At 37.0% G+C, this 72,089-nt stretch overlaps 3 protein-coding genes, 1 non-coding gene and 1 pseudogene across 4 annotated transcripts; 3 read left to right on the top strand and 2 right to left on the bottom strand.

Annotated features, from left to right (window-relative positions):
- The first annotated feature begins 25,962 nt into the window (after positions 1-25,962).
- Positions 25,963-30,043, top strand: LOC137712617 (uncharacterized). The gene is made up of 8 exons (XM_068451724.1): positions 25,963-26,226; positions 26,514-27,023; positions 27,451-27,616; positions 27,704-27,754; positions 27,856-28,038; positions 28,173-28,266; positions 28,590-29,335; positions 29,438-30,043. Exons 2-8 carry the CDS (start codon positions 26,560-26,562, stop codon positions 29,798-29,800), a joined length of 2,067 nt encoding a protein of 688 aa, XP_068307825.1. The 5' UTR covers positions 25,963-26,226; positions 26,514-26,559; the 3' UTR covers positions 29,801-30,043.
- A 3,283-nt stretch (positions 30,044-33,326) lies between these two features.
- LOC137712181 (uncharacterized) lies at positions 33,327-33,827 on the bottom strand. Its single transcript, XM_068451304.1, has one exon. It carries the CDS (start codon positions 33,825-33,827, stop codon positions 33,327-33,329), a length of 501 nt encoding a protein of 166 aa, XP_068307405.1.
- Positions 33,828-43,663: 9,836 nt separating this feature from the next.
- Positions 43,664-48,616, top strand: LOC137712609 (protein STRICTOSIDINE SYNTHASE-LIKE 10-like). Its single transcript, XM_068451715.1, has 3 exons — positions 43,664-44,005; positions 46,993-47,256; positions 47,898-48,616. The coding sequence occupies exons 1-3, from the start codon at positions 43,710-43,712 to the stop codon at positions 48,463-48,465; spliced, it is 1,128 nt and encodes a 375-aa protein (XP_068307816.1). The 5' UTR covers positions 43,664-43,709; the 3' UTR covers positions 48,466-48,616.
- A 1,462-nt stretch (positions 48,617-50,078) lies between these two features.
- LOC137712180 (protein STRICTOSIDINE SYNTHASE-LIKE 2-like) lies at positions 50,079-58,603 on the top strand (annotated as a pseudogene).
- Positions 58,604-68,168: 9,565 nt separating this feature from the next.
- LOC137714035 (small nucleolar RNA R71) lies at positions 68,169-68,279 on the bottom strand. The gene has a single exon (XR_011065377.1). It is a non-coding gene; the product is annotated as a small nucleolar RNA R71 (small nucleolar RNA).
- Between the last annotated feature and the right edge of the window lie 3,810 nt (positions 68,280-72,089).

Below are 72,089 nucleotides of genomic sequence, written 5' to 3'. Positions count from 1 at the left end.
GAAAAGAAACGAGATCTTCAAGATTAGAGATGGTGAAGGTAACAAGTGGGCTGTTAATGAAGGGATGGAACAAATTTTTGTTCAAGGTTCTAAAAAATGTTTCTGTTGTGATGTGCCCCCCATCCTAAGTGATCTTCAAAACATTGGGGATATCATTGTTTTCTTCATCTTCGGGGGACGATGCTGCCCTGTTGAACCCCATAACTGATGAAGAGATTTGGTTAACTACTAAAAGTATTGGGGCTCTAAAGGCTCCTGGCCCTGATGGTCTAAGTGCTAGATTCTTCCACGACTGTTGGGACATTATTAAGGATTCGGTTATTAGTATGGTTAAGAAAATCTTTATTGATCATGCTTTGCTTAGTCAATTTAATCATACTAATATTGCTTTAATTCCAAAGGTCGAAAACCTTGAGGTTGTGAGAATTTTAGGCCTATAAGTTTGTGTAATGTAATCTATAAGATAATTACTAAGATAATCATGAATAGACTTAAACCTTTCTTGGATAAGTGTATATCCAAGAACCAAGGAGCTTTTGCTCCAAGCCGCTCCATCCAAGATAACATTTTAATTGCTCATGATATGTTTGCAGGGTTTAACAAGGAAAAAGAAGAGTTGGTGTCATGGGAATCAAGCTAGATCTTGATAAGGCCTATGATTTTTTGAATTGGGACTATGTAAGGTATGTTTTGACGAAAATTGGTTTCAATCAATGTTGGATTAATCTTATCATACAATGTATTGCGTCTATGCCCTTCTCTATCATTATCAATGGTGAAGCACACTGTTATTTCTATCCTAAATGTGGTATCCGACAAGGTGATTCACTTTCACCCTATGTTTTCATATTGAGTATGAAATCGTTAATTAGACATCTCAACAAGATGACTGAGAACTCTTGCAAGGGCCATAACTAGGGGAGCTAGAAATATTTGTTTGGTCCTTTGTTTAAGAGAAAGAGAGTCAGAGAGAGAAAGGCATATGTTCAATCAATGTATGCTTATGGTCACTTAAATTTGATTGGTTCTAGGTAGATGTGGAATCGGTCCCGTTACCCTCTCAAATGGCAACTGAAATCGAGTTATATCACTATATCATTTTGGCGGGAGAAAAAGGACAGATGTAGGTAGAGTTAATTAAGGATCATAGGTAATAATGTATCGCAAGAAATAAATGATATAGTTAGACTTTTAGAGCATCTTCAAATGAGACATTAGATATTGACCTTCAAATTTTAATTTGATGATCTATGTGGCAGTTTGACATTATGTTAAATTTCCATCTTCAACCGACGTGTCTAATAAATTATTTTGTATTTTAATTTGCTATTTTTTCCAATTTGCTGGCCCAAAAGTTAAAAAAAAAAAATTGAAATAATTATGTGTCATCAGAATATTAGAGGCATCATTTTGACACCAACCACCAAGGCTTCAATCCACATCAGCTTTTAGCTGATCGGTTGGGATGAAATGAGATGCCATTTTTTTATCATTACACGTCCACCTGGCAATTCAAAGCATCGGTTACAGAAATTATTAGGCTCTTCTTAAAACACAACAAAAACTTTTTTTAAAGAACTGCAATTCTAAACTAGCTCTTAATAAGATATCTGAAGAAGAGAGCAATACCAACAAATGGTTCGCCTGCTTATTATTTGTTTATATTTTCCCTTTTCCATGATTTCTAATTAATTTCGTGTGACGTTTTGTTGTTTCGTATTCTCTTATTCTATTTTATAGGGATAATACTTGGGTATACTAGTCAGTACCCATTTTACTCACCAAGTTATGTTGGCCAATGAGAATATGACATGTGCTCTTCTTAACTATTGCCATATTCATATCCAAACATCCATCTCCAGTGACCTGACCCACCCCTAACCCTTCTTTCTCCGGTGACCCAACACTATCTCTGATACCTCTCTTCTTTGGCAACCCTAACTCCAACCCTGTATTCTCCGGCCATTTCACCATTCCAATTTCCAACGAACCTGTTATTGGTATAATCGGCGAAATTTGTGGTCCAATTGATGTAATGTATATGTGTTATATATATCTTACTTTTTATGCTATAAATCAGTGTATAGAATTTTAAAATTTTGTACGGTCAGGACAAATGCTACTTGGATTCACTTTAGTTAAAAAATTCAAAATCTTTTATCATCAGTTACCTCTGTGTTTGTGGTTGATCGCTTATAATTGAACAAAAAGAAGGGGTCTCACACACCCCTTCTTAATTTATGTCCGTTGATCTTCTTCAATTCATCCGATCTGACGGCTGAAAACTAAAAAGATGTGGGAGAAGTAAAAAAAGTTGTGTGGATATCACACCCCCAAAAAGAATTATGAAATATCAAAACATGTGAAACAATTCACATGTATAATTGCATTAAAAATTTGTAAACCGCATGTAGTGCAAGTAAGCCAAAGAAACCCAGGAAGCATTACTTTGCAACCTTAGTATTTTCCATAACCTCACTCTAAGTATTCCAGCCATCATAAGCCTTGTTGCCACCTTAGGAAGCCCAGGTTATTCAATAGAGAACACCATACAACCACCTAATCTCTTTCTTTTTTCATGCAAAACTAATGAACTTCTAGCTTCCACACAACACTTCTCTTGATCAAGCCATTGTTTGTTTAATCATGCTAGTCTTCGAATTATTGATCTAATTGGGATAATTCTTAAGACACACTAACTTTTTCGAGGTATTTCGAGATTTGGTGTTTGGGTTAATATTTGAACATTGGACCTAGATGAAGGAAAGTCCAAGGATGCCAACTAAAAGGGGACTTGTCTGAAGCCCAGTACCAAGCCCAAGGGCAAAGTGAAGCCTTCTTAGCCAAGATACAAGCCACGTTCTTACCATTGAAGAGACAAGTGATGAAGACTAATCTACTACCAGCCAAAGAATACTTTCTAGTGGCATTACAAGTAAAAGGCTGATGACTCACTACCCTTCAGATGCTTTCGGGTAAGAGCAAAGTCACAGCAGTCAGGCTAATTGGCCTATAAAAGAAGGAAGAGGCCCTAAAGATAAAGACACTTAACTAATCAAACAAACAAACATACAAACTCTGCTCTCAAGCCAGATTCAGTTATTTTAACGACAAGTTATCTCTTGCCCAGTTTAAAGCTCTGCTATTTCCCTTAGTGGCATAATTTCGATTCCCTTGTGTAAACTTGTTTACCATCCATCCTTTTTTAGCATATAAACTCCTGTTAATTCAAAGAGAAGTGATTGCAAAAGGGTCAACCTTGATAGACAAGGTGAAATCTTGCCCAACGTTTTTTGTTTGTTTTTCTAAATTTGTAGATCTATTACTTAATTCATTCTCCAGTATGTATTCAAGTTATTTCCATCAGTTTTCCTATTTTAAGAGTTCCATTTGCATCTGGATCTAGTTATTTTAATGGATATGTTATCATTAAAATCAATTAAGATCCAAGCAAGCGGCTTAAAGGGGCATGGACTCCCTTCATTTGAACATCCAAGACTATGAACTAAAAGTCCTTGTTTACAAGGCAAGAAAAAGAACTTAATGTGGACTTAACCCATCCACGATAATCCTTTGATAACAAGAAGTTTGAGTAACTTAGGGCGCAAGTAATCGACTAAAAACACTCTTGTTCCACATCTGTTATACTAAATAGCAGTGGCACGCCTAACACTTAGTTAGTTTTGATTGTGAGTCTCAAGGCCTACACCTAAGGCCCATAAAGGCACATTTCATAACTAACTTTCTCCTCTTCTTGTAGCACATCAACAAGCAAGAGCTCGACTACACATCCAAAGTGCCAATCCCTTGGGGTGTTGTGCTGAGGTCCGAGGATCCTTCTCCAAGGAAATTTTTGCCCGAACATAGTTTTGGCATGCATGGTGGGATATTCATAGTCTTGTACGCCAAGAAAAAGAAAGAAGGAGAAAACCATCGGGTGGAACACAAAATACGGGCCACCTTAGTGTCTACCAAGATCGAGCATGATAAATCATCCAGATGATTTTCCTTCCCTGCAGGGACCATCTATTCTAGAAAGCCCGACTTCATCCGAGAAGTCAGGAGGGAAGGTGACTAATGAAGATTTGCAAGCCACCATGGTACAAGTGCTGAAAAGTATGGAGAAGATTACTCTAGAAACCAGAGGAGAAGTAAGCAGACTCTATTCCTTAACAGGGAGTCAACAAAGAAAATTAGATTTGGAGTACTCTACTCCAAATAATGGTTATGCTAGGGAAATAATGAGGGAATAGAGCCCTGAGAAAGAACCAGTTATCCCCCTATTTCTTGTGCATGAGGAAAAGAGGGATAAAGGAAAAAATAAGAAGGATTTGGAGCTAGTCAGCCAATATTAGAGGAGATCTTGGAAACAAAGTTGTCCGACCCCCTATTATTTTCACTAGGTAGTAGGGGGCAGAGCGGGTAAGAAAGAAAGAAGTATGGCATGCCCCAATTAATCGGAGAATCCAGTGGAAAAAGTGAGCCTACCAAGGCAGACAAACCTTCTCCTTATAGGCCTCCACCATTGGCCAGTAAGGGAGGGGATGCCAAGTGGAGACAGAACGACCCAAAGAAGGAAACCTTCTCAGGCAATGATCGTAACTCGAAATGATGAGCCCCATATACCCCATACAACAATACAGCTAACCAGTAGCTCAGAGATGAGTTAGCTGAGTTAAGAAGGATGGTAGCCCAGAATGCTTAACCTCAGGCTCGCCCACTGTTCAGGATCACTTACTAGAAGCTATACCCAGAGTATATTGATGAGCATAATCCTTTTCCACTTAACTTCAAGATGCTCGCGTTTCCCACTTTTAGTGGGGATGATGGCAGTGTATCCTCTAGAGATCACATCTTCAAGTTCTCCAACCATTGCGTGGCATTCGAAGACAATCCTAATTATAAGTTAAGATTGTTTGGGAACTCATTGGTTGGCCTAGCATCTCAATGGTATTCTCTGTTATTCCCCTAATTCTATTGCTAACTGGGGCCAAATGAAGATGGCTTTCCATGAACAATTCTATAGGATGAAGCTGGAGATGTCTATCAATGATTTAGTGGAGGGGAAACAATATAAACATGAGTCTACAAAAGACTTCATGATGAGGTTTAGAAGGACAAGAATGAGGTGCCAATTCCCTATCAATCGTGCCCAACTCATATCCATTGCTCAGAAGGCATTGAGGCTACTTTTGAGGAAAAAAGTTTTATGATGTACAGTTCAATGAGTTACAAGAATTGGTAATTGTTACCACAAAGTGTGAAAGGTTGTTGCTTGAGGAACAGCAAGTGAAGCATTCATCGGCTTCTTATTTTTACAAAAATAAAGCTGTAATTCACCAAGTGGAGTTTGAAGGAGCTGAGCCTGAACAAAATGATGTCTATGAAAGAGAAGGTATGGACATGTGTACGGCAGAGATGACTACCCCCTTCAAACTTTTAATAGTGAAACGGTTAGTCCAACTAGTCAAGGATCAGAAAATGGTGATGAATGATGGTGGATTTGTCCTTATGAAACCCCCTAAATACCAAAGTTATTCTTTTGATTTAACCAAGGCCTTGGAGATCTATGAAGAGTTGGTGCGGCAAGAGTGATCATGCCTGACAACACCAAAAAGATGCCTAAGCTAAAAGAGCTAAAGGGAAAGAAGTATTACCAACTGTGTCCAGTTCAAGGATTGGATATAAGACCTCATAGTGAAAGGAAAGTTGCTGTTGGAAAAAGAAGTATTGCAATATGATGATTGACATAGATCTCTTCCCAAAATCCTCAATAAACATGATCAACTTGACTTGGACGGAAAAAGAGAAAGGGAAAGCCACTTGGGAAGTGAAAGCAGAAAGGAGGCAAGTTGACAAACCAACACAAGGAACTATCAAGCTGCCCGAGAAACCCAAAGCAGCCATAGTTAAAGGACTGGTGTTGTGTAGTAAGTGCTAGGGCGAATGTGAGTTAGGAGTACCAGCATCAAGAGCTATTATAGATGAAGAATTGATTAGAAGAAAAGGGAAAGAGGAACAAGAAGTCTGCAGAAGTATCATGCGGGCAGTTGAGAAATAAACTTCCAGAAATGTTTTCCAAAGGTTGGTGGGAGATTCTCAACCAAAGGGCTTATCAGAGGTATTAAAAAGTTGGGGGAGATTCTCAACCAAAGGGCTTATCAAAGGTATTAAAAAATTATGAAGCCTCCAAAAAGGTGGAGGATAGAGAAGCCAAAATGCCAAAATGGGTAGATGTAAGGCCTCCCCAACCAAGTTACAATGATGTTAGAATGAAGGAAAGAACAAAGAACATTATATCCCTATTCACCAAGAAAGATTATGCCTGACTTGGGCGGAAATGGTATGTAGTAGGAAAAGATGGGACACCTATCAAAGAAATGGGAGCCTCTATGATCAGGAGAGTTTAGAGGTAGCACAAAGCCCACATGAACTCATTAAAAGTCCCCACTGCCTCGGAAACCTCTGAAAATGTGAAGTTTGAGAAAATACCTCATGGGGGAAGAAATCAACTTCATTGGAGAAGCAAAAATGAGGTAGAAAAAGGCAAATAGCAAGACTGAGGGGGAAGGAGATCATGTGCCACAGAGTACTCATCCTGGGAAGTACATAATCCTAAGGAGAGCTCAAGAGGACATGGTAATGATACCAACACTAAGATGGAGCCCGGAGCCAATATGTTTTGGAATTATCTCGCATGAGAGAGGAATGCGTCCACTATTGCTGGTTGATACTCTCTGCGAAAACGTAGTGCAGACACATAACTTTGGCATAACTTGGGAAGAAAGGTTGTGTAATATCCCTTGTTTAACTAAGAGTGAAGTGTGATTATAATTGTTTTTATACAAAATTTTAGTCTGCTTAATTTTTATTAATTTGTTTAGTACCTTTTAATACTATACTTTTTATTTCTTATTTTTGTTATTATTATTGTTTTAGGGTACAAATGAGGATTATTATTATGTTTTTGGTATAACAATGAAGTAGTATTTAATACACACACACACACACACACACAAAAGAAAGGAAAAGAAAGTTCTTTCACGTTCTTCCTTTCTGTGCGAGGGAGACAAAGAAGCTGGGAGGAGGTGGCTCTTCCACAACTATAGAAAGAAAAAAAAAATCTTCTTTCTTCATACTCAAAATGGATAGAGGTTAGGAAATCTTGTGATAGGTCGACCTTTGATTGATCAAAGGAGTGTGTTATAGAGAGTTGTTCATCTCCTATTTCACCAAGGAGTGTGTTCGGCACAGGATGAACTGAGAAGAGCCACAGAGGTCTATAAGCAGGAGGTGGATGGCTTAGGAAGCTAGGTTTTCATCATGGCTCTGATAAGATTGAGTAGGATTAGAGAAACTATAAAAGGGGATGCATAGAAGTGGGAAAACATTAGAAATAAAAAAGGGGGTAGAGAAATTGAGAGTTAGAGAACGTGATTGTGAAGGAAGGATTTAGAGATTTAAGGGTAAATTTCTTGTTCCTTGATTATTTTGATTTTTTTTCGAATTTAATTTCCTTAAGTTGAATTGAAACTACCATAATATATTTGGAGTTCTTAGTTTTATTTAGGATTCTCTACCGTTCAATGAACCAATCTGAACTTGAATTAGAGTTGGGTAATTCTGATTAGGTGTGTAGATCAAATTTCTTGATCAAGGGTTTGGTTCAAAAGGTCAATTTCTTATTAATATTGAGTCATGTCATATTTGGGTGTTGTACCCATGACTTCTGGACTACTTGGAAGTATTTTGGGTTTTGTATATGAATTGGAAGTGTGCTATTATGTAAGTTGCAGAGAATTAATTTCTTCGCAAAGAAAACTCAAGTTTCGAGTGGACTTATTTTGCTCTTAATTTATAGGTCTTTATGTGCTCATTTGGAGAAAATTTTTAGTGTGTTGAAAAGACATATGCCCATGATCGTAACCCAATTGTTTTCACTCAGTTCCATTGAGTTTTGGCTAATCAAAACCTTATTTAAACTTGGGTCGTGAGCTACCAAACAGCAGCAGAAAACTGGGTTTCCAGTTTCAAGACTCCATTTTTCTTTTTGGCATAACTTCCAATTTAGAGCTATGTTTTCCACAAACTTTATATTGTTTTAAAGTATAGAACATAAACTTCAAAACACATGTAACATTATACGATTTGGTTTAGTTTTGAATGTTCGAAAAGGAGCCTAAACTTGGTTCAATAGTGCTATTTTTTCTGCAGATTTTGTGGAGATGCAAACTACTGTTTTTACCACACCTAATTTCTTTTCCAGATTCCTTTCTAGTCTTCTTTGCTTTATTAGAGTGACATTATTTGAGTTATAAGATTCCATAATTTATGTATTTTCTTTAGATAATATTAATTTTGTGATTAAACTCTTAGTTTGGTTACTAATGTGTGTTACTTGTATTTATACTTTTGGTTGTACTTTTGTGTTCCGATTAGGTTCTTCAGAGGAACAAAATTAATCGAATTCAAGGTGGGGGAGGGGGTTATGGGAAACCTTCTATATATATTAATTTTATTATTGCTTACTTAAGTACACATACAAGTTTGATATACCTATTAAATTCTAATTGAATATGAATATTGTTTCTGAAGGTTATTTGAGTATAAATGTTTGAAATGCAATTTAGATTCATGATATGGGAGTAAAGTTGGATTCTCGGAAAGAACTTTGGGAATCTAGGGTAGTGACTATTAGCTTTTGTGTAGTTGAGCCAAACTATTAGTAGGTAACAGGTCTCAAGCGAGCCCACAGTGCACAAATTCTTTAAGGGTAATTCGGGACTGGAGACGAAGAGTTTAGGCAAGATGACTAACAAAAGGAGAGTTCGGGGATGTTTAGGGATAGGGGTTAGTTCATATATTTAAACATTCAGGATCAAATGGTATAAGTACAGAATGGGACGTACAAGGTTTGGGTGTTTAGTTATGTAGATTAACGAGTATAGTTAAGGCATTTGCATTGCATTCTTACGCATCATTCTAAATATGGTTTAAATTCTGCTATGTTAATTATACTATATTATTTTAGTGATGAAGGTATAGGTCCCTACTGAGCTTTTTAAGCTCACCCTAACTAAATTTTGCAGGTACAGAACCAGAAACCTTAATGTTTGCTTGCTGTCTATTGTGTAGTTATGCGTAAAGAAATAAAATGATGAGCTTGTTGGCTTTTGCTCTCTTGTTTGAATAAAGAACTACTTTTGTGTGAACTCTGAGTAGTTCATAAGTTGTAATTTTGGCTGAAACTTTCAATAATGATATGTTGTTCAGTTAATTTTATTCCAAGCGAGTTATACATGCTTTTATTTCATGTCACATTCTTAATTATATTAGTTAAGCTTATAATTAAGGTATGATTCACGTTCCGAACCAAGTTTTATGTTAATCATTCGGTTGGGGCGTGACAATTTGGTATCAGAGCTCTAGGATTTGTTTAACCGTATGTATTTATTTGTTATTTGATTACTAACTTGATATGATGATGTTTAGATGCATCATGCAAATGGAAATGATGCATGGGGCGGATTTAAGCTGGGACCCAATGGTTTAAAGCCTTATAATGAAGACCTGTAGCATACCCGCCTTCGTAATGAAGCCCTTATGGTATTGGTGTATGATACATACAAAAGGAATCATAGAAGAATGTTTTACAAGCCAGAGATGCAATGGGAAGTAGTTAGGCATATAAACAAGTTGCTGAACATCAAGACTCAATACCGTATCCAGATAGAGTCCAGTGAAAATCTTTATGGTTATGTGATGAACCATGTGACAGCTTTAGGTGGAAATATATGGCCTCCGCCAGGTGTTAACTTAGCCTAGGTTCCTATTCAAGTTCCAGCTCAAGGAGTACCAGAAATTCCGGAAGACCTATCTGATAGTGTAGTTTCTATTCCTGCACCATCAGTTACTCATCCACCTGTTATCTACATCCATTCTGAGTTTGATGATGAAGAGAACCTTGTTTAACCTTCTGAAAGTGTTGGACTTCCCGAACGCTAGTTCAATTTAAATGAAGACTAAGTTCAGGTTTGGGAAGTGACTAGTGTAAATATTTTGCAGTGAATGGCTGATATGAATGGTTGATTTTTGGTGTAATTAGTGTGCAGTCTTATATATGCTTTTGGGAGAAGTAATAGCCTTCGAAGGATAGGTGTTGATGTGTTTTTGCTACTGTTCGTAACATAAGTTTCAATGTACTTTTGTAGTTTAAGAAACATGTTTATTAAAGCTTTTGGGAAAGTTTTGTAAATTATGTTGTCACTACTTATGTTAGCCTATAACCAATAGGTTAGCAATGTACAATAGGTGTGTTTATTTTAATTTATACATCTAAAGTCTGACTTATACTTTTGAGATTGTATTCTTTTGTTTTGCTTGGTTCTATGTTGTTTGAAACTACAGTTGGAAAGAAAACAAAAGAGGGGTGAATCAGACTTGTTTCACATTTTTTTTACAAGTATCAAAAGAGAAAGTAACTATTGATTGGTTTATTATATAACATAGTATTGGATTTCAACAAAAGTAGCTTTTATTCAACGTATGATACTATCTATTTGAATGATTTTTTTTAGTTGTTTTATTATTATTTCTTAAGGTACTGCTACAAATTATATTTTGTAAACGAATGTGATCAAGTTTCTTTAAGTGGTTTACTCTTATTTGATTGATTTTCTTGCTCATGATTGAACTTACAGACTTCTTGTTTTATTTCTCTTTAAGTTCTTTATTCTCTAAGGTATTTTATTTTAAATATTATTATCTTAGATTTATTTTTCAAATTTAGGTTGTAGAGATGGCGGAAGTAGAAGGATTTGGCAATAATGGTATGAACAATAATAATATGGAAGTATTATTAACTATTCACGATATGGCATCATCGATTCGTGAGCCAAATCAACATAACCATGAACCTCATGAGGAAACAAAAAGTGATCAAATAATGAGAACTCAAGGGGAATTTCACAAGACCAGACCATCAATATTTAAAGGTGACCCAAACCCAATGCAAGCGGAGGAATGGTTACGCCATATCAAGAGAAATTTGAATGATTAGAGGGTTCCAAAAAATCTGAAAGTAACAATTATTTGTACTTACCTAGAAGGACAAGCTTATCACTTGTGGGAATCCATGTTAGTTGATCCTGATCTTCAAATTACAACTTGGACAACATTCGAGGTTATATTTTTGGAGAAGTATTTCCCTGAGACTATGAGAGCTATGAAGACCAGAAAGTTTGCAAATCTTTGCCAGAATGAAATGACTGTCGCATAATATGTGTCAAAGTTTGAAGAATTAATGTGTTTTGCACCTTACATGATTCCAAATGAGACTACTAAAGCAACAAAGTTAGAAGAAGGATTAAGAGCAAAGATCAAAGAAAAAGTGGAACTTTTTAAACTGAAGAGGTATGCTGAGATTGTTGATCGTGCTTTAATGGCAGAACAAAGGATTTTAGGTTCTAAAAGAGCTTTGGAATATAAGAACCTAAGTGTAGGGCAAAGTAGTAAACGCCCAAGGTTTGTTCCACCTCGCTTTCAACAAAATCAAACACTCTTTGGTCAAACTCGAGGATGATCTTACTTTCATTGTGGCCAATTAAGACACTATGAAAAGGAATGTCCAAGGTTGCAAATGAACCAAGCACCTAGAATTCCACAACCATAATTCCATGCACCACCACCACCACCATATCGTGCTCCGTACCAACCTCCACTTAATCAATTTAGAGGACCTGTTAATTAACAGGGACAATGTCCAAGCGGACAACCTGCACCAGGGAGACCTACGGTACCGCTGGGTGCTAGGAGACCCAGACAACTTGCTTAAAGTCGAGTTTATGCTATTGGTCAAGTAGCTGAACAACGAGATCCAAGATTAGTGGAAGGTACATTTCTAATCTTTAACTCTTTAGCTAGGATATTGTTAGACCATGGTACTACGAATTCATTTATATCTACATCATTTGCATCCATTCTCGAGTTAAAATGTGAATCTGTAAAACGTCCATTTTTGATCGGATATCCTTGGGGAAATTGGGTGGAAGTAAATCAAGTATGTAGATCATTCACAATAGATATATTACATCATAAATTGGATTGCAATTTGTTGTTGTTGGACTTGTTGGATTATGATGTAATATTTAGAATGGATTTGCTTAGGCGATTTGAAGCTATTATTGATTGTGGAAAGAAATTGATAACCATGACAACCTCAAATGGAGAAAAGTTTAGTTTCTATGGTGATACAGATGTCTCAAAACCTGATTTGATTTTGGATAAAAGAAAAGTGAATTATTTGAGACAAATTGCTCATATGATTGCAGAAGGTATAAGTGAATCAAAAATTGAATCTATTCCTATGGTGAGGGATTTCATTGATGTATTTCTAGAAGACTTACCAAGATTACCACCTATTAGAGAAATAGAATTTTCCATTGAGACGTATCCAGGAACATTACCTATTTCTATACCTCCATATTGTATGGCACCAGCAAAATTGACAGAACTCAAATAACAACTTCAAGAGCTTCAAGAGAAAGGTTTTATTCGGCCTAGTACATCACCTTGGGGTGCTCCAGCCTTATTTGTAAAGAAAAGTGATCTAACCCTTATGTTGTGTATCGATTATTGTTTACTAAATAGAAACATGATAAAGAATAAGTATCATTTACCTAGGATTGATGATTTATTTGATCAATTGAGAGATGCTAGATATTTTTCAAAGATTGATCTTTATTCGGGTTATCGCCAACTTAGAGTAAAGGCGAAAGATATACCAAAGACTGCTTTCAAAACTCGATATGGACATTATGAATTTTTGGTCATGCCATTTGGATTAACAAATGCTCAAGCAACATTCATGGACTTAATGAATCGAGTTTTCCAGCCATATTTGGACCAATTCATTTTTGTCTTCATTGATGACATTCTTATCTATTCCAAGTCTAAGGAAGAGCATGAAAAACACATGTCAATCGTTTTACAGACATTAAGAGAACATAAATTGTTTGCCAAGTTAAGTAAGTGTGAGTTCAGGCTGACTGAAGTAAAATTTTTAGGACATGTTATTTCAAATAAAGGCATCGTAGTAGACAACTCAAAGGTGGAAGCAATGTTGAATTGGAATCAACCAAAAAATGTTCATAAGATACGAGTTTTCTAGGTTTGGCTGGTTATTATAGAAGATTTATTAAAGATTTTTCTCGATTAGCTGCTCCAATGACCAAGTTGACACAAAAAGGAGTTAAATTTGTTTGGACTGATGAGTGTGAAGAATTGTTTCGAGAGTTAAAAGTTCGATTAACAACTGCTCATGTGTTAATCATTCCTAAAATAGGAGTTGGCTACATAGTTTACACGAATGTATCATTACGTGGACTAGGATGTGTTTTGCTGCAATCAAACAGAGTTGTTGCTTATGCTTCTCGTCAACTAAAACCACATGAAAAAAATTATCCGACACATGACCTGGAATTAGCAGTCATTGTTCATGCATTGAAGACGTGGAGACATTACTTGTACGGGGAACAATTTGAACTATATTCTGATCATAAAAGTTTGAAATACTTATTCACACAGAAATAGTTAAATCTAAGGCAACGACGGTGGATGGAATATTTAGAAGATTATGACTTTGGTTTACATTACCATCCAGGAAAGGTTAATGTTGTAGTAGACGCCTTAAGTAGAAAACCCCAAGGATTTATGGCTAATTTGTATTATCAAAAAGGCAAAGATGATAGAATGCCTTTATCATTTTGAGTTGCATGTGGGAATACAAGAAGGTTGTGCATATTTATGTAATTTAGTTACTCACCCATCTTTAGTTAGAAGGATTATTGCTGCACAACAAACTGATTCTTTATCTCAATCCATTTGAACAAAAATTTCAACTAGAGAGACAATTGAAGGATGGAAATTGCATCCAGATGGTGGATTGAAGTATTTGAATAGATTGTACGTACCAAAATTTTTTAATCTTAGAAATGATGTTCTCCGGGAAGGTCACTATTCATCCTGGAGAAACCAAGATGTATCAAGATCTTCGATGTCAGTTTTGGTGGAATGGTATGAAAATTGATGTAGTGGGTTTTGTTGCAAAGTGTCTCACTCGTCAGCAAGTAAAAGTTGAACACTAGAAACCATCAAGCCCACTACAATCGTTACCCATAGCAGAGTGGAAATAGGATCATGTAACTATGGATTTCATTACAGGTTTACCAAAATCTCCAAAACAACTAGACGCGATATGGGTTATTGTGGATCGTCTGACCAAGTCAGCACATTTCTTACCAGTTAAAACCACATATTCTACAGAAGTTCTTGAGAAACTTTATGTTCAAGAGATAGTAAAATTACTTGGAATTCCTATTTCGATTGTGTCAGATAGAGATTCTAAATTTACTTCTCAATTGTGGGGAAGTTTACAAAAAGCTTTCAGAACAAAACTCAATTTCAGTAGCACTTTCCATCCCCAAACAGATGGGCATTCAGAAAGAACTATTCAAATTTTGGAGGATAGGTTAAGAGCTTGCATTTTAGACTTTGGCAGAAGTTGGGAAGATCATTTATCATTAGCAGAGTTCGCTTACAACAATAGTTATCAATCAACCATTTAGATGGCACCGTATGAAGCATTATATGGAAGACCTTGCCGATCACCTTTATGTTGGACAAATATAGAGGAAACTGTGTTGATAGGACCCAATTATGTACAAGAGACTACTAAAAAGATCAAAGTCATTAGACAACGTCTCTTAACGGCTCAAAGTCGACAAAAAAGTTATGCAGATAAAAAGACAAAGCCTTTAAAGTTTGATGTTGGTGATAATGTATTTCTTAAGGTATCACCAAGAAAAGGGATCAAAAGGTTTGGAAAGTCTGGAAAATTATCACCACGGTTTATTGGACCATTTGAAATATTGGAAAGAATAGGCGAAGTCGCTTACAAGTTGGCACTAACTCCTTAACTTTCAGGCATACATAATGTGTTCCATGTCTCTATGCTCAGAAAGTATGAACCAGATCCGTCTTATGTAATCGACTGGGGAGAACTCACAATGGATGAACAACTATCATTTGAGGATAGGCCAATTCAAATACAAGATCACAAAACGCAAGTGCTACGCACAAAACCTATTCCATTAGTTAAAGTTTTATGGCAACAAGGCAATGTAGAGGAAGCTACATGGGAGTTAGAGAAGGAAATGCGTACGAAATATCCAGTACTTTTCTTTGTTTTGGGTAAGTTTAAATTTCAAGGACGAAATTTCTTTTAAGGAGGGTAGATTGTAATATCTCTCGTTTAATTAAGAGTGAAGTGTGATTATAATTGTTTTTATACAAAAAAATTTAGTCTGCTTCGTTTTTATTAATTTGTTTAGTACCTTTTAATACTATACTTTTTATTTCTTATTTTTGTTATTATTATTGTTTTAGGGTACAAATAAGGTTTTTTTTTTTTTTTTTTTTTTTTGGGTATAGCAATGAAGGAGTATTTAAATATATATATATATATATATATATATATATATATATATATATTTACAAAAGAAAGGAAAAGAACGTTTTTTTACGTTCTTCCTTTCTGTGCGAGGGAAATAAAGAAGATGGGAGGAGGTGCTCTTCCACAACTTTAGAAAGAAAAAAATCTTCTTTCTTTAGACTCAAAATGGATAGAGGTTAGGAAATTTTGTGATAGGTCGACCTTTGATTGATCAAAGGAGTGTGTTATAGAGAGTTGTTCATCTCCTATTTCACCAAGGAGTGTGTTCGACAAAGGATGAACTGAGAAGAGCAACAGAGGTCTATAAGCAGGAGGTGGGTGGCTTAGGAAGCTAGGTTTTCATCATGGCTCTGATAGGATTGAGTAGGATTAGAGAAACTATAAAAGGGGTTGCAGAAAAGTCGGAAAACATCAGAAATAAAAAAAGGGGTAGAGAAATTGAGAGTTAGAGATCGTGATTGTGAAGGAAGGATTCAGAGATTTGAAGGGTAAATTTCTTGTTCCTTGATCATTTTGATTTTTTTTCGAATTTTATTTCCTTAAGTTGAATTGAAACTGCCATGATATATTTGGAGTACTTAGCTTTATTTAGGGTTCTCTACCGTTCAATGAACCAATCTGAACTTGAATTAAAGTTGGGTAATTCGGATTGGGTGTGTAGATCAAATTTCTTGATCGAGGATTTGGTTCAAAAGGTCAATTTCTTGTTAATTTTGAGTCATGTTATATTTGGGTGTTGTACCCATGACTTCTAGACTAATTGGAAGTATTTTGGGTTTTGTTATATGAATTGGAAGTGTACTGTTATGTAAGTTGCAGAAAATTAATTTCTTTGCAGAGAAAACTCAAGTTTCGAGTGGACTTATTTTGCTCTTAATTTATAGGTCTTTATGTGCTCATTTGGAGAAATTTTTTAGTGTGTTGAAAATACATATGCCCATGATCGTAACCCAATTGTTTTCACTCAGTTCCATTGAGTTTTGGCTGATCAAAACCTTATTTAAACTTGGGTCGCGAGCTACCAAACAGCAGCAGAAAACTGGATTTCTAGTTTCAAGTCTCCATTTTTCTTTTTGGCATAACTTCCAATTTAGAGCTTTGTTTTCTAATAAATTTATAGGCTTTTAAATTACAAAACAGAAACTTCAAAACCCATGTAACATTATACGATTTGGTTTAGTTTTGAATGTTAAAAAAGGAACCTAAACTTGGTTCAATAGTGCTATTTTTTCTGCAGATTTTGTGGAGATACAAAGTACTGTTTTTACCATACCTAATTTCTTTTCCAGATTCCTTTCTAGTCTTCTTTGCTTTATTTGAGTGACATTATTTGAGTTATAAGATTCCATAAGTTATGTATTTTCATTAGATAATATTAATTTTGTAATTAAACTCTTAGTTTGGTTACTAATGTGTGTTACTTGTATTTATACTTTTGGTTGTACTTTTGTGTTCCGATTAGGTTCTTCAGAGGAACAAAATTAATCGAATTCAAGGTAGGAGGTTCTGGGAAACCTTCTATATATATTAATTTAATTATTGCTTGCTTAAGTACACATACAATTTTGATATACCTATTAAATTCATGAATATTGTTTCTGAAGGTTATTTGAGTATAAATGTTTGAAATGCAATTTAGATTCATGATATAGGAGTAAAGTTGGATTATCGGAAAGAACTTTGGGAATCTAAGGTAGTGACTATTAGCTTTTGCGTAGTTGAGCCAAACTCTTAGTAGGTACCAGGTCTTAGGCGATTCCACAGTGCACAGATTCTTTAAGGGTAATTCGGGACTGGAGACGAAGAGTTTAGGCAAGATGACTAACAAAAGGAGAGTTCGGGGATGTTTAGGGATAAGGGTTAGTTCATATATTTAAACACTCGGGATCAAATGGTATAAGTACGGAATGGGACGTACAAGGTCTGGGTGTTTAGTTATGTGGATTAACGAGTATAGTTAAGACATTTGCATTGCATTCTTACGCATCATTCTGATTATGGTTTAAATTCTGCTATGTTAATTATACTCTATTATTTTAGTAATGAAGGTATAGGTCCATATTGAGCTTTTTAAGATCACCCTAACTAAATTTTGCAGGTACAGTACCAGAAACCTAAAAGTTTGCTTGTTGTCTGTTGTGTAACTATGTATAAAGAAATAAAAAGATGAGCTTGTTGGCTTTTGCTCTCTCATTTGAATAAAGAACTACTTTTGTGTGAACTCTGAGTTGTTCATAAGTTGTAATTTTGGCTGAAACTTTCAATAATGATATGTTGTTCAGTTAATTTTATTCCAAGCGAGTTATACATGCTTTGATTTCATGTCACATTCTTAATTATATTAGTTAAGCTTATAATTAAGGTATGATTCACGTTCTGAACCAAGTTTTACGTTAATCCTCGGGTTGGGGCATGATAGGTTGCCCGAGCTGATGTTGCCAAAAGAAGCACAGGCCTGGTTGGTTGAATTCATCGACCATATTGGGGGCAAGAAGAATGACTTACCTGAACCTAACAACTTCCATGTAAACATGACATTTGTTCTATCTGCCATTTTTTGTCCCCAAGCATGATCAACCTACCACAATGATGGGTGATTACTTAGTAACAGAACCTATGATGGCATATGTTAGTGTTGAAAAAGCGGGAAAATAAGAGTTGGGCAGAGTAGGTTTGCTTGAGCTCACAAAAAAAGAACCCGAGAGAGTGTACTCAGACATAATGGTCTTCAGTCACCCGAGTTTGACCTTAGCCAACCATCTCAAGCCTATTTATGTAACTGCTCATCTAGGGAGAGTGCCTTTCAAGAAGGTTTTGATTGATGGAGGAGCTGCGGTCAATGTGTTACCATATAAGCAGGTGAAAAGGGTATGTAGAAGTGAGAAGGATCTTATCCCCACGGATCTAACAGTTTCTAGTTTCTCTAGAGCCATCACTAGAACTCATGGGATATTGCCTTTGGAGGTTGATTTGGGATTCAAGCAAATGATGCTAACCTTCTTCATTGTGGATAGTACTTCCACCTATGGAGCTTTACTAGGTCGAGATAGGATTCATCAATCTCTATATGCCTTTCACCCTACACCAACAGGGAGCAGTTTACCACGAGGAATGAGCTATAGGATTAGGATTAGGATTTTGGGAGATGGTGGAGGCCGAGTCACTATCATTCCTTCTCACTGCCAATGTGGCAGAAGCCAGCTTTTATAGTCCTAGTATTGGGATTCTCTAGTGCTCAGGTGCTGATGAGAACGGTCACCCAACTAAGGTGACGGCCCAAAAACTTTTGGAGCAAGGATTGTTCCTCACCAGGGAAGAATGGGATAAACCCTATATTGTACCAACTTCCTAACACCAGTAATGTCAGAACAAAGAAGAAAAGACTAAGTAGTTGCAGTCAGGTCCTTAATCAAAATACTGTTGGTGTATGAAAGAGAAAAGAAACAGGAAAAGAAGAGTTTGGCTGAGGAACAAGAGGAAGAAGTATCAAGCAAACTATAACAAAAGTGAAAAAGAGTTTTTTGGAAAGGTGTTGGAAGCAGTTATCCAAATGGCTGAATGTATATATGGCCTGGATGGGCCAGAAGACTTGCTCGAAAGTCTAAAGTTAGTCAAATTTTTGTGTACAGAGCCTAACAAGCCACCACTAGAGGTACAAAACTCCTTAGAAACCATTGATTTGGGGACTAAGAAATATCCAAGGCCTACAGATCAGTAGCCTGTTAGAAGTTGAAATTCGGGCAAAGATAGTTAATCTTTTGCATGAGTTTAAAGATTGTTTTGCTTGGCATTACACTGAGATGCTAGGTTTAAATTCAACCTTAATAGAACACAAAATGCCTATTAATGAGGGATATAAACCTGTGAAGTAAGCAACAAGGAGGATGTCAAAAGGGATTGAAGAAAAAGTCAAGGAAGAGATTGAGATGCTGGTAAAGGTTGGATTCATTAGGCCTATCAAATATGTCGAGTGGTTGGCCAACATTTTACTTGTATTAAAGGCTATAACTAATGCAGTTCGATGTTGTGTTGACTATAGAAACATTAATGGAGCTACGCCTAAAGATGAATATCTCATGCCCATGGCCAACTTACGCATAGATGCATACTAAACACAAAGTCTTATCCTTCATGGATGGGAATGCTGGTTATAATAAGATAAAAATGGCTAAAGAAAATATATATAAAATAGCTTTTAGGTGCCCATGTCATGTTGGAGCATATGAATACTGGTAATGTTATTCGGCCTAAAAAAATGTTGGGGCAACCTATCAAAGAGCGATGAATGCCATTTTTCATGACTTGATTGGCCATAGCATGGATGTATACATTGATGACATCATGGTGAAGTCTAAAACTGAAAAACAGCACTTGGTAGACCTCAGACAAGCCTTAACAAGAATGAGGATCCATAAGCTGAAAATGAATCCAAAGAAATGTGCTTTTGGGGTAAGGTTAGGCAACTTTTTGGGATTCCTTGTTCATCAAAGAGGTGTAGAGGTTAACAAGAACAAAGCTCGAGCGATAATGGAATCACCTCCTCCTACCAATAAAGTACAACTGCAAAAGCTGCTGGGAAAAATCGACCTCTTAAGAAGATTCATTGCTAACTTGGCGGACAAGATTCAACTGTGAACTCCTTTGGTAAGATTGAAAGACAAAGAACAGTTTAAGTGGGGCCCACCACATAAAGAGGCTTTCGACAACATAAAGGCTTACTTGACGTCTCTACCAGTGCTTATGCCACCTAAAAGGGTGAAGCCTTTAAAACTTTATATTTATGCCTCTGAAAAGTCAATGGGAAGCTTGTTGGCCCAAAACAATGAAAGAGGGAAGGAACAAGCAATATACTACCTCAGTAGAATCCTTACTGAGGTAAAGACAAGATACACACCAATAGAGAGCTTGTGTTTAGCTATATACTTCACTGCCTGCAAGCTAAGGCATTACATATTGCCTTGCCACATCCACATCATCGCCAAGACAGATATGATCAAGCACATGCTGTCAAAACCAACGCTAACTAGGAGAACTAGAAAGTGGATTGTAGCACTATTAGAGTTCAGCTTTTAATATGTGCCTCAAAGAACTATCAAGGGACAAGCAATTGCAGACTTCTTGGCTAAGCACCAAGAGCCTCAAGAGGGGATTATCAACATCCCAAGAACTCTGGAAGTGGCCATTGTGTGGATCTTTCCAAGTAAAGCCTTCTCGGGCAAAGAAAAATGGATCCAACAAGAGATAAAAAGAATAACTAGCCTCTGGATCACTCTTTGGAGATTGTATTTTGATGGTTCTTGCACTCAAAATGCTACTGGAGTTGGGATTGTCATCATTGATCCCAGAGGTACTCATCATTGTTATTCATTCCTCTTGGATTATCAAGATACTACCAACAATTGGGCAGAGTATGAGGCATTGATAATTGGCCTGGAAATCTTAACAGAGTTGGAGGCAACTGAAGTTGAGGTGTTTGGTGATTCAGAATTGGTGATCAATCAGTTAAATGGAAAATACAAGTGCAGACACATCACCATGCAGGTTACTATTTGGCATCTACACAACTATTGAGCTATTTGGGCACTGAAATATCAGTTAGCTATATCTCCAGAGAGTCAAACGCAATTGCTAATGAGATGACACAATTGGCTTCTGGAGCACAGATCCAAGAAAGGAAGTTTGAAGAGGATATAAAAGTTCAGAAAAGAAATCTCCCTTCTATCTTTGAAAGAGGATTCAGCCTAGATATGATGACTGAAGAAATGGAGATAGAGGATTGGATAACGTCTATTGTTCAGTATTTGAAAGATCCATCCTTCCCCACAAGTAAGAAAAATAGAGGACAAGCAACTAAGTATGTTTTGTGGAATAAAGCTATGTTAAGAAAGACTCTAGATGGACTTCTGCTGAAGTGCTTAGGCCTGGAAGAATCAATGAGGGTAATGGCCGAAGTACATGAAGGAATCTGTGGGGCATATCAAGCTGGTACTAAGATGAGATGGTTTCTTAGAAGATATGGCTATTTTTGGCCCGAGATGGAGAAAGATTGCAAAGCTTATGCCTGAGGGTGTGAAAAATGCCAAAGACATGGACCTCTCCAACATATGCCCTCAGTATCCTTGAACCTCAAGCCTTGGCCTTTTAGAAGGTAGGCAATGGACTTCATCAGGCAAATTTATCTAGCTTCTAGCAAGGGACATACATTCATAATTGTGGCAACATATTACTTCACTAAGTGGGTAGAAGCTTTAGCAGTCAAAACTATCACCTCAACTGTAGTCAAGAACATTGAAACTAAGATCCTACACAGATTTGGGGTACCCGAGACAATTGTCACAGACCGTAGGTCATCTTTTATTTCAAGGGAAGTAAAGGAGTTTACAGGTAAGTTCAAGATAAAAATGATTCAGTCTAGTCCTTACTACCCCCAGTCAAATGGTCAAGCAGAAGCCAACAATAAGATCTTGGTGAACATTATTAAGAAAATAATGATAAATAATCCAGAAAAGTGGCATGAGAAATTAAGAGAGACATTGTGGGCTTACAGAACCTCCAAGAAAGCAGGAACTGGAACTACTCTTTACGCCCCTAACCTTCGGGCAAGACGTTGTGCTCCCCATGGAGATAAATGTGAGTTCTGTTAGGATTCAAAACCAATTTAGGTTGCACAGTGAAGAATATATTCAAGCTATGTGTCAAGAAGTTGAAGATCTAGATGTAACCCGAATTGAAGCTCTAGATAAAATTCAAGAGGGGAAGAGAGCTATTGCCCGAGCATACAACAAAAAAGTAAAGTTAAAAACTTTCAAGGAGGGGGAATTAGTATGGAAAATAGTACTACCTTAGGAGCTCAAATCAGAGGCTTTGGGAAGTGGAGTCCAACTTGGGAGGGTCCTTTCATTATTAACCAAGTACTAGACAAAGGAAGATATTACTTGGCAGATATGGAAGGAAGCTTACTAAAGCATCTAATTAATGCTAAGTTTTTGAAGAAATATCACCCAACCTTATGGGATTTTAGGGATTGTTACATTGAAGAAGTCTAGACATTGTACGAGATCCAAAAGTCAACTTATATGCTCATCATAGTTGAGTTTCAAGGAGGACATGCAAGCTAAAGTGGATTAAAGAAGTCATTTTCATTTCATTGAATGTTGAAGTTACATAAGAATCAACTCAATAGTTTTACATCATTGGCTAGGGCAGCTATCCTAGAATGGTATGTTTGTATAATAGTGAAGATTCTACCTAGCTCATCCAAAGCAATGTTACTATTAACTAACTATGCTTCAACATCTTCAACTTCAACATTTACTTTCTTGACCTTTTCAATCTTCTGGTGAAGTTGGTTGGTTAAGGTCGTTTGTTCAGCCTTAAGTATAAACAGTTGCTCTTCCAACCTCTCAATTTCAGAAGACACCTCTGTAATCCTTGCCTCTATAGCAAAGCCTTCTTCCACAAGTCCTACCAAAGTTTTTGACATTGATCCTAAAACTAACAAGGTCATGGTAGTTGATCCCGAAGCATACACCTATGATGATGAAGTGATCAAGAAAGCAGAAGCTATGGGGAAGTTTGGGCTTGTGGATATCAGTGCAAGGAAAGATAGCTTTATATTCACAAGTGGAATCTACCGGTGCGATTAAAGTTGCTCGGCTACTCCTCAATGCCATAGAAGTCCTGAAACAAAAGCTGGACATAGTGTGCCTTTCTGAGGATACTGTAGAAGCCAATGACTAATCATGGGTAACATCTACGACCCTGCCCAAAGGCCTTAGCCCGAAGACCTGTGCCGTGTCAAGGATGGTAGGAGACATAAGGCCCATCTTGAAGTCAAAAGTGTTGGTGCCCGAGTTCTAAAAGAGGAGTGCAGTTGTCAGTAGCTTGGACTTGGCAATGACCGTGGTCTTGGAGAGCATTATCAACTCATAAATTACGTTGTTTATCCATTTCCTTTTAAAGATGAGCTCGAGCTTATTTATCCATTATGACCATGCCTTATCCTTCATAAGTGGGAAGTTGCGATGGTGGTTTGACCATTTAGAAGACGAAATACCCGACTTAGCCTGAAATGGTTTAAAAATATACTCCTCCCTTCTTGAAGAAAAGTTCAATATATAGGCCTGCCCGAAGGCGATGAAGGCCTTTGAGTAAGTGGCGCATGGTGGAAATCCCTTCACCAATCTCACAATGAGATTGAGTTCGAGCAACTTTGGGTGCCATTAGATGATTTTGAGGAGAAAATGAGAAGAAAATCAGAATTAGGGGCAAGATTTGAGGAACGAGAGAAGTTTCTAGAAAGTCTGAAGGCTCTGAGAATTCTGGGAAGTTCTGGGAATTCGAAGGTTTGAAGTTGTTAAGGTATTTAGACAAAGGGTTTAAGTGAGAATTATATAGTAAATGGTTACTTAACGATGGAATTTGTGGGTTAATACAAAGGTTCATCTAGACTTCGAATCGAGATGTGCTGGTCGACACTCGGAAGGTGATGAAGTCATAAAGTATAATGATGTAGAAAATGTGAATAAATTTAAACCTAAAAGTGCCTAAATGTTAGAGTGCGCATGTGAGTGGGATTGATCCCAATTCACACGTGATGTCAGAGCATAAGTAAAGTACAATAAAAGTAAGATACGAATTATACCATCGAAGGTAACCACCTATACCAAGATTTGCCAAAAATCCTCGTTGACATTAAAGCTCTGCTACTAAAACCTGGAGGAGCGAAAAACAAGGGTGAGTGGGCCTAAAATAAAGCTTTGTAAAAACCTTTTTGAAAACATAATAACCCCTCGCCATAAAACAAGTATAGTTTCCACATATAATATACTACGTATGTTTTAAATGGTGCAAGTCTCGAGTGAAGGCGTGTGACGACTATTTAATCATTATTAGCGTCTTAGGTTGCAGACTCAACAATGATTAAAGAGGGCATTATTTGGGTTAATATTTGAACATTGGACCTAGATGAAGGAAAACCCAAGGATGTCAACTAAAAGGGGACTTGCCCGAAGCCCAACACCAAGCCCAAAGGCAAAGTGAAGCCTTCTCAGCCAAGATACAAGCCACGTTCTTACCATTGAAGAGACAAGTGATGAAGACTAACCTACTACCAGCCAAAGAATACTTTCTAGTGGCATTACAAGTAAAAAGGTTGATGACTCACTACCCTTCAGATGTTTTCGGGCAAGAGCAAAGTCATCAGTCGAGATAATTGGCCTAGAAAAGGAGGAAGAGGCCCTGGAGACAAGGACACTCAACCATTCAAACAAACAAACATACAAACTCTACTCTTAAGCCAAATTTGCATTCAAAAGCTGAAATCAACCCAAATTTAGTCATTTTTAGCGACAAGCTATGTCTTGCCCAGTTTAAAGCTCTGTTATCTCCCATAGTGGCGTAGTATCGATTCCCTTGTGTAAACTTGTTTACCATCCGTCCCCTTTTAGCATATAAACCCCTATTAATTCAAAGAGAAGTGATTGCAAGAGGTTCAATCTTGACAGACAAGGTGAAATCTTGCCCGACGCTCTTTGTTTGTTTTCTAAATTTGTAGATCTATTACTTAATGCATTCTCCAGTATGTATTCAAGTTATTTCCATCAGTTTCCCTATCTTAAGAGTTCTATTTGCATCTGGATCTAGTTAGTTTAATGGATATGTTATCATTAAAATCAATCAAGAACCAAACAAATGGCTTAAAAGAGCCTTGACTCCCTTCATTTAAACATACAAGACTATAAACTAAAAGTCCTTGTTTACAAGGCAACAAAAAGAACTTAATGTAGACTTAACCCATCCATGACAATCCTTTGATAACAAGAAGTCCGAGTAACTTAGGGCGCAAGTAATCGACTAAAAACACTCTTGTTCTACATCTACTATACTGAGATAGCATGGCATGCCTAGCACTTACTTAGTTTTGATTGTGAGCCTCAAGGCCTACACCTAAGGCCCCACAAAGGCACCTTTCAAAACTGACTTTGTCCTCTTCTTGTAGCACATCAACAAGCTAGAGGCCGACTACACATCCAAAGTGCCAATCCCTTTGGCAGCTGTGCTGAGGTCCAAGGATCCTTCTCCAGAGAAATCTTTGCCCGAACACTTGGTATGAAATTGAACCAAGGGAGACAAAATGACGTTCTCAAAGTCAAAGTCCACCTTGATCTAAAGATCTCCCAACAAATATATATATATATATATATATATGGTACGTTTAAAAAACGTGTAATTTAACTAATCATTGTGTATGAAAAAGGAGAATTTTTTTATAAATTTATGCGTATGTTTCTAATAAGTATATTATACGCGAATTTACTAACCATGATTATTTTTTTTGTTTTTTGGGTCAAATTATGTGTTTTGTTAAGTCTTAATTCACAAGTATTGGTGATAGTTTCCAAAAAAAAAAAAAAAAAAAAAAAAAAAAAAATTTACAGGTATTGGTGATTGTTCAAAAGGACGCGGTGTGGTTCGGTGAGGACAAAAGATGGGAAAAAGATAGGTTAGGTTGATTCATCTTCTTCGTGACGAGCTGCCTCTGCGACTGCAACACAACACCTATTCCCAATCTTAAATGTCTGAAACTTTGGGATCAGCACGTCGGCTCTTGATCTTAGATGTCTGAAACTTCAAACGCCAATTCCCGATATCCAATCTCCAATCTCGGATCTCCAATCTCCAGTCTCCAATCTCATACCCAATCCTCCATCCAGGTCCGCCCTCTTCATTTACTGCTGCAGTTTTCAATCTTATTTGCATTCGTTATTGCATTTGCTTCAACTCATTCTTCCGATCTGCTTCTCCGAATTTGAGCATTATTGTATGCTTCTATTTTTCTGGGTTCTGCGATTGCAGATTATCAGGGTTTAATCGCCATTTTGAATCAAATATGAAATTAGTTAATCTTTAATTTCAGATAAGATGCTCTGATAATTAAGTGATTTTCTTTAATGGGGTTTGTTTGATTGATTTGTATGCTTTTGGGTATTCGCTGTTGCAGTGTTTGGTCTTCATTGTGTTTGTATCAATCAATCCATTGATCGATCATGTGGAGGTTTAAGCCTTTTATGCACAAGGAGCCAACCGGGCTCGAAGGTCGATCCATTGACGTTGGAAATGTCAAGATTCATGTCAAGAATGCCATTGCCGAAGGCGGGTTCTCTTGCGTTTACTTAGCCCGGGACGCCGTGCATGTGTCCAAGCAGTATGCTTTGAAGCACATCATTATTAATGATGAGGAGCTGCTGGAGTTGGTGATGAAGGAGATCTCGGTCATGAAGTTGCTCAGAGGACACCCCAATGTGGTCACACTTTGTGCCCACACCATCTTGGATATGGGGCGCACAAAAGAAGCTCTCCTTGTGATGGATTTTTGTGAAAAGAGTCTGGTGAATGTACTCGAGAGCAGAGGAGCCGGGTTCTTTGAGGAGAAACAGGTTCTTGCTATCTTCAGGGATGTGTGCAATGCAGTTTTCGCAATGCACTCACAATCCCCTCCCATTGCTCATAGGTACTTGGCACTTTAACAATGCATATTATGTTTTTATGTTTTTCTTTTGTTTTATATTTTATAGAAATGATGTCCATTTATGAAGTATTCTTTTATCTCAGTGTCAAATGATTGGTCAAATCAGTTTTGTTGGTGTAACCACGACTCTTCTTGTTAAATCAGTAAATAGAAATGATGTCTATTTATGAAGTATGCTTTAATAAAGTATTTGTGATGCCTAATAATCCTTAAATGTGGTTCTTTGTGGAAAGTAATTCCAGGTAAGATAAAAAGAGAAGAGATCGGATGAGTTAAAACCTAAAACGATATACGTTTAACCTGTTTTGTTATTCGCAGAAGATAACTTTCATTCATGTGCTTATTAACTCATTCGTGCAAAAAAAAAGTGTTTCCCAGTAAAATTTTAATTAGTGGTACTTAAAATCAGGGACTTGAAAGCTGAGAATCTTCTTTTGGGGCCTGATGGATCGTGGAAGTTGTGTGATTTTGGAAGCATCTCTACCAATCACAAGCGTTTCGAGAAGCCTGAAGAAATGGGTATTGAAGAAGACAATATTAGAAAGCACACAACACCGGCCTATAGAGCCCCTGAGGTTGAACGAAAAACTTTATTTCTGAACTTGAATGCGTGGTATTTGATGTTTTAAAATATTGATTCATTTCTTCCTTCTTTGATTTAGATGTGGGATCTCTTTCGGAGAGAGCTTATAAACGAGAAAGTAGACATATGGGTAAGTTGATTATGCCCTCAAGATTGCTGGGAAATTCTGAAAGAGTTGAAGTTTATAATTCAAATGCTACTGGGAGCTGAGACTATGAGTTTCATTTACAGGCTCTTGGGTGTCTTCTCTTTCGCATTTGCTACTTCAAAAGTGCATTTGATGGAGAATCAAAGCTGCAGATCTTAAATGGAAACTATCGCATTCCAGAATTACCTAAATACAGCTCATCTATCACAGATCTAATCAGAGACATGCTTCAGTCTTCACCGGATGACAGACCAGACATCACACAGGCAAGCTCTTTGCTTGATTAGCCATTCATTTCCATGAATTTAGGTTAGTTTAAGATCATTTGCGTCCATGCAACAGTAGGTGTGGAGATTCCAACATTTGTTTACTGATGCTTTTTCCCCTTGTGCGGTGGCAGGTGTGGTTTCGTGTTAATGAGCTGTTACCAGTTGGTTTACAAAAGTCTTTACCTGATAGGCAACCTGAAGCGAACTCTGCTGAGAAACCTGAAGGTGAGGCTGAAACATCAGGGCATACTTGTTGATTAAACTTCTTCGTGTGGGATTAATTTGTTATATTGTCCTCAATGATCCTTGTCACATGCTGGTTTTTCTGTTGTCTTTTGCATTTAAACCTTGTTTTTAGGTTTTTCTGCTTATCAGATATTTCAGGTTTGAAAGTGATGTTGCTACTTTATGTAAATTTCTAAGAGTACGAACTTGAAAATATTAATTGAGAAAAAAAAAAATTAAATTCTATTAATTGAAAAAAAATTATATTCTATGTTTGAAGTTTTCAATTTTAATTGAGTGACTGATTTATTTCAAATCTGTAGGTTTGTCAAGGCCCCATAGAAGCCCACCACCACCACCAGCTTCGGTTGGAGAATCAGCCAGAAATTCATCACAATTGTCAAATACATCAAGGGCAGGGGGAGGTGGAGGGCCAATTGGTGCATTCTGGTCCACTCAACATGCAGATAGCTCTCTTGTTGTTGACGAAAAGAGTATACCTAAGTTTGATGATGAGCCCACTGGCCATTTCACAGAAAAACTTGATGGGGTTCGCCTGGAGATTCATCCCAAACCCAAGAACAGTGCCCCTGCAAAAGAGGAAAGGGTGCAAACCCATGCCACACGAAGAAACTTGCATGGGAAATCGCACAAACCTGAGGAGGGACCTTCAAAGGACTTTGAAATAAGTTTCTTACAAAAAGACCATGGCACTGAAAGGGCAAAGACATCCAAATCTGAGAGTTCAATTAGTTTTCAAGACGAGGCATTTAACTCTTTCGTTGCTGACTTTGATTCTAAGAAACTCAGCTCAGAAGCTAGTAATAACAAATCTGGAACAGAAGCTTTAGAGGCTGAAGTAGAGAGATTGAAAGAGCAGCTGAAACAAGTGAACTTGGAAAAGGCTGAAATAACTTCCAAATTTGAAAAGCTATCTGCCATCTGCCGATCTCAAAGGCAGGAGTTACAAGAGCTTAAGCAGACGCTTGCTGCTAGAACACCGTCACCAAATAAAGATGCATCGAGAAATCAGACTTCACCTGGAAAGCAGCCATCACCAAATCTATCGGTATAATTTCAAAAAAAAAAATTGTGCCTCATCTTACAACTGTTTGACTTTAAAATTTGCCCTCTGTTATTTATTTATTTGGAGAATTTATTGCTTTTGCAGCATAGGGAGAAGATCGAAGGAAACATTTGGAAACTCCAGCAAGGAAAATCTACTCCGAGTCCGGATTCAAAGCCGTGGCAGCCATTTGCAGAGGAACCCAAACCGCCGCAGCCTTCATCAACGGCCAATGCCTTCAAATCAGCAAGGACAAGAAATGGTCACCAGAACAAGCAGGGGACTCAAGTAAATGCTGGTTTTGATTCGTGGGGTTTTGGAGCAGATAGTTTTAGTGCTGCATCCACTGAAAGCGCACAGATATCAAGACCTATGAGCGAAGGAAACAATTCTCAGCGCTTAGGGGAGGCAAAGGGTATGGAGAACAGTAAGCCGGCTTCTCAACCTGCTGGATGGGCTGGTTTCTAAATGAATGCCATCTGGGATTGCTGTGAAGGAGGTATTTGATAACAACCCTCTGTCTGACTTTCTGACTTTCTTGTCGTCGATGTTGGTCAAGAAAACGAGGGTGGAAGAGTAAGAGAGATGCATTTGAATTTGATTTGAGATTTTGAGTGCTCGCTCGTGTTTTATACAGAATCTGTTGTGTAACATGTACGCATACATATATGTGAATTGAGTGGCAGTTACTTCAAGTATATACATTTTTTCTGTGTGTGCATGTCTCAATTGTTGGCGAAGAAAATAATCTCTCTATTTTTGTGTATGTTTGATGGAAACATACCTCACTGTTGAAAGAAAATTCAGACTTGAAAAGAGCCTTGGTACTTTTCTTTTGTCAAACACATTGATTTAATATGGTTAATTAATTATTTTAATTGAATTAATATAATTAATTAAATTAAATTATCATATTAAAATAAGATTTTCGAACATATTGGAAGATTATTGAAAGAGGTAGCCATTTTAAAATTATTGAAAAAATTAAGGGAAAGATTATTGTCAAAAGTGCCCACAAGCTCTTTGGTCCAGCCCTCGATTAGAAACGATTTTCGTGTCATTTCAAGATATTTTTAGCCCTATGACCCTTTGGCTGGATCGGTTGAAGATGGCTTAAGCTCTCTTCATATCTCACTGCACAATCATAATACCATATCATCACCATCTAAGCAATTTGTGAAGACGAGTTTAAAAAGGTACCTTGCTATGGATTTCTAGTTCTATCTTTCATTTATTTTTACTTTTATGTGTAACAAAGTACTCTTTTTAAAGGTTTATGATGAAGCAATGGCATGAATCTTTGCAAAATACTTTGTTAATTGTTATTTGATTCTATTTGTGCATATGCTCAAATCTAGCCTTCTCCAACATGTAAAGGGTTTTATTTACTTTTCAAGAATTTTGGAAGTGAAGAATATTGGTGAATTTTATAATGTATTTTAGGTACAAATTATGTCTATCCCGCTGAGATTTTGAAGGAATTCACTCAATAATTCACATGATGGGGTTTAAGTAAATATGAGGGTTGATCCTTGGCTACTCTGTTTTATAATTTTCATCATCACCTACATAGGTTGTGTACAAATTACTGGCATTAAATAAGTATAAATCAATGCAAATCTATGGAAAGAAACAAATAAGGAAGTGTGGAGGTCAAAAGGGAGTAGGATTCTCTTCCTTCCTATTTGAACGGTTACGGTTAAGCCACGTCAACGTCTTGTGTTAATTTTTTAATAGCCAAAAGAAGACAAAAAGCAATATGTGAGAGGAGGGGAGGGAAGGGGATGGGAATAGGAGGAGAGATAATCATACTCTGGTCAAAGGTGCGATGGGGAAGTCATTTTGATGAGATTTTTCAGTGTTTTGGATTGGGGTGAGTTCGAAAAATCAAAAACTGAAAAGAAAAAAAAAAATCAAACAGAGGCCTAAAAAACCAAACTGAATTAAGACAAACCAAACTAAACCAAATCTAATTGTTTCGATTTCAGTTTTAGGGGTATGGAAACCAAACCAAACCCGCATGATTTGGTTTTCGATGATTAAAGAGACTCTCCACTCGGTGATAGCTCCGAAACCTGTTGGTGTCGCTACGCTCTAACCACCTAGCGGATTCTATCCCCCAAGAATAATGTGATCGTATTAAGTTTGCTAGTTGTAGCTATTGACTGATGAATTATGAATGTGATCACCAACAACGTAAAATGTAAGATATGTAATATTTTTTTTTAATCGCATTTGTTGATAAGTTGGTGTCAAAAGTCTGGTGTGGTGTTATTCACATTTTCTTCATGCTGCGATAAGCAAGAGTTATGTCAGTTGACTAAAGCAATGTGTTACTTTTGCACTTGAGTTTGATCTTGTTCCCTATTGATTAGAACAATTTACAATATCATGTTATCAAAAATTTATTTAAGCAAGGGCGTATTTGAAAGTACCTGTATAGAATAGAACTTAAAAAAAGTTCGTGAAAGTCAATTATTTGAGACGAAAGCAGATGACATTTTATCGCAATGGTAAAAAACAATAATGTCTATGCATCATGATGCGGGTTGGATCCCCACGTCTTTTCCCTAACAAGTCACTATTTAATAGGGTAATAACAGGGAGACCAACTTTTTAAACCAAATAACATGGTTATTGATGCTTGGATTATTAGTTGTTGATTAACATGTTTATTTCCTATTTCTAACATATAATTTGAATTACAAATTTTGTCTAAAAAATTTGCCTAGCTTGCATTAAGAAAAATACTTTTATCTACTTGTATTAAGCAATGTATTCGACCAGATTCTGGTAACACGGAAAAAATCTCTTGCTCCATATTTTTTTTTATTCTTTACAAATAAAAAAAAAAAAAATATATATATATATATATATATATAAAGAAAGAGTTTGACCGTGCCCCGGAAGACCCAAAAGCAATTCGATGCTAAAAGCCCGATCAAGTTAGGCCATTTCCAACCAATCCAGTCAGAGGGCTCGTGGGCCCCACCAAGCCACAACTGTAGAATCGGACCAACCAGCTGGCCTAAACCAGCCAACCAGCCAGCCCAGGCCGGTCCAAAAATTTGAAGCCCAACGGCTACTAGCTGACGTCATCCTGATGCCAACTAGCCGTTGGATTTGATTTTTTTTTTTTTTTGTACAAAATTTAAAATTCTAATTTTTTTTTTTCCTATAACTACCTAAGCCATTAAACAACATTAAACAATATTAAACTTAAACAACGTTAAAAAAAAACATTTAACAACGTAAAACTTAAATGCCTACTCCATGCTTCTTTTGGCCCAAAGATGTGCAACAAGATCCTGTTGTAGGTACTTATTTGTGGCACGCAAACGTATCATCCTATTGCGCCTCATATATTCGTTTAACGAGATATTACTAGTTATTGGATCAAAAGGCAAATTAGGCCCATCATATATTTTTGGACAAGCCCTCCTTGACCTATTTGGATCATCTTGGTTGTCATCAGTTTCTCTATCAATATAGCCATCACACTGATCATCCACAATCATGTTGTGTAATACGATGCATGACATCATGATGGAGTTCAATTTACTTCGACTCTACCCTCTTACTTGTTCCTTGATGATCTTCCACCGTGCTTGTAGAATTCCGAAAGCTCTATCAACATCTTTCTGGTATGCCTCTTGGTGTAAGGTAAACCACCTTTGGGCGTCATCCACAGGGTTTGGAATTGCTTGGACAAGTGTCGCTTACTTTGGGTAAATGCCATTTGCCAAGTAATACCCCACCCATATGTACTGACGGCCGTTGATGTAGTAGTCAAGTTGAGGTGATTTACCCTTTGTCAGGTTATTAAAGAGGGTGAACGGCCAAGAACTGTAATGTCATTTTGAGATCCAGCGACTCCAAAGAAAGCATGTCAGATCCATGTGTCAAACGAGGCAACCGCCTCTAACATAATAGTTGGCTTTCTCGACCTTCCACTAAAGCCTCATTGCCATCTGGTGGGACAGTTCTTCCATTGTCAATGCATGCAATCTAATGACCATATCATGCCCGGAAGAGCACAGTCTTTAGCTTTACGAATGAGCCGAACCAGATCTTCTTGATTTGATTCACGGAGGTATTCCTCTTTGTAAAGGTGAACAATTGTGTCATAGAATTCAGCAAGAGTATCAAGGCATGTAGACTCAGTCATGCCATATGTATCATTCATCACATCAGCTGGGGAGGCATAGGCCATCATTAAAAATGCAATAGTAACCTTCTGATGAAGTGAGAAACCAGGGCAGCCTGCTCTGTCCAACTTATGTCGAAAGTATAGATTAACATGCTGGACATGACGCCTCATTTGGAAGTGATGTCTGAAATCCTCTTCTTTGTACACCAAGTTGGGGTTGAAGTAGTTGTTCATCAGATTGTCATGTGACATATGTTTATTTCGTGGTTTGTAAGAACGACCAGCAACAGAGCCACCCCATTGAGGTTGTCCCTCAGTTGGCTTACACGCCATGACCCTAGCCATGGATGCCATATATGATGTGTTGCACCATGCTTCATCTTCTTCATTAGACTCCTCATCTTCTCATCTCATCTGCGCCCATTTTTCTTCCAATTCAGAATTGGATGAGGGACCCCAGTTGGAATCCGAAGAGGATCCAAAGTTGGAATTCATTGCAAACTTGAATTGAAAGAGATTGAATTAAAAGAGACTGAATTGAAAGAGATATTGGAGAGGGCAAAGCTGAAGGTGTGCGAATTATAGCCCAATATCCACCTTATTTATGGACAGTGGAAGCTGAAGATAAGAAATGCCACGCAGATAAAAATCCTATCTAAAATTCCTACAACCAATTACATCTCGACATGTGGCACTTGAAATCTGAGACCTAAAATTATTGAGATTCCATATCGATAAGAAATGTGCAAAGTTACTCACTTATGGACACGTGTCACTCGAAATCCTATCCGAAAAATTATTGAGATCACATCTCGAAAAATTATTGAGGTAGTTTAATTCAAGTAATCATATTAATTCTATTAAAATAATAAATTATGTTTGGCCAATGGCCCTTTGGCCCCCTCGGTTGGAGATGATTTTTTGTCATAGGACTATGTTTGGCCTATGACCCTTTGGCCCCTCGGGTGTAGATTATAAGAAATATGGCCTGACACTATTTATTAAAATATTAATTTCTTGAAGGGCTATAGAGCTAAAATGAGCCTTATAACCCTGATTTGGTTGGAGATGGCCTTAGAAAAACATTTTTTCCAGTCGTCTCGTCTCCTTCCTTCTATGAAGTAGGCTCCAAAGTTCGAGTTCCTCCATTGCTTCCAATCCCTCTTCTTTTAAGGTTCAAATCTCTCTTTTTCTCTCTCTCCAATTAGGTTAATGAGTTCATATTGTCTTTACTATTCCTCCAAAAGTTTGTATTTTGCGCTCGTATCAAGCCATTAAATTGTTCTCCTCCTTAATTTTTCCAGTTATGTTGGCTCACTTAAGCATCATGCTAATAAAGCTTTTGATTTTTATGCAAAATTATTACATGATTTTACCGAATGTACGTTTGTAAGCCAATATGCATTATTGGGTTCTGCAGATTTTCATGGTTATTTTTGTTTCCATTGTCGAACTATAGTCGGTAGAGTAAAGGCATTCTGTAATTATGGTTGAGGTATTTGTTTCCATTGTATTTTATTTGTATTGATTAGGTATGGTTGAGGTATTTGGTTCAGCATTGTTATTTCCATTCTCTTGTGTTTTTTTTTTTTTTAATTTGATTTTGTTGTTCCACAACCGTTTTACGGCTACTGTTCTATTGTGGGAATAGATTGTATAATGTTGAATCCTAGTACCTAAGAAAATTTGGAAAACTCTTGGTTACAGTTGTTACAGTATACTGTTTCAGAAATACTATTACTTTATGTTTAAGACAGTTGCATTCAATTACATTGTGATTTTTTTACAAAAATGATATGATAATTACACTAAACTCATCTAAACTATGGGGAATGGGAATTGAATTTGGGTGTCGAGGGTCAAGCACACTGCTTTAGCCAACTTAGCTAAACCCATGCCTGCCAATTACATTGTGTTTGGTTTGTCTTTTAATAGTAGTACTTATTAACATAGTCACTGAACATTTGATTTTGTTGAGGAACTTGATATTTACTACAGAACAGTTACTATTAGTTATAATGTTAGTTGGTAGTTGTAGTTATTGCTTATTTTCCATTTCTAGTCATACTTACTGTTTATCTACAGTTTTCCTTTTTGCATGTAGCAGAATGGAGACTGCTAGAATAGCAAGGTGTAGTTATCGTGCAATTACCATCGTCTTTGCTTTGTTTGAACACAGTAAATATGCAGATATCTGTAAAGATATATGTTTAAGGTTTAAGAAACTGACAATAGGGAGTTTTGAGCTAACATATTCTCTTCCCAAGCGTCCTACTTGCTTACTGCAATCGGATATGGATGTGCATTTGATGCTTATGTGTTTATCAATGTTGAAAAGTAGTTTTATTAATATTTCAGTCAAGGATCTTGTAAGTTCAAATAATGAGGATGGCAATCATGCAGCGTCTAATCATCCGCCTCAAAGTCGTGTTATTTCTAATTATGCATCTTTTGATCAGGCACCTCATAGCCGTGTAGTTTTTAATCATGCAACACCATATCATCTAGCTTTTGATTATGTAGCATCTAATCGTGTAACGCTTAGAGCACCTAACCATGCAACACATGTAGCTTCTACTCGTGGATTGTCTGGTGATGCAACATCTAATCGGGCAACTTCTAATAATGCAACGTCAAGTGATGCAACATTTAATCATGCAGCTTCTCACCATGCATCGTTTATTGATGATGTAATATATAACCATGATGTGTCCAACAATGAAGTATCTAATCATGTAGCGTTTGGTGATGTGATATCTAATCATACAACGTGTGATGATGTAATATCTAATCATTTAGCGTCTTCATCACGCATGTTAGATAGCATCTCCAAATTCCAAGAAAGCAATACACACATGTCTCAGTGTTAGAAGGAATACATTGTTCATGTAGGCCAAAAGTTTGAAAAGGGTGCAACTGAAATTCGTATGAAGTTGTGTATGTATGCCTTTGCGATGGGATTTCGTTTTGCTTATGCAAAGAATGATAAGCACCGTGTTGTTGCTGAATGTTTTAAAAAGATTGCAAATGGATGTCATTGGCGTGTTTTTGCTTCGGTTTGTTGGTTGAATAGTTTTTTTCTACATAAAGACTCTAACTGATGTTCACACTTGCACAGGTGTTAACCGTGAGGAGCAAAGTAAGATGATGAGTGTAAGGATCGTATCTTCTGTTTTGGTGGATCAAATCCAGGAGAAACAGTCTATTAAGCCAGTAGATACTGTCAAGGATTTTAAGCAGAATTATGGTCTTAATATCCTTTACCATACTGCATGGTATGGCTAAGAGTGAAATTCATGGTGATGAATCCTCATCTTATAGTTGATTGGTTGGTTATAGTAATGGTTTAATGCCAACTAATCCAGGGTTGCATTGTGTCTTGGATTGTGATCCTAAGACTTCTCGCTTTCAGAGATTGTTTATTTGTTATGGTGCTTGCATTAATGGTTTTCAGTGGTGCAAACCGTTGTTGTTCATAAATGTAACTGTTCTAGAAAGTAAGCATGTGGGTCAACTAATTGGTGCCACCGGGAAGAATGGAAATCAATGTATAAGTTTAATGTGATTGTTGATATGTATCTATGAGATGAAGAAATGCACTTTTAGAATACTCATCATCCATTCTGTTTTTATGTTATTGGTTGGCAGGATCATTCCCCTTTGCGTTCACTATAGTGGACTCAGAAAATGAAGAAAACTGGAGCTGGTTCTTTGAAAATTTAGCTAAAATTTTGACCCCGCAAGGTAGGACAATTACATTTGTATCTGATCAGAACAAATGTCTTGTTGAAGCTATTTCAAACATCTTTCCAGCATCCCATCATGCATTTTGCTTGCAAATTTTGAAACATAACCTTTTATCTAAATTTCCAATTACTTATGGTAAATTTTTCCAGGATCGAATTGTTGATCTTTTTTCGAAATGCGCTCATGCTTCTACTAAAGCTGCTTTTGAGGTTAATTTGAGAAATTTGAAACATGAGGGTGGTGCACCTGTTATGACCTTTCTCGAAGATCTTCCTAAGGAGAAGTGGTGATGTGCCTACTTTAAGGGTAATCAGTATGGTGAAACGTGAAACAATGTTTCTGAAACATTTAATTCTTGGATTTTTGAGCTATGTCATATGGTTGATGGCATTAGGATTAAACTCATGAGAATGATGGTTGAGTTGAGTCTTGAAGCAGAGAAATGGTCTTCCGTTCTAAGCCCTGAGATAGAGAAAACCTTGAACGAAATATTGATGCTTGGTAAGAATTAGAATGTCAGTCGTTCTACTACTTCTGTTTATGAGGTGCATGCTGATTATTCTATTATGGTTGATCTGCGTAATCGTTTGTGTTCCTGTCATGAGTGGCAAATTGAGGGCTTTCTTTGTGTTCATGCACTTGTTGCTCTACAAAAACATTCTGATAGCATTTATGAATATATTGATGACCACTTCAAGTCGAGCTATTTTAGAAGTTTGTATGGGTTTCATATTTCTTCTGTACTTGACAATAAGAATGTGATGGATGGGGGTTCAAAAGATGTTATCATGCTTCCACCCGCTAAGAAGAGACGAGATAGACCAAGGACTAAAATGCCAAAATCTGTTGTTGAAGTTTAAAAGGTTAGTAAATTTGGTCGATATGGTGCCGCTGGAGTATATAATAATAAGTGTATGACAAATATTTTTGTTCATGTTCTCATGTTTTTATTGAGGGAATTATCGCACTATAACTTTCTTTACAAGTTGTCAATCAAATAACAAGATATTGTGTACGTAATCAAAAGGTAGGACAAAAACGAAACCACAATAATAAAAGAACTTTACGTGATATGATGCAATATCATACATAAACAATATATCAAACTATACTGTGCATATTTGTCTTACGACTTGATCTTTTTTTTTTTCTGGAATGAAAGTAAGGTAAATTGGTTTGGTTGCTGCATGAAGATGGTAGCTTTTGGACAACACAGGATGACTTGGGTTTACTGAAATCGTGTAAATTTTAAAAATAAACCAAAAAATCTTTTTTTTTTTTTTTTTTTTTTTTTTTTTTTTTTTTTACAATAACAATGTAGAAACAAAAAAAGTAAAGAACTCTCCAAGCTCTCTCTTCTTCCAACCCTCAACAATATTCGTCAGTGTCTGATATTTTGTTTGTACGTCGGTCAGTGTTCGATAAGGAGAATTAGATTATGAGTGAGGCATGTTGGGTGCATCTTGCTTCACGCCATTGTGGTTCTGTTCTATTACTAAGAATTGTTTTGATTTCTTTTCCTGATAATCCTAAACAGTCTGGAATAGAAGGCACTAGAAAGATAAATTGTTCGATCGATCTGTTAATCACGTTTTTAATAAGTTGATAAGTTACTTAATATGTATATTTGTAAAGGAGAATGCTCAACGTCATGAAGCCTGATTTCTTGCTTTCTTGTATTCCAGGTGGGATAAATTTTCTAAATGTAACTGAAAAAAACGAAAACAAATGAATGTGGTTGGACTTCAACTTGGAAGCCTTGGAGTTTTCGTCTTGTTGGATGGATGATGGGCGAATTATACTTTTCGTTGTTCTTGTAATAAATTAGATGTATTGGGGGTCGATTTGCATCAACTGGTAGACATGGCAAGCCATCCTTGTTCAAGATCATGACAAACGAAGATGGGGATCTAACGACCCAAGCAAAATCACTCATCTCCGCTCTTTGATGCAATGCAACAAAATCTGCCGCTTTATTCGCTGCCCGATGAACGCCATTTCAAGCTTGAAAGAACTTATGTAGCTTGACAATACGAGTTAGAATGATTTCTTTTGAATCTGATTCCACAACTATGTTTGAGAAACCTATATCTTGGGCAAGAAGTCACCCTTCCAAAGCCGCTAGAGCCTCCGCTACACAGATATTTACAGCCTTGATTTCCGAGATTTGGCCCTTTTTTTTTTTTTTTTTCCAATGTTACATCTCGGAAGTTGACATGCTCTACTACAAATATTTTTTTTACAAGATAAAACGTAATTAAAGCAAGAAAACACGAATACAACAGGTTCCAATGTGGTCCATATCAAAGGCTGCTCTAGCAAACAAAGGTATACATAACTCCCAAAAATGATTATGTTGGACGAGAAGACCCTGTCGAGCAAAAACATCTGCCATAAAGTTTGCCTCTATAAATGTGCTTCCACCAGATTTTGGTAAAGTTCGAAGCCAACCATCGAATATCTTCAATTAAAGAAATAAGATTCCAGGGTATCTCGTAATAACCTTAGGCCGCTGAATGAGACAAGGAGTCACCCTCCACCATGATTTTCTTAAAACCCCTTCCCATTGCATGAATCAGACCCTTTTTGAAACCTCTCGCCTCAGCTCCATTAATGGTGGCCCCATCAAGATTAAAAGCTCCAGCACCCATCATATTGCCATATTCATTCCTAACAACAAAACCTACACCTGCTTTTTGTAGCCAAGTTGCAGTTTTAATTGAAATTCTCCATTAGAGGAGGCTCCCCACATTAATCTAGGGAACTTTAACGAAAAGCTCCCGGTACTGTTCACTTTAACGAAAAACCACATTTTTACACTAAAAAGTCAATCCTAGTACTATTCACTTTACCCTTTATTTTGTCTTTATCGTTAAAACTCAAAGTTTTCAAATCCTTTTCATTAGTTTTCATATTAATCTATCTATCGTCGGTCAATAAGGAATAGTCACATAACATATTTTTTTCACTATGTCCACACTTAAAACTGAACGAGGATCTTCTTCGGATCTTATTTGCGAGGATTCTGGATATTTTCATATTGTGTCTGTTTATCGTACCTTGTGCGATTATAAATCATTTTAATTTTTTTTTATTTAAAATTAAACATAAACAGCATTTGACAAAAACTAACTGCACGATGCGAGGATTCCAGATTCCTCACAAAGAGGATCCTCATTCCTTAAAACTTGGATCACCTGCGACCATTTAAATGTAAGTCGTTGATCTCAAAAGGAGTCGTTGGGCTCAACTTAGTTAGCCAACAAGTGGCCGACATCAACTTAATTAGCCGACAAGGTGGCTAACATAACCCACGTGGGTTAGGTCACAAGCTTGCAAGCTAATGCGCGTTGGGCGAGTTAGAGCGTCCAATTTGCACGGGTGATGTCCAATTGCTGGTTCGCATAAGTGGGCCAGCCCATTAACCCAAATCTATTTTTCAGCCAGAATTTGCCTAATTTTTGAATTTTAACCCATAACTTCATTTTAGACTAAAGGTTAGAGTGTTTTAGGAGGGGAATAGAAGGCAAATTTTGAAATCTACTTGAAGGGTTAGAGTTGGTCTCAAATAAAGAATCTTTATTTAAGATGAGAAGCTTTCTCAAGTTTCAAAATTTAGTGGGGGAGATTGCTCCTTATCAAAAGATAAGGTTAAAAAAATTTACTTTATATATTTAATGTTTGTAATAAAAGAAAATATAAATATTTAAATAAAAACATATTTGCTTCTACAACAAATAACTTATCTTCATTGTATAAATTTTAATCTACATGTGAAGATCATTTTTACGAAAAATTATTTAGATTGGAGATCCTTTAGTAATCCAAATGTATCTAAATCAATAGTGTTGATACAAGTAACATATTCACGATGAACTGTTAATTTATTTGATACATTTTGATAATTAAACAATCTCTGGTTTACATGATTTTTGGTAATAATTATCTTTAAGCGGAAATTAAAATATTGAATGGTTATTTCTAAAAAATAATAATAAATAATGTGTTATTTTATTGTTAGAAGGATAGTGTAGTTTTAGTGGATTAGATAGTTAATTCAAATTTAATATTAATGTTGCCAATTAGTACTACTAGACCTGGCATTTGTGTTGTGTTTTTCGTGTTCCTATTCGTGTCGTTTTTGTGTCATACCCGATATCTTACGGGTTGTGTCGTGTAACACCCGTTAAAGTAAACTGGTAATATGACCCAACCCAAAATCGACCCGTTAATATTATCAAGTAATATGACTCGACCTATTACCCGTTAAAGAAAGTATATTTTAATTCAATAAATAATGAAAATGAAAAACATAATTTGACAAAAAAAAAAAAAAACATAATACTTGTGACATCCCACATCGGTCAGGGGAGTGATCCTTATATATATATTCTCATCCCTACCTAGCACGAGGCCTTTTGGGAGCTCACTAGCTTCGGGTTCCATAGGAACTCCGAAGTTAAACGAGTAGCGCACGAGAGCACTCCCAGGATGGGTGACCCGTCGAAAAGTTCTCGTGTGAGTTCCCAGAAACAAAATCGTAAGGGTGTGCTAGGGGCCCAAAGCGGACAATATCATGCTACGGTGGAGTCGGGCCCGGGAAGTGGTTCCACTCGGGTCGGGATGTGACAATTTGGTATCAGAGCCTAACCCTGGCCACATGTATGCCGACGAGGATGTCGAGCCCCTAAGGGGGGTGGATTGTGACATCCCACATCGCCCAGGGGAGTGATCCTTATATGTATATTCCCATCCCTACCTAGCACGAGGCCTTTTGGGAGCTCACTGGCTTCGGGTTCCATGAGAACTCCGAAGTTAAGCGAGTAGCGCACGAGAGCACTCCCAGGATGGGTGATCCATCAGGGAGTTCTCGTGTGAGTTCCCAGAAACAAAACTGTGAGGGCGTGGCCGGGGCCCAAAGCGGACAATATCGTGCTACGATGGTGGAGCGGGCCCAGGAAGTGGTCCCCCCCCGGGCCGGAATGTGACAATACTACAGTAGTATATGTATACCACATTGTCACATAAATATTACTTCAAAACATAAAAAATAAAAAATTTGCCTTTCAATGTTCAATGATATGCAAAATGAAGGGAGTTGCATTTAAAGGTTGGGAAATCTTGCATGTTTGTGTATGCTTTCACATTTTTTTTTAGACTTGTACATTAATGATTATGAATTTTATTTATTTTGAACTCCCTTAAAAATATTATTCATGAGGATTTGTATGGTTTTAAAAATTCAAACAACGATGAACCCATACTCATAGTTTAAATATTTTTCACATTTTTTCGTACTGTAAATTAATTATTATAATTTTGTTAATGTGTTTGGTATTTTTAAATTACTTGATACTTTTATTTTTAATGTGTTTTATAATTTTTCAATCTGACTTTTTAGTATACTATAAATATAAATAAATAAGTAAAACTTAAATTTTTAAAATTTATATAGAATAATAGTACAATAATACATATTTAATATACAATATATGCATATAGATTATGATTATTGTATTTTATAGTAAGTCTTTGTAGTAGATCATAAAATTAAAATCAGCAGGATAATTTTTTTTTTTCTTAACGTGTCGAAACGGATTACCCATATGTCATCTTCGTGTAAACCTGTTAATGATCCATTATTAACAGGTTCTTAATCGTACAACGAAATAACGATCCAATTAGTTATCGTGTTGATCCAAAACCCGTTATTTTTTTGTTCCACTTATCGTATTAACAAGTTGTGTATAAAATTACTAGATCTACCCTTTAGTGTAAAAATATATTGATGCACTTAAAAATAAAAAGTTAATGATAATGTTTATGTTGCAGTGGAAATATGACCTCTCATTTTTGTACCCTAGTTAGTTGAATTATTAAAAAGAAAATTTATGAAAAATGCTTGAAAACTTTGAGTTTTAACTATAAGGACAAAATAAAGGATAAATTAAATAATACCATGATTAATTTTTTAATATAAAAATACGGTAGCTTTTCGTTAAAATTCCATTATTAAACTCCATCCTCTGGAGGGAGAGAACTCAATCATATTCGCCCCTCAACTAGTCTACAGTCTATTGGTTGTTGAAAATGCTAGTGGGTTAATGAATACGCACAATGATGTTGAAAACCATGGTAGAATTTTTCAATACCCACATAGATTGGATTTGCAACATTGTCAGACAAATGAAAACATTGGCAGTGTTGATATGTGGACTTGGAAATGAAGGAGATCATTTTTCAAAATGTGTGTTGTAAATTTCAAACTGTAATAATACGAAGTTGCTTTATAAATAGAGCACTTCTACTGCTATCAACAGATATAAAAAAGAGAAAGAAATGAAAGATGTGTAACATCAATACCTATTCTTTTATTTGTCATTTTCTTGTGCTATAATTACAATATAATATTTTACATGGTTCGGTCTTCTGACCTATTTATAACACTGGTCAATTTGTTTTGTTGTTTACTCGGAAGAGATGAACCCAAAGTTAAGGTTGATTGCAGGAGTACTTGCGGTGGTGGCCGCAGCGTTGGCCGTCAACCCACCTGACTACTGGAAGCTCTTTGGGCTTGGAGTAGCTCCGATTCCGGGCTCCATTGACCTCCTCCACACTGCACAAGTCATCCCTGTTCCTGGAGCCTTGGGACCCGAGAGTCTCGCCTTCGACCCCACCGGAGATGGGCCCTACACCGGCGTCGCCGACGGCCGTGTTCTCAAGTGGGATCGGAACAATCGCCGGTGGACTGATTTTGCAGTCACCACTTCCCAAAGGTAACCACAACTGAACCCAATCTTTATATTATCAAATCATTATTTATTGATTTTTTTTTTTTTTTTTTTTTTTTGCTATATTTAGTTTGCATGTTGCGGGTGTTTGCGCTTTTGCCAGCATGATTTGCATTAGCTGCTTATAATTTTTATTTATTTCTTTGACAGTCAGTTCAATTAATTAGCCTGCCACTCAAGAAATTTGATTTGGGTTCCTCCATTTCTTGCCAAAATTTACAAATGTTTGATGATTTAGCAATTTGACCAAATGGATTGTAAAGATAATTTCACTAAGATTTTACCTAGTTCTTGTGTCATGTGTCGTTATCCTATCGTGCACTGGAATTACAATCGTTGGATCGTGTGAATGATCAAATTCGAGTGCATCGATGGTGGCACACCTAACACCTTGTGGCAAGAAGAACCACACTTGTGAGTTATAAAGAGGAGAACAAATTTGAGAAAATCTTACTTGGCGTTTGTGTGGATGAAATTTGTGTTCTTTTGTCTGATGAATTAATGCAAACAGATTTTCTTTAGATTAAGAGGATTCTGGTCTGGTCAATTTTTAACTAGTCGCCTAGAAATTATAAATTCAGTTGAAGTAGAGTTCAAGCTTACCATCTAAATGGGATCTACTTGAATGGAAAATGCATGATTGAACCTGCAGAGGACTCGAACCTTAAGGTGGAAGCTAGCTACTTGCTTGTTAAAGGTGCTTGCCCACGGATATTTGTAGATCTCCCTATGGATATTGTGTCACTTTCAATCCTTGGTGTTAATAGCAAATATTAGGTGAGAGAGTGTTATTGTGCTTTGAAGATTCTTTTCCAGGGTTTAACAAGCCAGCTAGGCACCTAGCGCTTAAAAGCAAGTAGCTTTTATTTGGAAATGGGCTGCAAGTAGTATGAGTTGAAGGGAAGAGCAATAGTAAGTAATAATAAGTAGACCAGAAGACTGTTGGCTGAACAAAAGAAGTATGGCTTGAGAAAGTAAGATCTCCGATCAGTTGTCAGGAAAAGGAGGTCCTATGATATTTTGGAATAAGAATAATGGAGACTAACAGGTAAATGCAAATATGGTCCTTTTATCCAAATACAGGCTTTTGAATTTGTAGCTAGGCAGCTACTGTCTAGCTTCCAGCTTTTCTTCCGGACTTGAAGCCAAGCATAGGCCTTGCTGTTGCTTTAAAGGTTGGACTTAGCCGGGGAACCTCAGTTAAACAAACGAGTAATCTAAAGAGTCATCTAATCCCACCACCCGGCCCACAAAACACCCCCCCCCCCCCCCCCCCCCCCCGGGGGGGCAGGTAAGGAGTTGGCAGCATTTCAAGGTAGAAGTTAAACTAGAGACGGTAGTTCCAGTATGAAATAGAAAGGAACAGATTAAAGGCTTTGTCCTACTATAATACAAGGAGTTGCCAACGCTACCTTGTAACCTTGAAGTAAGGATCTGGAAGCTCAGGAGCAAGAGTAAGAGTAACTCATCTAATCCCACCACCTCCCCCCCTCCGGCAGGCAGGTAGGGAGTTGGCAGCATTTCGAGGTAGAAGTTAAACTAGAGATAGTAGTTCCAGTATGAAATAGAAAGGATAGATTAAAGGCTTTGTCCTACGATAATACAAGGAGTAGCCAACGCTACCTTATAACCCTGAAGTAAGGATCTGGAAGCTCAGGAGCAAGAGTAAGAGTAACTCTAGCATTAATGGGTGACTCACTTTCTTAGGTAAGGTTTAGTTTCTTTATTAGAAGAATAAGCACAGCGTTACCTCTTTGTCCCAACATTCCACTGGTGTAGGCTATGGACTTTCTTGTTAGAAGTAGTTAACGAACATAAATAAGGCTATTTGATGTCTATAATTTAAGATTGGGCGAATGCCCACTCCTTGGGTATGCTTTCAAAAGGGTCTTTTTCATACGTGCCGGTGTTCCTGGTCTGATGGTTTTCGGTTCTCATGGGGGGAAGGTGGGATTGGCATATATACAAGTTGAAAGTGTTCCTGGGCATGTGTGCTCACCAGAACTACTAATAACGGGATTTGCCTGCAATACATGTAAGGGGAATGGAACTCTTGTTTGAAAAGTTTAGCTGCGTTACCTAGCTCAGCTTCTCCTATGGCTTTTTGGATTATGGAAGTAGGGTAATGTGCAGACAAAGAAGGCCAAATAGTCTTTCTGCATGCAAAATGATTTAATCCCATGTACTTCTTTGCAACTTGTTCTAGGAGTTCAGAATTTATAGCCTCTGTAGTAATTTCCTGGAGCACATGCTTTAAGGAGCAACTCAACTTCTTCCTCTGGCACGATGTAGCAGAGGATGTCAGGAACATATGAAATTTGTGCTTAACCCCATACTATTTGAGTAAAGAAACCCTGCTCCCTGAAACAAACTTCAATTCATGGAGCATTTACCTTAAAACACAATCATGCTATGAGACCCAGTATCACTTAATACCAATGTTTTAAAAGGCAGAGGCGTGGGCGAGGTGTCTTATGGATAGCCCCGGCCTCCCAGGCGCCCCTGATGAAGCCTAGGCGAGTTTTCGCCCACTCCCACAAAACAGAGGCGACTTTCCTCACGCCCCACCTCCAAGGCTGCCTAGGCGCGCCTTGGGGCGAGTTTTTTAAAACACTGCTTAATACCCAGTTTAGAGTTATACCAACATGGAGTTTTAATCGTGACAGAGTGAAAAAAAGATGAATAATATGGCTGCATGGTTATGCTATGCCAAAAGGTCTGCTTTTAAATATTCTGTTTATTTTATGTTCTTGCTGAGTTTCTGTCAATTTATACATGGCAAGGAGTCACATAGTTATCTGAAGTTCAGCTGAAATGGGGGATAGTTTGCATAATTCATAATGGTTATTGATTGCCTTCCAAACTCTGTTAAATTTAGTTCAGGCATAAAATACTTGCTGAGAGCATTCAACTCATAGCAATGCTTTTTTACTTTGTTAAGCTTTGATTAATTGAATGCTATTGTTTTCAAGGGAGGAATGTGTTCGCCCCTTCGCACCAGAAATGGAGCATGTCTGTGGAAGGCCTTTAGGATTAAAATTTGATAAGAAAAATGGAGATCTTTATATCGCTGATGCGTATCTTGGCCTTCAAGTAGTAGGTCCTGCTGGAGGGTTGGCATCTCAAGTGGTCAGAGAAGTTGAAGGTCAGCCACTTCGCTTCACCAATGACTTGGACATTGATGAGCATAAGGATGTAATTTACTTCACAGATTCAAGCACAATCTTCCAGAGAAGGTAATTTAAGTACAAAGACTTACATTATCTCCTTATGCATATGATATGATGAGGGTCTTACTTTCTGCATCCCCCTCAGTTTTTGTCAAGGAACTATCTGATGGCGGATGTTCAGTGGTATGACATGTCAAAAGTTCAACGGTTTAATCTTCAAATTACCTTTTCAATTTTCATGTGAATAGTGCATTCCAGATGAACTTCTTGTGCTAATTTGGCATCTAAGCTCTTTTGATCAAACCCCAGATCACGTTTAGTCTGCTTCACTTCAATGGTCACACATTATTCCTCCACATGTATCAAAACATGAAAAATCTTGTGTAAACTATAGATGAGTTGTCTGTAGAATGCACCTAGTAGAAAGATCAAGGCAAAAGATATATTTCAGTGTCATGGTACAGTTTAGCATTCTGTATGCGTCGAGTGTCCAATTGATTGGATACTAAGCTAATTGTGCCAGATTGAGAAAAACAAAGTCTTAGCTCTTTTTTTGTTCTCATCGCCATCATTATCCTTTATTTTTTGTAATCAAGATCCGTTTTCATTTCTATTTTTTTACTCCATTGCTAAATGTAGGAATTGTTTTGAATTATTTGTTGAAACAACTTCCGAGTTTAGAATTTTGTGCTTCTGTGAGTTTGCAGGCAGTTCATGTCATCAGTCTTTAACGGAGACAGGACTGGCAGATTACTAAAGTACAACAAATCAAGCAAAGAAGTAACTGTTTTACTACGAGGTCTTGCCTTTGCCAATGGTGTTGCTCTGAGCAAAGACCGCTCTTTTGTGCTAGTAGCTGAAAGCACTACTTGCAGGATCTTGAGGGTTTGGCTTGATGGTCCAAATGCTGGAAATACTGATGTTTTTGCTGAGCTTCCAGGATTCCCAGACAACGTAAGAAGGAACTCGAATGGAGAGTTTTGGGTTGCATTGCATGCAAAGAGTGGATTTGTATCCAAGTTTATTACCTCGAACACATGGGTTGGAAAGTCGATGTTAAAGCTTCCTCTCGGCTTTAAGCGGCTGCATTCCCTACTAGTAGGAGGCAAGGCCCATGCAACTGCCGTGAAGTTGAGCGAGAATGGAGAAGTTTTGCAAGTTTTGGAAGATTGTGAGGGAAAGACTATGAAGTTCATTAGTGAAGTGGAAGAGAAGGATGGGGAGCTCTGGATGGGGTCAGTTTTAATGCCTTTCATAGGCATTTATAAACTATAGAAAGTATGAAGCAAGTAGCTTTTGATGTAATTTCAATAAAACATGTACTTTAACATGCATAGCAGAATCTGTTTGAATCGTTTTCTCTCCTTGTTGTACAAACCTTATCAACATTTCTGTTCCACTACTGAATAAAAATTACTGTTAGAAATGTTTCAACAATTGTTAGCTTCTGATCATGTCTTTGTCGCTCATTAAAACACTCCACCACAAAGGAATGTAACCAATAAGGGAGACTTGCATGACCAGGTGTATCGCTATTGTTGCGTCCCAAGTCACTATTATTGGGCTATGTGAAGAGTCTTACACAAAACCTTGTCGTATTTGTGATCTTGGAAGCCAAAGTAGGGATGGACCCATTAGTGTTAGTGGTTTGGGCACCATCATAACGATAAATTTGTTTTATATAAGTTCTGATAACAAAGATATATGTGATAAGAATACTGAAAAACATCAAACCCATGCATTAAAATACCCAAAAAATGGAGCTTAAAAAAAATCTTCATAGAAATAGGTGGCAAAGAAGTACTTCAGAAATTTATGGGTTAAAAATGAATAAAAAAATTATGGACTAAAAAATTCCTTATTGGTAAGACTTATTATTATGGTACGACATTAAAATATATGATTTAGATTTATAAATATCTTTCACTTAATAATTAATAGGATTGATTGAGAGGTAACCTAGCAATACATAAAGACTTGCTCTTATAGTACACGCCTTATTCTAGTGTTGAACCATATTCAATACCAAGACACTTCAATTGCCGAGAGTAGAAGACGATTCTAAGTTCTTCGACATCAACCTAGTTTTCTTCTAGAGATAAGTAATTTACTTTGATTTATTACATATGTAATCTTAATGTCTTGTTGTCGAGTTTTTCATGATAATATCTTACACAAATTTGGTTCAAGTGCAAATTTCAATTTTCATTTAAGAAACTATTGTCATGCACATGCATTGCCTGTGGCCGTAATATTAGTGAGGCCGTTGAGCCCTTATATGTAGGGTGGTGATATTCACATATCATTTTTTATCTTTCACACACCCTCTATTAATTTCTATTCTTGGTCATGTTCTAATAATTAAGTACTGAATTCTTAGTTTCAAAACTATTCCATTGTTAGGGAGACTAAATTTCTAAACTAAATTTTGTAAACTAAATGATGTGATTGTTGATGATTAAATTATTAGCTAAGTGTTGATTGCTTACTTTCTATTATTGACGCATCATTTATTTTGCAAATTTAATTTAAAATTTTAGTTTCCATAGCATTATCCTTTTCGAATTGAAGAGAAATTAGGTTTTCTCAATATCTTTGTCTTCAGGGAAGTTAAATGCATCTTGCACAATTTTTTTAACACTAAAAAGGTGCATGATTTGAATTAAGTCAAACGATGAACAAATCCTAACAAATTAATATCGAACTCGTCATTCACATAAAAAAGTAAATCGGTAAAACGTCCGTCACCTGTAACTTTTCTTCCCAGTTCCCACACACCACCTGGCTGGCTCCGGCAGTGGGAGCGCACTTTAAGGTACTATTGCGTCCTCGATAAGTCCTGTAAATTAATTACTTACATGCACTACCATTTGACGTCTTGTGTATGTATGCATATAGCATTAGTATTACTGCATCTGCTGCCGCTGCTTAATCTCTCCAGTTTCCACAAGCATGAAGCCAAAGCTGATGTTCTTGGCAGCAACCATAGGCGTTGTGGTGTTGTCAGTCTTGATTTCCCGCAACGCCGTCGCGTCGGGTTTCCCTCTATCAGTAATACTAAAAACCGAGCAGCAGCAGCAGTAAATCTTTCAAATGGCCATAATTTTGAAGTTGTTCCCATTGTAGTGGGAAGTAGTAATAGTAGCAATGCTGCTTCTGCTGTTGGTCCTGAAAGCTTCGTCTTCGACGCTCTGAGGTCCCTATACTGGAGTATTGGATGGCCGTATCGTCAAATGGGATCAGCATAAACACCGGTGGATCAATTTCGCTCTAACTTCTCCAAATAGGTACATATCTCCTCTATAATTCTCTGCTTTTTTAATGCTTTTCTCTGTGTTCTTTCTTTGTTTTTTTGTATCCTTAAAAACAAGTTTTTAATAACATGAAATTATTATTTTTATATACACAAATGATATTTAATTAAAGAGATCCAACATAAGACCTCGGGTTCAGGAGTGAATGTTTTCATGAACCCAGATCCTTTCTGGATCTAAAAAAACTGAGTCTAAGGATCAAATGATCCGAGCTGTTGAAATTTGATCCAACGGCTATAATTGTTATAACTTTTAGAGGAGCCCCCTTTTTGTAGCCGTTGGATCAAATTTCAACAGCTTGGATCATTTGACCCTTAGGCTCAAGTTTTTTAGATCCAAAGAGGATCTGGGTTCTGTTTTCATACCTAGGTTCATGGTTTAGTTTTAGGCGGTGTTTAAAATACCGGTATTGATAAAAATATTGATATGCAAATTTGCGGAAATATTGACGGATATAACGAATATAGATATTGGTTGCTTTCAATGGAAATGATGGAAATTTAAAATGAAACTTTAGGGATTTTCAAATATTAGTTTGGCCAAAATATAAGAGTTTCTCGGATATTGAATAGATATGTCAGAAATATCGACGATATATGTTGATTTTAGCCTAAACTTAAAAGTTTATCCGATATGAGGTGAAGTTTGGATTTCCATATATTTCTCTGATTTTTTGGATGTTTACCTGGAAATATCCACTCCATCACAGAAATATTAAACACTGGTTTTAGGTGAAATTATTAGGGATGTGATATTCATACAACCCATTTTACTTTTCACACACCCTTCTAATTTTCGGCCATTAGATCGGATGAATTGAAGAAAATCAACGAATAGAAATTAACAAGGGGTGTGTAAGAAGTAAAATAGGGTGTGTGGATAGGACACCCCAATTATTATTATTTTGAACAAACGATATTATCTAAGCCTCATAATGGGCTAGCAATAATGTGGTTCAAATTCATCTTTAACAAGAATCGAACATAACCTCTTATTTACAAGTGAAGAGAAAACTATTTGAAATTAATTTGTAATATTTATTGTTACACATATAGGGGTGACTGCATGCCCTACCATTGTGAATGTATGGTGTAATGGACTAATGGAGGAGATAACTGGTTGCCCTAAGAGACAAAGGTCAGCAGCTCTCACTCCCAAAGCCAGTCAGATGAGTTTGTTGGTTGCATAGTGGCCCGGTGGTCGATCGGACATACTTTTGTTTGTACGGATCCGCTGATGGTAATGGCCAATTGGCAATCGACTGTCAGTGTTGGAGAAATTTGTTTTTGCATCCGTTGCATGAAACGAGTGTACTGCATTTCTTGTATATGCTACAGACATGGAATAATTTAGCAATTTAAAATACTTGTTTTGTGCAACACGTGCAAGAATGTTTTATCCGTGGTATTGGGGCTAGCTAGCTCCTAGCTGCAGCTAGTACTTACCCCTCAGCAACCAAAGTTTGTACTAAACCTGATTAAACAAGCCAAAATTTTGAATTCTAGGGTTGACAAATGAATTTCATGGATTGATTTAAAACATCTTCCGATTTTTCTGAGTATTTCTTGTTAGTTTATGTTTTCTCTTTTGCCACAGTGCAAAAATTTGGTGATATAGTAAAACTCTATAATCTGTATAGGAATAACCTCTAAATAGTTATAGAAAGTTTTGGGTCCAACTTGGGTAAGTTATATATAAGAATAAATTTTATATTGTAATAAGTATTATATTTTAGGTCCCGTCTTAAGAAATTTGTCTTCACATAGTAATAATTGTCAATAAAGCCTTAATCATAAGAAAAAATGATTGCAATCTTCTATTAGAGTATGAGATTCTTATCATAAGAAAAAAATGAGAATATAAAGTAATGGGGATATGAAAATCAGCACTCAACTGTTTGATCAAATGGATCAACAAATGTATAGAAAACTAACATACAGTGTGTAGAAATTGCGCAGTCCTTTCTTGTACTTATTAGTCTGTAAGCAGTTTCTTATATGTAATACCTAGAAACTAAGAGCACTGCAAGGCACAAAAACTTGTGCTCAGTATGTTAATTGTTACTGCTTAGGTACGTAGAAATTAACTTGCTCAATTAAATCGGTTAGCAGAGATGGTTGTGAAGGGTCACATGAACACGATCAAACCGAGCACATTTGTGGCGTCCATTAGGTCCTTGTTTCAACCAAACAACTGGTGACCTTTACATTGTTGATGCTTACATGGGGCTCCTCGTTGTGGGCCCTGAAGGCGGCTTGGCTACTACAGTCGTGACACGTGTACATGCCATTCCATTTGGATTTACCAATGGCTTAGACATTGACGGTGGAGGAGCCGCATGGAGATTAGGGTAGTCCAGGGCTTATCCTGAAATTTAAACTTATATTAATTGTTTACTGGTTTTTGCAAGAATGAGAATGTAGTGTATTAGTAGATCAGATTTTGGACCTATCATTAGGTCCTGGGGTGGACACTTGCTGATGGAAAACTAACTAGCTAGATTTAGCTAGGAGGAGAGGAAGGTTAAATTTTTGCTAAGCATTAAAACCCATAAAATTGGACTGTTTGTGGGCTTCAAGAAAAGGGCTTGAGTTGTTAGGTTTAAGAAAAAATAATATTAAAATATTTTAACTTAATCTAAAATGGCTAGTATTATTGTAAGCGGTAGCTAGTCAAATTAACATTTGGATCATTTGGCTAGCTACAATAACAAAAATTTAGCTAGTACTGTTGGAGATGCGCGTACTCTAATACTATAACCATTGGTCACATGGAACAGGATAACATTGGACTAACAGATTTTAAGAGCAAGGAAGGTTAAGGAGCCATGAAAATGGTCACAAACTCATTTCTCAGCATTGCCCTGAGTCCAGACGCCCGCCACGCGCACACCCATATCAATGCCCTTCAGATGATCGGAATGTCCTCGTGTCTAGACCTCTCCGGCTTCTTTGAGAATGAGGTGAGGATAAAATGATTTATCTTCTTGTTTGCAATTGAATGTTTCGGTTTTTGAAATGAAGTTGAAACATGCATGTGCTTCCGTTAACTCTCAATTTGGTCTCATGTTTTTGGGGTCTCACTCTCACATTATACCTTTTTCTGGTATTTTTCTTGGCAGTATGGTCTCTAGAGCCGACATGAATGAAGTTTATGCTGAATTTGCCAATTCCATCGACTCCCGAGAAGCCGTCGAGAATTCCCATGTGGAAAGGTGCCCTGGGAGCCTACTTTATCAACGCATTTGCTATTTCCCGGTGGCCCTTCCTTATGGTGTTTTCAGTGCTTCTTCTCTGCATAGATCTCTCCAGCTGGTTGTGCTCAATAGTCAAACGTTAGCAAACAAAATCCACATGCTCAAACTTGTTCTGGTTTGATTTCACGAATGGTGGTCGTTTGAGTATCCCCCCATCGTCTAGGGTTCAGACATGAGAAGAACGAGAGTCAGATTCTTGTGTTGGTGCTGGAATAAGGTGTTCTGTCGTTGAAGTTATCAGTTATGAATCTCGGTAATAACGAATGCATGTAGAACTGGACACATATGCATGCATGCATTTTCAATGGTTGCTTGCTGCTACTGCTTTCGGCTCGACTTGTACCTGCCCTTGATCCAATTTATGCCCTAATGAGCTGCTATTTTTACCCTATTCATACCATTTGATGCCGCAGTTTTTATTCTTTCAAAACCATAACTTAACATTTTTTTTATCCAATCCTCCTGTTCGATTCAGCCTCTTGCCCAATTACTCAATTCTAGCTCCGAATTCGAATCGCAGACTGGAGCTACGATGAGAGCGCATGATAAAGTGCCGGTCAATTCGAATTCGATGCACGTGACTTTGCTTCTTTTTTTTTCATGCAAAATTAGGAAGCTCGATACTTTGACGTAGAATCGGAGTAAGTAATGGTATTATTAGCATTAAAAAAATCTCAATACATTCTTCATAAATGTATATTTCTTTCTAGTTATAGAAAATTAAGAATATGAGATATTTGAAATGGACCTGAATTTCTGGCTTTACCACTTGACATCAATCAAGAAGAGAGAGTAGTGTATTTTACAGATAGCAGCTCAAAATATCAGAGAAGGTACACTATCTACACACACACACACACACATATATATATATATATATATATGTTAGGCTTAGGGTTTAGGGCCCTAAACCGTACTGCGTGTACAGAAAGCCCCAACAAGTTGTGGCTTACTCAGCTGCCTTGGTGCAAAAGTTTTCCATCCCATCAGTGCCTAATGATATAGTACTTCCTTTTCAGGATTCAAATTTCTGTGATATTGAGTGAGGATAAAACTGGAAGACTAATTAAATATGACCCGAAAACCAAACAAGTACAATTTGTTCTTGAAAACCTGTCATTCCCAAATGGGGTGGCATTGAGCAAAATGGGGGACTTCATTCTAATTGCAGAGACCACACATTGCAGGATTCTAAGGTACTGGTTGAACACCTCTAATGAAGGAACTTGTGAAACGTTTTCTCAACTTCCGGGATTTCCAGATAACATTCGAAGGAGTCCTAGAGGACGATTTTGGGTGGGAATCCATTCGAAAGGACTATGGATATTGAAGTGGACTCTTTCATACACTTTGACAAGAAAGACCGATGTGATATTAACTAGCACACAAATTAAAACCTTATGATTGTAGTATATGAAAGTAAGGATTGTTTTAGACCGGGGATTAGAAGGGATGCTAATCTACTCTAAACTGACTTAAAAACACTTAACTAGACTTATATGACTCAAAACAAACTAAAAAAGCTCAAAACAGCACAAAACAATCAAATAGACTCAAACTAGACTCTAAAGGGTGATCTGGTCAAATTATAACTTAACTTTGACTCAAAACACTTAAAAACATAAATTTGGACAAATTCTAACTAAAAGACACAACCAAGTAAAGGGGGATTGGATTTTGGACAAAATTAAGGTAAAAACAAGCAGATTGTAAAGACTCTAAACAACTTGGACGAAATTGGATGAAATATGGGTGAATGGTTAGCTAGAGGGTTCATCTCCACACATGACACATATGCATACAAATCGATTTCCAGTTATTATTCCTTTAAACCATGAATGACAATACCCCAAGTTAATTGCATCGCACAACCAACCATCAAATTTTCTTTATTTCATTGAATTGAATGAATACGCATTACAACTAAATTATCTTTCTCAAGTTCCCTATATGAAACGCATGATAGAGATACATATAAAAGTCATTAAATTCTATGAAAATCATAAGCATTGACAAGGCATTCATCACTATAAAATGCATGAGACTCCTGCCAAGGATTCACTTAACACAATCATGACTAGTGACTTCCACTACTTGTGAATATAAGTGAATAACTATTACGTGAAACTCCCTTATATTCTAGCATCAAATTCATGCATGCAAACTAAGTAGGCCTCCTTAATCAACATACAAGAATAAGTTATTGATGAGTCAATTTCATATTATATATTTTACCATATTCTTAGTATATTTTGGTTAATATTCTGGAAGAATTTTGATACTTTGAATTGTATTTTCAATATAAGATTTTCGACTACCTCTAGAGAAAAACATGACCAAATGGACGAATTTTGGAGAAAATTCAGTTGGAGGACGACCATGAGTCACTTAGCTTGATTGTATCAAAATATCATATTTTTCTACCAAGCGATGATTTTCTGGCGATAAAATAAAGGAGCGATGCGCTGTGCTGGAATAGTGACATTTTGGACTTAACTTGTGTTTTTTCGGATGGGTTCGTGGCCTTCTAGAGATGTGTTCAGAACGTTCTTATCTTTAAAACAAGCTATTATGGGCCGGATTTAGAGGAGATTTGAGGCTAAAACGTGGCTGGACAAGTACGTGGCAGATTCTCCTAGTTTAATTAGGGTTTTATTATCTAAGATATTTTATTATTATTTAGTTTCCTAGTTGGAATAAGAGACCTATGTTTTAGGGTTTGTGTGATGGCTTAGCAAATATATTGCTTGGCCATTCTTAATCTCTAGATACGCTTTATTTTATGCTTCTTTGGAGACAGAGAACTTGGCTAGGGTTCTTGGAGATTTTCTATTTTAAGGTGTTTTCATTCCTTTTATTCTTAATAATATTTTCTATGATTTTCATTATGAATATGCGTAACTAATTCCTTTTGCTAGGGTGAAGCCTTAAGCCTTAGCATGAATATGTGATTTTTATTTAATTGCTTATGATTGATTGCATGCATACTTTGAATTATTGATCACCGTGATTAAAACTATCTAATTGTCTTAATGCCTGATCACCATTAGGATCTTTAGAAAAGTAATTTGATGCAATTTTGGTCGGAAGGTTCCCTGAAATTGACGCTGGCTTCTTGTGATTAATAATTGTAATTTCACTTAAGATGAACACCACGTCTTAAGGGTTGCATGGTTTTTCAAAGTGTTTTCATAAAGCATAATGAGTCTTTCATGTTCAAATTCTATCCGAACGTCCGGACGGGTTTCATGTTAGATATACGTTCTATGTTGGAGGTTCCAAGTAGAATATAAATTAAGAAAACCTAACCTTCAAAGTGGCATGTGTAGATCATAAGTAATTGGTAAAAATACATAGGATTGCTAGCTGATGGTGGAACCCAAGTGTTTTTATAAATTGGTATTTAAAACTCTTTTCTTTTGTCATATTAGTTTTTAATTGAAATTCGTTTTTAATATTACCCAATTTCAGAATCTCTTTTCTCAATTTTTAATTTTAAGTATTTAATTAAGAATTGTTTCTACATAAATTATCCAAATAGTCTTTGAAGAGAACGACCTTGCATGAGCATCTATACTACAATAGCCTTGTATTCTTGCAAGTATTTCATGTGTTTTTATCCCTACTTTTGTAGATGGTAAAAATCATATCAGTTATCGATCAAGCAGTTAAGCAAATTGCATTCACGATTTATGAAACAATAATTGGATGAAATCAATTCATATCACATATATGTTCATGGCTTTGAATTCACCTCTAACTAAAACGAATTTAGTTCCTCATGTTCGCAAAACAAAGATAATTAAATTTAAACATTGAAAACAAAGAATAGAATACACCTAGAAACGCTCCAACAATCCAACGTTTTGAATGGCAAGCATGGCTCCAGGTGTGGTGGATGGTGTGGTGTGAAATTGTGGTAAAGGGTGGTGATTGAATTATGCGGCATAGACATATATTTATAGGCTTAGGTGCGGCACAAAAGTAGCTTAGGAAAAGGACTTTAACACTTCAAATCCTTAAGGAAAAGGTCAGCTATATGGCAGAAACCAAAGAGGAAAAGGAGAGAGAGGTGCGGTAGATTCCTAGGGGAAAGGGTTACTTGTTTGCATGATTTTAGGACTCCTTAAATCAGATAGGAAGTGGTTTAATGTGATAAGGAATCCCCCTTGCAGCTGGAGATAAGGTAAGATAGGATTAGGATAAGATAAGATAAGGTTGGATAAGGTTTGGATAAGATAAAGTAATTTGGACAATGTTCATTCTTTGTAGCTGATTCCTTATCTTCAATGCTTCCAAATTTGTTTCTCCATATATTAAGCATATTCCTAGTCTCTATTGATCTTCAAATTCGTCCATCCACCTTGCTTCATACTTATGCTATCAATTCCAAGCCCAAAACTGCTCTAAAATGCTCCAAATTGCACTTTCTTGCCAACTTTGTCATTTGAACCTAAAAACACACGAAAATAGTCTACAACACTCTAATAAGTAGAAACTAACTTGCTAAATGCAAAGAAACAAGCTAATAAAGTCACATAAATATGCTCCTATCAAAGACACTGCTTCAGCTCATTCCCCTTAACATTACGAAAGCTTATTCATACATGGCAAAGTAGACTGCTGGGAGTGGCTTTGCAATCAGGTTAAGTGAGCAAGCTGCTGTGCTGGAATTGCTTGAGGATACAAGTGGAAATAGTCTAATAGATGAAAGTCTATTAGTGAAGTGGAGGAGAAAAATCAAACTCTTTGGATTGGATCAGTAAATATGTCATTTGCATGCAAGTATAGAATCGAAGTTTTATATTTTCTTTATAGTTTTGTTTTTTCATGTAGACTTTAAATTAGTATGATATTTTGGAAACATTTAGAATTCATGAATGCTTAAATTGTTTTCTTCTCACTGGAAGGAAATAAAATAAATATATATATGCATATATATAGTTGTTCGACTCTAATCACAATTAATCTAGGAAATCTAGGAAACTTACTAAGGAAAGGAATCCTCAATACAATTAAATCACAATATTTACCTTCCTATTCTAACACTTCCCCTCAAGTTGGTGCAAAATATCGAACATGCTCAATTTGCCCAAAAGTTGTGCAAATATCCTATTTGACATTGCTTTTGTTAAGACATATGCAAGCTAATATTCCGACTTGACTCTTGGTATCTTAATAATCTTTCAGCCTAGCTTCTCCTTGATGAAGAACCAATCTACTTCCACATGCTTCATTATCACGATGAAATGGACTGGCACCTCACACGGCTTACCTATCACAATACAACTTTATGGCCTTAGCATTTTAGTAATTCCCAAAGCAACTCTTTTATAATCTGCTTCAGCACCTGAGCGAGCAAAACATTTTGTTTCTTACTTCTCCATGTAACCAAATTACCTCCCACAAATGTAAAATAACCTAATGTTGACCGCATGTCATCAATCAATCATGCCCAATTGGCATCTACATATATTTCAACCTCCAAATGACCATTCTTTGAGATCAAGACCCCTTTATCTGGAGCTGACTTCACATGTCGTAAAATTCACATTAAAGCATCCATATGTTGCTTCTTAAGATTATGCATAAATTGACTTATCACACGTAAAGCATGAGCCAAGTATGGCAGCATATGAGTTAGATACATCAATCTTCCTACTAACCATTGATATCTTTTCTTATAACACGGTGATTGATCCGGATGAAACCACTACTTTGAACATTCTTCTAATGGCATATCAACTGGTTGACAGGCTGACATTCCTTTGTGACAGAAGTATACTATCCTTCGAATGGGCCATTTTAATACCAAAAATATTTCAGTGGACCAAGGTCGTTCACCACAAATTCTTGGGTCAAATGACTTTGCAATGCGTGCCACTCCTCAGGATCATCACTAGTCACCACCATATCATCCACATAAACAATGAGTACAATAATCTTTACCTTTCTTCTTCTTCTTATTCTTCTTTTTCTTCTTCTTTAATAACAAAGTATGATCATAATTACTTTTTTTGTAACCGAAAGATCTCATAGAGTTTGTGAATCAACGCAACCATGCCTTCAGTGACTGTTTGAGACAATACAATGATCTCTTTAATCAACATACTTTATTCTGATGTTTGGTCGGCTTGTTCAAACCAAGGGGAGCTCTATGTATACTTGTTCAGTTAATTCACCATGCAAAAACACATTCTTCACATCAAATTGGTGCAAGTCAATCAAGGTTTGTTGCTAGTGCAAGAAATAAAGTTGAATTTCGCTACTGGAGCAAATGTCTCATAATCAATTCCATACGTCTGAGTGTATCCCTTTTCCACAATCCTTACTTTGTATCTTTGGATCGATCCATCAAAAGTTATACTTCACCGTCTAAACCTATTAGCACCCTACATGTTTTTTATCTGGTGGTAATTCAACAATCTCTCATGCCTCATTCTATATCAAGGACTCCATCTCTTCTTCCATTGATACTTTCCACCTTAGATCGGCAAAAGTTTTCAGCATATTGTTAGGAATAGATACTAAGGATAATTGATTCACAAGTATTAAATATGACTCTGATTACCTATGGGTTGACACATAATTGCCCATGGAATATTTTACTTTGCTAGTAAGGTCCAGCTCATATATGACTTTCATGATACCTCTCATGCTACAAGGAAGAAGTTCTATTCAGGGTATATCAGACAACGATTGGTTCGAGAGTTCCGTAGATTGATGAATATTGGGCTATTGAACGATAAAATTTAGCGTAGACATGTCAGGATTGAGCAATAGGTTGTGGGTCATCAGGCGACCAATCTGTTGGAAATGTGCCCTAAAGTCAATCATATGATGATACTTTACATACATTTTACATGTTAAACTAATCTAGTTTAATATAAGGGCAAAGATTATTGTTTAAAGACGCCTCATATAAACGTTATATGCTTGAACAATAAGTTCAAAGAACATGTAATTGAGAGAATGTGATATAAAGAAATTAAATTTATGAGAACATTCTCTTTCGTACACATATCATAAATGTTCCTTATCATAAGATTGCCAATTGGGCATTGACAGTCCGATCAGTATGTGTTATGTCTTTAGAGTGACTGGTCTCGAGTCATTGGTATGATTGACACTAAGACAAGCATGTAGGTGTTCAATAGAGAATGAGTCCATTAAACACGATCAACAAGGAGTACTCATACTCATGTCACATGAGAACTTAAGGTTGGGATAATGCAAAGTAATCATTTGACATTAGGCATCATAATTGTCTTGTGGTTAGGTCCTTAGTCTTTGACTGTGTCAAAGGCACTCCATTAGAGAGTGTCCACGACATAGTTAGGGTTAAGCCACTTAACTATAGAGGCATGTGAATGCATAACAGGGGATCTATAACCTTTAAATCGTTGATGGAGAATACTCTACGATATGATTAAGAATCTCTAGCCAAGGTATGAATGAGATTTAGGAAGTCGTTCCAAATCACATTCAAGGTAATCATTTAAGTAAGAGAATCACATTGGATAGTAGATATGAATAAACTTTCAAACCAAACAATATGATAAAGAGTATTGTATTAGAGAAAGACAGTATTGCATTTGTAATCCCAAACTGAATAGGTTCTCCAACCTCTTCTGATTAGCTTGGGTAGCCATGACATACTGCTAGGTATCACTCATGACTTGTGGTGTATAATCACTAAAGGGAGAATTGAAAATAAGTTTCAATTCATAATCGATTAGTAAGAGTTCTAATCACCCACTGTCTTGCTAAAAGAAACCTAATGGGTCGTACACCGTGTAAGGTAATGATTGAAGAAAATAATGAAGATGAGTAAGAACAATTAAATAGATTAATTGTATATGGCAAGGATTAAATAAAAGTTAATTAATCAAGAACGAAATGTTTGTTTTAGGCCCCAAGTTAGTTTTGGGTTTCGAGGCCCAAAAGGTTTTGGTCCATAAGGCCTATTAAGTTTAAGTTGTAAGACAACTAAAACAAAAATGAGCAAATAGCCCACTAAACATAGCATGGCCAATCATAGAGAGAAGGGATGGTGTTGGCCATAGAGAGAAGGGATGGTGTTGGTAGACTTATTACAAGTTTGCCGCTCATTTGGAATGACTATAAAAGCAACTTTATGGCCTCATCCCTTATTAGGGTTTTCTTTGAGGAAATATGACAGAACTTTTGCTCTCTTTCTCTCTAAGAGGCCAACCACCCTAGGAGAGTTTACTAGCATCAAACTCCTCCAATGTCACTCATCTTCTTCCTTCACTTTCTTTGGTTTCGAAAATTAGAGGTCTCCTACCTTAGGGACTTTTGGAGAACCAATTCTTCCATCCATATCCATGAAGCCAATGAGTAAGGAGACAAAGGAAATAAGGTCCTCACATGGGTGATTAACCTTTGCTAAGCAAAGAGGTGCTTTAAATGTATAAAGAAATCTTAACTCTTTCTCTTAGATTTTGAGTTGAGTCTTGGTTCACCACAACTACTAGGTTTTGAATTTCATGATTTAAGTTTTTTTTTTAAGTGCATAGAAACATGCTTCCACCATTTAATTGTTAAATACATGTATTATGTTGCTTAATGAATTTAGTTTTTCACAAAGTTTCCTTCACAGCCGTGGGAATGTCTGCTCTCATAATAGTTCTTCAAGATTGGCCGATCGGTCGTGGGTATTTAGGTGACCGGTTGCTGGAATACTATGTTCTTTGATCTATTTGCTGGTCTCAATGACAGGTTAGTGAGCTCTTCTTGACATGTAGGTGTTGTTTCAATAACTAGTTCATCTACTTCAGTCAGTTGACATTCCCCATCTAAGTCCAAAATTTCATCACTTGTTTCCAAGTAAATAATTGAGTTTTGTGGAACATCGTTTGTAGGAGTAAATCCATAACCAAGCGTCTATACTTCACTTTTTTTCTCCCCCTAAAGTGCAAACTCATCAGCAAAATACATTGTGGATGCATGAAATACCACATCCATGGTCACATACATTTTTTTGTCAAGGATGATAACACCGGTAACCTTTCTAATTAGTGGCATATCCCAGGAATATACACCAAAGATATTAATATTCAAGTTTGTTTCGTTGATGCGGATAAAGATGAACAAATGTAGTATGGCCAAACATATGTGGAGGAAGATTGGTTGAGGTTGACGCTTGAACAAGATGGATGAAGACCACATGAGGGATGTGAACATACTAGAGGGAACTTGGTTGATCAAGTAGACAGCAATCGCAAGGGCTTCCCCCTATTACTTCAATTATGCATGACTCTCCAAGAGGGAAGCTCAAACAACCTCAAGAAATGTTGATTCTTCCATTGGGCCACCCCATTCTGCTAGGATATGTAGGGACATATAGTCAAGTGAACAATACCACAATCGGTTAAGTACTTTTAAAAATTCACACTCAAATATTCACCTCCATTATCACTACAAAACACCTGTATTTAAGCCTGTGTTGGCACTGAACCAACTTATGAAAAGTTGGAACAATTCATTCACTTCACCTTTGGATTTCATAATACAAATCCATGTCACTCGAGTACAATCATCGATAAATATAACAAACCAAATAGCCCATCCCAAAGTAGTGTTCTTGGAATGACCTTATATGTCAGAATGAATGATCATAAAAAGAACTAAACTTCTATTCGAACTCGAAGAATATGAAATACAGTGGCTTTTAGCCAATTCACCAGTACCAAACTAAAATTGGAACACCAAACTTCGAAAATAAATTTGAAAATAACTTTTTCAAATAACCAAAAGAAGCATTGCCCTAGACGATGATGCCACAACTAAAATTTTTTTTTCTTCTCTCTTGGATGCATACATGAACAGGGGTTGAGTCAACTGTCTTGTGCTATCAGATACAAAATATAAGTAGTAAAGCTTCCCTCCTCTAACCCCATAAGCAATTATCTTTCTTTCCCAAATATCCTTTAAACACACAATAGTGCGGCCAGAAAATCACAATACAATGTAGGTAAAGGGTTATACAAGAAAAAAATAACAAATTCTAATTCAGAGATGGGACAACTAGAACAAAATCCAAATTAAGATTATCAGTAAGTGCAAATTAACCCTTGCCAATAACCAAGGCAGCGGTTCCATCATCGGTGGTTACATTAATTTTGGTGGAGGGTTCTAATTTTTTGGACCAATCTAAAATTGATAGTTGTATGATATATAGCACCAGAATCAATTATCCATATACTATTCGAAACAAGTGTAGAGTTTGGAGAAATGGATTGATTGATGACCTGATTGGTGACCTGATTTCATTTTCTGGGATCCCTTCCATGATCTTACCATTGTGGATAATCCACAATCTCATAGCAACGAGATTTAGAGTGGCCAAGTTGGCCATAATGATCACATGTTTGGTGAAGACAACTTCGAGTTGTTAATGCAGCAGCATTGGTTTTATTTCAGCGGATTTCTTCTCCTTAGCCATGGTGACAAATTCTTGAAGGAGTTCGATTAAGGTATGTGGAATTCGAGAGCAGAGGAGGTGCGAAAGATGGCCATGGATTTGATTTGGAGTTTAGTACCTAAATTAAGTTCTCAGGTTTTCTTTGGTTCGATGAAAGTTGGCTGGACCGCAACATCCATCTTTGGTGGGCCGCCGCAAAGGGCATTATGTGGTTCAATGGAAAGGGACTAAATGGGCCACTTCTACTTTGGTGGAAGTTGGCTGGGTCGATGACTTCTTGCTTTGGTCGGACGCTGTTATGCTGACAGTATCGACAGAAAGTTTTATTTTCGTGACTTCTGACCTAAGTTCGTGATGCCAACTTATAATTCATGAATACGTCAATTGTATTCTTCTCACTAGAAGGAATTATATACATACATACATACATACATACATACATACATACATACATACATACATACATACATACATACATAATCTACAAAACCTATTAAGGAAGGGAATCCTCAATACAATTAAATAACAATATTTATCTTCCTATTCTAACAGAAACTATATATAGTTTTAAAATTTGATGGAATAAAAAATGTAAGAGGATAACATAATTTAGCAAATGGCTTGGAGCTCAGTTAGAGCATTAAAGGTCTATTTTCGCAAACACACACTCTATATATAATCAAAGGTCTATTGTTAATTTGAGCATTAAAGTCTGACATAGCTTCTTTGAACATGTATTTGCCAATTTGAACGTGTATATATAATAAGCCTCTACTCTCGCAAACACTCGCTCTATCTTAAATCAAATGTCTATTGCTAATTTGAGCATTAAAGTTTTGTCATAGAGGAGAATGACTGCTACAGAATGATTGTTTCATCATCTTCGATCTCTACAGGGACATGTGCACTATTTTTATTTTTATTTTGGGTTAAACTCTATTTACTGCCCTGAAGTTTCGTGGTTTTCAACATTTAGTACATGAAGTTTTTTTCGTCCCAGAGTCATACCTAAAGTGTTAATTTTGAGACAATCTCATACATCCGTTAGTCAAACTGTTAATTCTCCCGTTAAGTGATAACGTGACACCCATATGGATAATGACTCAGCGCCACGTGTCATTATAAATATTAAATTAAATAATTAAATTAAAAATAAAAAATAAAAATAAAAGAAAAAAAAAGAAACCCAAAACCCTATCGTCTTCCCCACCCAGACCCCCTTTATCCTGACACCCTCCACCCCTCCATCCCCTCCACCCCCTCCACCCCTCACCCACTGACTCTCTTCCCCTTTCCTGATGCCCACCCCTACCACCAAGCCTTTTCTCTTTCCCCAAAAGCCCAGCCCCTTCCCTTCCCCAAAAACCCCAAAATTCCTTCCCTCCCTTTGCACTACAACCAAAACCCCCAAAAAACGAAATCAATTCAATCACATTACCTCAAAACCAACCCTAGAATCCAACATTTCAAAATCCTCCAATCTGAGAGCTCATAGATCTGATTTAATACGCTCAGATCTACCATCATTTACCTCAACGGCCAAAACCGAATCGACACCAATATGCTATCTGATAGGAGCATATTTAGGCGACTTACTTAGCTTGTTTTCGTGCATCTATGTTGTTAATTCATAATTGTTTTAGTAGTTTAAGCCATTTTCGTGTGTTTTTAGGTTCATATGGCTAAGGAAGCAAAAAGATGCATTTTGGAGCATTTTGGAGCAAAATTGGGCTTGGAATGGATAGCATATGCTTGGAGCCAAAGTGTTGGACGAATTTGAAAGCCTTGTATGCACTTTAGACATAAAACAAAGGGCCTAGCCCAATCAAACAATCCTTTGAGCCATGCAAAACCTCTAGCCCAATCAACAACCCTTAGCCACATGCATTCACATGCATCACAACCCCAAAACCATCAAGAAACACCATTCACACACACATGCACTTACTTTTTCATCATAGCTACCACCATTCACACACACATGCACTTATTCTTTCATCATTGCACCACCATTCACACACACATGCACTTACTCTTTCATCATTGCACCACCATTCACACACACATGCACTTACTATTTCATCATTGCACCACCAATTCAACACATGCATTCACACACCAACAACCTAGCTCTTTTTCCATCATTATTTCATCCACATGCACTCTCAATCATAACAACCACATTCACTCTTAAACAATCACCCACATATTCTCCCATTCCCCCTATAAAAACCCATGCATTCATACACAAAAATCTCATCTCATTTTCATACACAAGACACCACAAACACATCCAATCTTCCCCTTTGCCGCAAATCCCCTTCCATTTCTACACAATCTCTTCTTGGCTTCATTCCATTCCATACACTCTCCCATTCGCAGAAACCATTCAACCTTAGCCGCTCCACCTTCATTTACAACACACTTGGAGCACCCACACCGAAGGCAACTCTTAAGGGATTTCGACATCAGTTTTGCTTCAAGGGTTCTTTCTTCTTAATCCTATGTTCACTCATGTTATATATTTTTATGTCAAACCTTTTGTAAACATGAAGTGTAACTAATCTCTCTCTAGGGATTCGATGTAGCCTTGCAAGATTACCATGTAGTTAATTCAGAATTCTCATTTAATCTATCTATTTCTTGTTTCATTCTCCGTTTTAATTGTGACTTAGTGTGTTGATTTTAATGCTTGATCATCATTTGAATTAACCACAGGTTGTTTAGCCAAGATTAAAGCACACATCATGCATAATCTTGGTGGATATGTGAATGAATGAAGGGAATGTTTTGCAAACATCCTGCCGAGTGTTCCCTTTGGTTTTGTGAAAGTTTCTTGTGCACTATATATTCTTGATTAGGAACCAAAGTTGCACATCATAATTAGGCTCATGATTAGAGACATTTGATCAAATCCACACATCATATGGTTGATCATATCTAAGTGAAACAAACTCAAGAAATAGGTAGATGGATGAGTATAATCTGATTCAACAAGCATGGCCTTGGGTTAGCAATGGTAAAATCGAATCCCTAGCTTCATCTCCATTGGTACTATCTCATTTTATTAGCTGTTGATTCATTCATTTTGTGTTTACTTCATTTCCTTATGCGTTCAAGTTACAACAACAAATCTGCCTACATTGATTAGTTTTATTTCTCTAGTAAAGAGTTCTTGCAAAACAAGTGATTATATAGGTCCAATTAGTCCCTGTGGATTCGACACCCTTACTTGTGCCATTATACTAAACATATTCTAGCATGAAGAAGGAAAACAACAATCAAAATGGCGCCGTTGCCGGGGACTGATTTCAGTCCCTTATAATTGCTTGTTTTGATATTAAACCTTGTTCTTTTCATTTTAAGTAGATTTCTGATTTTTATTCAAACTTGTTTTATCTTGTTTCAGGTAGTATATGTCAAATAGACTTGCTGAATTAGGCCAAAGAATTGAACGGTTAAAGGGCAACACTTTGGAAAGCTTTGTGCCAACAAGTTCCTCCATTGTCCGTGAAGAAGAGGAAGGGAAACCGTCTAGTCCAACAAGTGAAGGATCTGAGCACTTTAATTGGGAAAGAGAAGAAGAGATGGCGGGCAACCAAGATGATCTTCGAGCTTTGGAGGATTTTGCTCAACCAATCATACCAAATTCACCTTCATGCCTCTTGCTACCCACAGAAGCTAGAAACTATGATCTTAAATCTTCACATTTCCATATGTTTCCTTCTTTTTATGGCTTACCTAATGAAGATCCTTTAGCTCATATTAAAGAATTTTACAATGTTGTGAGTGGTTTACCTTTACAGGGAGTAAGCGAAGCAAATCTGAGGATGAGAGTGTTCCCTTACACCTTGAAAGATAGGGCCAAGGGTTGGTTGATGACTCTAGTACCTGGTTCACTCACCACATGGGATGTCGTGGCTAAGAAGTTTTTGGAAAAGTTCTTTTCCACTCAAAAGACAGCCACATTAAGGGGACAAATCTTCAACTTCAAACAAGATGATGGAGAACCTTTCAATGAGTGTTGGGAGCGCTTTAAAGGCCTTTTGTTGCAATGTCCACACCATGGGTTACCTCTTCACTTACAAATGCAAATTTTCTATGATGGACTAATCCAAACATGTCAATCAACTGTTGATAATGCAGCAGGTGGAGCTTTGAAGAAAAAGAATGCTCAAGAGTCATATAACATTTATGAAATGTTGGGATCTAATGCTCAACACAAAGATGTAAGGGGTAAGAGAGTTGGAGTATATGAAACAAGCTCTAATCATGATCTTTCTTTGCAGGTAGCTAACCTAGAAAAGAAGCTTGAATCCGTGCTCAACATGGTGCCAAAAGCAAGTGAACCTCATGAATTCTTACAATCAAAGGCCAAGGAATGATGTGTATTTCAATACATATAACCCAAGTTGGAGAGATCATCCCAATCTTTCGTGGAAGAACAACAATCAATTCCAAAACTTCCAACCAAAACCTACACTTGAAGATACGGTTAAATTGTTAGCCCAAAATACCTTGCAATTCCAACAAACCACCAATAGCACTCTCCAACAACATTCGGCGGCTCTAACCAAAATGGAGACACAATTGGGGCAGATTGCAGATGCCTTGAGCCAAAGAGAGGTTAGAAAGTTTCCAAGCCAACCCGTGATACTCCAAAGGAACCAAGAGCAAGCCAAAGCAATCACTACACTTAAAAGGGGTAAGGTTATCAATAATAGAGTTGGCAATGAAGTTACTAATGAATCTGATCATGTGAATGCAGGGGTTACTCAAGGAGAAAATGAGAAATCAAATGAGGAACCAAGCCATGCTACTCCCTCGTTTGAAGCACCAAATCTTCACAAGGCCGAGAAACCTTACACTCCACCAATACCATTTCCTGGAAGACTTGCCAAGAGCAAGCAAGATAAGTCATTTAAGGAGATTTTTGATATTCTAAGTAAGGTAAATGTTAACTTACCTTTGCTTGATGTCATTAGGAACATGCCAGCTTATGGGAAGTTCTTCAAAGAGTTAAACAACTACAAAAGGAAGTATGGACCACATGAGAAGGTAGTGGTGTCCGAGAATGTAAGTGCCGTGTTGCAAAGAAAACTTCCACCAAAGCTCAAGGATCCAGGAAGTTTTTCTATCAACATCACCATAGGAGACAAGAAGGTAGAGAAGGCGATGCTTGACTTAGGTGCTAGCATCAACTTAATGCCTTATTCCGTATACCTTCAACTAGGTTTGGGGGAATTGAAAGCCACCACCATCTCATTACAACTTGCGGACAGATCTGTGAAATATCCAAGAGGTATAGTGGAGGATATTCTAGTTCAAATTGATAAACTAATCTTGCCTGCGGATTTTGTAGTGTTGGACATGGAAGAAGCTCCTATACATGACCGAGAATTGCCTATTTTGCTTGGGAGACCGTTTATGGCCACGGCCAAGACCATCATTGATGTGCAAAATGCACTCCTCACTATGACAGTGCTAGGAGAGACCGTTCAATTCAAAGTGTTTGAGTCTCTTTCACATCCTTCTTCATCTCTTGATTGTTATGCCATTGATGTGCTTGATTCGCTTGTTTTCTCTAAGTTCTCTCAGGCACAATCTAATGAACCATTACAAACTGTTTTGAGTCAATCTCAAGATGAGTTTGATGAAGAAGATGCACTCATGGAAGAGGTAGCTGCCTTGGAAGCATTGGCACCGTATCCTTTGAATATTTTACCTCTTTTAGAGCCTTTAGAACCATCGAGGTCACATTTAATCCCTTCCACTGTTAAGGCACCAAAACTTGAACTTAAACCACTTCCACCACATCTAAAGTATGCATATCTAGCTGAATTTGAAACTCTTCCAGTTATCATAACTTCTGACCTCACCCCAAATGAAGAAGATAAACTAATTAGGGTGTTAAAAGAGTTCAAATCAGTTATTGGTTGGTCTATTGCAGATATCAAGGGAATAAGCCCTACCATGTGCATGCATAGGATTCTTTTGGAAGAATGAGCAAAGTCAACCCGTGAACCACAAAGGAGGATCAATCCACACATGAAGGAAGTTGTGAGGAATGAAGTGTTGAAGTTGTTAGATGTGGGGATCATATATCCCATTTCTGATAGCAAATGGGTGAGTGCTATTCAGGTGGTACCTAAGAAGGTGGGAATCACGGTGATGAAGAATGAAAACAAAGAGCTTGTGTCCACAAAGCCCACGGCTAGTTGGCGTGTTTGCACCGATTACAGGAAGTTGAATTCTAGCACTAGAAAAGATTACTTTCCTATGCCTTTCATAGATCAAATGCTTGAGAGATTGGCAGGTTACTCACACTATTGTTTTCTTGATGGTTACTCAGGTTACAATCAAATTGCAATTGCTCCGGAGGATCAAGAGAAACTACCTTTACTTGCCCGTTTGGCACATTTGCATATAGGAGAATGCCTTTTGGACTTTGCAATGCTCCAGCAACATTCCAAAGATGCATGTTGGCAATCTTTTCTGACATGGTAGAAAGATTCATTGAGGTATTTATGGATGACTTTTCAGTGTTTGGTTCCTCTTTTGATGAATGTCTTAACCATCTATCTTTAGTACTTCAAAGATGTCAGGAAACAAATTTGGTTCTCAATTGGGAAAAGTGCCAATTTATGGTGAAACAAGGAATTGTGTTGGGGCATGTAATCTCTAGCCAAGGAATGGAGGTGGACAAAGCCAAAATTGACATCATCACCAATAAGGCAGCTCCCACAACCGTGAAGGGAGTAAGAAGTTTTTTGGGACATGCGGGTTTTTATCGTCGTTTCATTAAGAACTTTTCAATGATCACTCGTCCATTATGCAATCTGTTAGCTAAAGATGTTGTATTTCATTTTGATAAAGCTTGTATGGATGCATTCAATACTTTGAAACATGAATTAACCTCAACCCCTATTATTATGGCACCAGATTGGTCTTTACCTTTTGAATTAATGTGTGATGCCTCTGACTATGCTATTGGTGCAGTTTTAGGGCAAATGGTGAACAAGCTCCCACACGTGATCTACTATGCAAGCCGGACTCTAAATGATGCTCAACTTAACTATTCCACAACTGAAAAGGAGTTGCTTGCTATTGTTTTTGCCTTAGAGAAGTTTCGGTCATATCTTGTTGGATCTAAAGTTATTGTGTTTTCTGATCATGCAGCCCTTAGGTACTTGATGACAAAAAAGGATTCTAAGCCACGCTTAATTAGATGGATACTCTTACTACAAGAGTTTGACTTGGAAATTCGAGATAAGAAGGGAAGTGATAATGTTGTGGCTGACCATTTGTCACGGCTCAATGAAAACCATGGAGTTGGACAACCTTTGCCTCTAAATGAATCATTTCCAGATGAACAACTCCTTGTTATTCAAGAAAAAGAACCGTGGTATGCTGATTTTGTTAATTATCTTGTTTGTGGTATAATTAGAAATGATCTTTCTTTTCAGGAAAGAAAGAAGTTCCTTGCCATGGTAAAGCACTACGTTTGGGACGAACCATATTTGTTTAAATATTGCCCTGACCAAATCATTAGGAGGTGTGTCCCAGAGAGTGAGCAACAAAGCATTCTAACGTTCAGCCATACATTGGCATGTGGAGGACATTTTGGTGCCAAAAAGACATCTCTAAAGGTTTTACAATCTGGTTTCTTTTGGCCTACTTTATTCAAAGATGCTTTTGATTTTTGTTCTAAGTGTGATAGGTGCCAGAAAATGGGGAACATTAGCCGAAGAAATGAGATGCCATTGAACAACATTTTGGTGGCGGAGCTCTTTGATGTTTGGGGAATCGATTTCATGGGACCATTTCCATCCTCTTTTGGTTACTTATACATATTAGTGGCAGTAGATTATGTATCCAAATG

Source organism: Pyrus communis, chromosome 13, assembly GCF_963583255.1.
Source record: "Pyrus communis chromosome 13, drPyrComm1.1, whole genome shotgun sequence".
Lineage (NCBI taxonomy): Eukaryota > Viridiplantae > Streptophyta > Magnoliopsida > Rosales > Rosaceae > Pyrus > Pyrus communis.
The sequence above is the reverse complement of the archived record's forward strand: the minus strand, read 5'-3'. Positions and strand labels throughout refer to the sequence as shown.

Excerpts from the sequence above, each read along its gene's own strand:
- LOC137712617 (XM_068451724.1), top strand. The coding sequence starts at position 26,560 with ATGTGGAGGTTTAAGCCTTTTATGCACAAGGAGCCAACCGGGCTCGAA. Across the intron at positions 27,024-27,450 it reads TCCCCTCCCATTGCTCATAG|GGACTTGAAAGCTGAGAATC; the intron begins GTACTTGGCACT and ends ACTTAAAATCAG. Across the intron at positions 29,336-29,437 it reads AGCCATCACCAAATCTATCG|CATAGGGAGAAGATCGAAGG; the intron begins GTATAATTTCAA and ends TTGCTTTTGCAG.
- LOC137712181 (XM_068451304.1), bottom strand. The coding sequence starts at position 33,827 with ATGGCTAGGGTCATGGCGTGTAAGCCAACTGAGGGACAACCTCAATGG.
- LOC137712609 (XM_068451715.1), top strand. The coding sequence starts at position 43,710 with ATGAACCCAAAGTTAAGGTTGATTGCAGGAGTACTTGCGGTGGTGGCC. Across the intron at positions 44,006-46,992 it reads GCAGTCACCACTTCCCAAAG|GGAGGAATGTGTTCGCCCCT; the intron begins GTAACCACAACT and ends ATTGTTTTCAAG. Across the intron at positions 47,257-47,897 it reads AGCACAATCTTCCAGAGAAG|GCAGTTCATGTCATCAGTCT; the intron begins GTAATTTAAGTA and ends GTGAGTTTGCAG.